This window comes from Pseudophryne corroboree, unplaced genomic scaffold, assembly GCF_028390025.1.
Source record: "Pseudophryne corroboree isolate aPseCor3 unplaced genomic scaffold, aPseCor3.hap2 scaffold_709, whole genome shotgun sequence".
NCBI classification, from domain to species: Eukaryota; Metazoa; Chordata; class Amphibia; order Anura; family Myobatrachidae; genus Pseudophryne; species Pseudophryne corroboree.
The window spans coordinates 77,795-145,006 of NW_026970292.1; the positions used below are offsets into that span (position 1 = coordinate 77,795).

The 67,212-nt window shown below is 42.9% G+C and overlaps 36 non-coding genes and 1 pseudogene across 36 annotated transcripts; all 37 read left to right on the top strand.

Moving 5' to 3' along the window:
- The first annotated feature begins 18,661 nt into the window (after nt 1-18,661).
- On the top strand, nt 18,662-18,825 carry LOC135038391 (U1 spliceosomal RNA). The gene has a single exon (XR_010232760.1). It is a non-coding gene; the product is annotated as a U1 spliceosomal RNA (small nuclear RNA).
- Nucleotides 18,826-18,977: 152 nt separating this feature from the next.
- Nucleotides 18,978-19,140, top strand: LOC135038346 (U1 spliceosomal RNA). The gene has a single exon (XR_010232721.1). It is a non-coding gene; the product is annotated as a U1 spliceosomal RNA (small nuclear RNA).
- A 646-nt stretch (nt 19,141-19,786) lies between these two features.
- LOC135038396 (U1 spliceosomal RNA) lies at nt 19,787-19,950 on the top strand. Its single transcript, XR_010232765.1, has one exon. It is a non-coding gene; the product is annotated as a U1 spliceosomal RNA (small nuclear RNA).
- A 152-nt stretch (nt 19,951-20,102) lies between these two features.
- Nucleotides 20,103-20,265, top strand: LOC135038354 (U1 spliceosomal RNA). The gene has a single exon (XR_010232728.1). It is a non-coding gene; the product is annotated as a U1 spliceosomal RNA (small nuclear RNA).
- Nucleotides 20,266-20,936: 671 nt separating this feature from the next.
- Nucleotides 20,937-21,100, top strand: LOC135038397 (U1 spliceosomal RNA). The gene has a single exon (XR_010232766.1). It is a non-coding gene; the product is annotated as a U1 spliceosomal RNA (small nuclear RNA).
- A 152-nt stretch (nt 21,101-21,252) lies between these two features.
- On the top strand, nt 21,253-21,415 carry LOC135038323 (U1 spliceosomal RNA). Its single transcript, XR_010232699.1, has one exon. It is a non-coding gene; the product is annotated as a U1 spliceosomal RNA (small nuclear RNA).
- A 671-nt stretch (nt 21,416-22,086) lies between these two features.
- On the top strand, nt 22,087-22,250 carry LOC135038319 (U1 spliceosomal RNA). The gene has a single exon (XR_010232695.1). It is a non-coding gene; the product is annotated as a U1 spliceosomal RNA (small nuclear RNA).
- A 152-nt stretch (nt 22,251-22,402) lies between these two features.
- On the top strand, nt 22,403-22,565 carry LOC135038326 (U1 spliceosomal RNA). The gene has a single exon (XR_010232702.1). It is a non-coding gene; the product is annotated as a U1 spliceosomal RNA (small nuclear RNA).
- A 672-nt stretch (nt 22,566-23,237) lies between these two features.
- On the top strand, nt 23,238-23,401 carry LOC135038402 (U1 spliceosomal RNA). Its single transcript, XR_010232771.1, has one exon. It is a non-coding gene; the product is annotated as a U1 spliceosomal RNA (small nuclear RNA).
- Nucleotides 23,402-23,553: 152 nt separating this feature from the next.
- LOC135038358 (U1 spliceosomal RNA) lies at nt 23,554-23,695 on the top strand (annotated as a pseudogene).
- A 692-nt stretch (nt 23,696-24,387) lies between these two features.
- Nucleotides 24,388-24,551, top strand: LOC135038372 (U1 spliceosomal RNA). The gene has a single exon (XR_010232742.1). It is a non-coding gene; the product is annotated as a U1 spliceosomal RNA (small nuclear RNA).
- A 152-nt stretch (nt 24,552-24,703) lies between these two features.
- On the top strand, nt 24,704-24,866 carry LOC135038356 (U1 spliceosomal RNA). The gene has a single exon (XR_010232730.1). It is a non-coding gene; the product is annotated as a U1 spliceosomal RNA (small nuclear RNA).
- A 673-nt stretch (nt 24,867-25,539) lies between these two features.
- Nucleotides 25,540-25,703, top strand: LOC135038366 (U1 spliceosomal RNA). The gene has a single exon (XR_010232736.1). It is a non-coding gene; the product is annotated as a U1 spliceosomal RNA (small nuclear RNA).
- Nucleotides 25,704-25,855: 152 nt separating this feature from the next.
- On the top strand, nt 25,856-26,018 carry LOC135038361 (U1 spliceosomal RNA). The gene has a single exon (XR_010232731.1). It is a non-coding gene; the product is annotated as a U1 spliceosomal RNA (small nuclear RNA).
- Nucleotides 26,019-26,689: 671 nt separating this feature from the next.
- On the top strand, nt 26,690-26,853 carry LOC135038386 (U1 spliceosomal RNA). Its single transcript, XR_010232756.1, has one exon. It is a non-coding gene; the product is annotated as a U1 spliceosomal RNA (small nuclear RNA).
- Nucleotides 26,854-27,005: 152 nt separating this feature from the next.
- Nucleotides 27,006-27,168, top strand: LOC135038347 (U1 spliceosomal RNA). The gene has a single exon (XR_010232722.1). It is a non-coding gene; the product is annotated as a U1 spliceosomal RNA (small nuclear RNA).
- Nucleotides 27,169-27,839: 671 nt separating this feature from the next.
- Nucleotides 27,840-28,003, top strand: LOC135038373 (U1 spliceosomal RNA). Its single transcript, XR_010232743.1, has one exon. It is a non-coding gene; the product is annotated as a U1 spliceosomal RNA (small nuclear RNA).
- Nucleotides 28,004-28,155: 152 nt separating this feature from the next.
- On the top strand, nt 28,156-28,318 carry LOC135038324 (U1 spliceosomal RNA). The gene has a single exon (XR_010232700.1). It is a non-coding gene; the product is annotated as a U1 spliceosomal RNA (small nuclear RNA).
- Nucleotides 28,319-28,989: 671 nt separating this feature from the next.
- Nucleotides 28,990-29,153, top strand: LOC135038374 (U1 spliceosomal RNA). Its single transcript, XR_010232744.1, has one exon. It is a non-coding gene; the product is annotated as a U1 spliceosomal RNA (small nuclear RNA).
- A 152-nt stretch (nt 29,154-29,305) lies between these two features.
- LOC135038355 (U1 spliceosomal RNA) lies at nt 29,306-29,468 on the top strand. Its single transcript, XR_010232729.1, has one exon. It is a non-coding gene; the product is annotated as a U1 spliceosomal RNA (small nuclear RNA).
- Nucleotides 29,469-30,141: 673 nt separating this feature from the next.
- LOC135038367 (U1 spliceosomal RNA) lies at nt 30,142-30,305 on the top strand. Its single transcript, XR_010232737.1, has one exon. It is a non-coding gene; the product is annotated as a U1 spliceosomal RNA (small nuclear RNA).
- A 152-nt stretch (nt 30,306-30,457) lies between these two features.
- On the top strand, nt 30,458-30,620 carry LOC135038362 (U1 spliceosomal RNA). The gene has a single exon (XR_010232732.1). It is a non-coding gene; the product is annotated as a U1 spliceosomal RNA (small nuclear RNA).
- Nucleotides 30,621-31,291: 671 nt separating this feature from the next.
- Nucleotides 31,292-31,455, top strand: LOC135038387 (U1 spliceosomal RNA). Its single transcript, XR_010232757.1, has one exon. It is a non-coding gene; the product is annotated as a U1 spliceosomal RNA (small nuclear RNA).
- A 152-nt stretch (nt 31,456-31,607) lies between these two features.
- Nucleotides 31,608-31,770, top strand: LOC135038348 (U1 spliceosomal RNA). Its single transcript, XR_010232723.1, has one exon. It is a non-coding gene; the product is annotated as a U1 spliceosomal RNA (small nuclear RNA).
- A 671-nt stretch (nt 31,771-32,441) lies between these two features.
- Nucleotides 32,442-32,605, top strand: LOC135038375 (U1 spliceosomal RNA). The gene has a single exon (XR_010232745.1). It is a non-coding gene; the product is annotated as a U1 spliceosomal RNA (small nuclear RNA).
- Nucleotides 32,606-32,757: 152 nt separating this feature from the next.
- On the top strand, nt 32,758-32,920 carry LOC135038335 (U1 spliceosomal RNA). Its single transcript, XR_010232710.1, has one exon. It is a non-coding gene; the product is annotated as a U1 spliceosomal RNA (small nuclear RNA).
- Nucleotides 32,921-33,593: 673 nt separating this feature from the next.
- Nucleotides 33,594-33,757, top strand: LOC135038368 (U1 spliceosomal RNA). Its single transcript, XR_010232738.1, has one exon. It is a non-coding gene; the product is annotated as a U1 spliceosomal RNA (small nuclear RNA).
- A 152-nt stretch (nt 33,758-33,909) lies between these two features.
- Nucleotides 33,910-34,072, top strand: LOC135038363 (U1 spliceosomal RNA). The gene has a single exon (XR_010232733.1). It is a non-coding gene; the product is annotated as a U1 spliceosomal RNA (small nuclear RNA).
- Nucleotides 34,073-34,743: 671 nt separating this feature from the next.
- On the top strand, nt 34,744-34,907 carry LOC135038389 (U1 spliceosomal RNA). The gene has a single exon (XR_010232758.1). It is a non-coding gene; the product is annotated as a U1 spliceosomal RNA (small nuclear RNA).
- Nucleotides 34,908-35,059: 152 nt separating this feature from the next.
- Nucleotides 35,060-35,222, top strand: LOC135038349 (U1 spliceosomal RNA). The gene has a single exon (XR_010232724.1). It is a non-coding gene; the product is annotated as a U1 spliceosomal RNA (small nuclear RNA).
- Nucleotides 35,223-35,893: 671 nt separating this feature from the next.
- On the top strand, nt 35,894-36,057 carry LOC135038376 (U1 spliceosomal RNA). The gene has a single exon (XR_010232746.1). It is a non-coding gene; the product is annotated as a U1 spliceosomal RNA (small nuclear RNA).
- A 152-nt stretch (nt 36,058-36,209) lies between these two features.
- Nucleotides 36,210-36,372, top strand: LOC135038329 (U1 spliceosomal RNA). Its single transcript, XR_010232705.1, has one exon. It is a non-coding gene; the product is annotated as a U1 spliceosomal RNA (small nuclear RNA).
- Nucleotides 36,373-37,043: 671 nt separating this feature from the next.
- LOC135038398 (U1 spliceosomal RNA) lies at nt 37,044-37,207 on the top strand. Its single transcript, XR_010232767.1, has one exon. It is a non-coding gene; the product is annotated as a U1 spliceosomal RNA (small nuclear RNA).
- A 152-nt stretch (nt 37,208-37,359) lies between these two features.
- On the top strand, nt 37,360-37,522 carry LOC135038341 (U1 spliceosomal RNA). Its single transcript, XR_010232716.1, has one exon. It is a non-coding gene; the product is annotated as a U1 spliceosomal RNA (small nuclear RNA).
- A 671-nt stretch (nt 37,523-38,193) lies between these two features.
- LOC135038377 (U1 spliceosomal RNA) lies at nt 38,194-38,357 on the top strand. The gene has a single exon (XR_010232747.1). It is a non-coding gene; the product is annotated as a U1 spliceosomal RNA (small nuclear RNA).
- Nucleotides 38,358-38,509: 152 nt separating this feature from the next.
- On the top strand, nt 38,510-38,672 carry LOC135038340 (U1 spliceosomal RNA). The gene has a single exon (XR_010232715.1). It is a non-coding gene; the product is annotated as a U1 spliceosomal RNA (small nuclear RNA).
- A 370-nt stretch (nt 38,673-39,042) lies between these two features.
- On the top strand, nt 39,043-39,116 carry TRNAN-AUU (transfer RNA asparagine (anticodon AUU)). Its single transcript has one exon. It is a non-coding gene; the product is annotated as a tRNA-Asn (tRNA).
- The last annotated feature ends 28,096 nt before the right edge of the window (nt 39,117-67,212 follow it).

Sequence of the window (67,212 nt, forward strand, 5' to 3'; positions counted from 1 at the left end):
TTTTAAAGTGTATCCACCAACTGCTCAATTTAAGCAGGAAAACAATTAACAGGCCAACTAAACCCTCCCCCCTCCTTTTACCCCATCACTTTGTCCAGTCCCTGTGGTCCATACTGTATTGCCATTATTATGCATGTTGCTGTGCTGGCCCTTTTCTGAATGTCCCTGCCACCGCCACCGAAGAGCTGGATAGCCCAGTATGAAAACCACCTGCCGGCCTCACTGACGGTCCGAGTCAAAGGCTCCATTTTTTTTTTAAAGATCCCTCTGCCAAGTTAAGGGAGGGTTGAGGGGGCCCCAGAGATATCAGTGTACTGGGCCCCGAGATTTCTGTTGCTGGCCCTGACCCTCAGGGGCGTATCTACCCCTTGGCCAGGATGGCACTTGCCAGGGGCACCATCCAGCTGTGCCAACCGTGGCTAAGGGATAGAGTTCTGCAGTCTCGGCGTGGGACTGACCAATTAGACGGTGAGGGAAGGATACTGAAATTGTCCCAACCTTGTTACAGTTTGAAACGCCCCTCAACTGCTGTCCACTGCTTCACTCCTAGCTCTGCCCCTTTGAAATTATTAATCCCTACCCCCCGGTAGGCGGAGTTCTCCAGGCCCATACTCAGGAGTCACCACTGCTGTACATTATGTGCCGGTTGTAGAGGCAGAGCGGGGAACATCAGAGAACGCCACAAATTACACAGTGGGCAAGGAGATGGCTGGAGACAGCTGCACAGCCATGCCTTGCAAGTTCGAGAGAGCTGTTGAATTTCAGCACTTCAAGTCAGAGCCTGCCCCCTGCTGCCCAAGCAGTCCGTGACAGTTAGTGTCGAGGAGGGAGGGATTTGTGCATGTGTGCTATCAGTGTGTGTGTGGGGGGGTGGAGGATGTGTGTGACTGTGAGGGAGCTGTCAGTGTCAGTGGGGAGAGGAGCAGGAGGGAGTTGTCAGTGTGTGGAAGTGATGAGAGTTGTCAGTATTGGGGAAATGTGTGTGTGTGTGTACTAGATTTTGGAGTGTGTGTTTGTGAGAGGTTTCAGTTGGGGAATTAGAGTTCATACAGTAATTAAATGTTTTCATATTGAGAACTACATCTCCCAGCATATACAGTGTGCTGGGGATGCTAACAAGCTTTATTTAAAAGTCTAAAAACATTGCTTTTATGACTGCAATGGTTAAAAAGGGAGAGCTATAAATCAATTTATCAGTGAATGATCGCAGTTTGAGCTGTTACATTTTACTGAACCACCTATCCCTCCACACTCACTACCTGTCCTCAGGATACATTTACCATCCCGGCAGACGGTATACCGGCGGTCATTTGACCGATGTTGGAATTCTGACACCACTTGGGAGACTGGTGCCGGCACACAGACAGCCAACATCCCGAAGGCGAGTATTGGAGGGAGGGTTAGGACCGGGGGAGGGGGTGTTAGGGAAGGCACTAGGAGGGGGGGGGGTTAGTCCTAGCTGCCACCCCCTGAGGGTTAGCCCTATCCGCCACCCCCCCAGAGGGTTAGGATTAGGTATCATGTGACTGCTGGAATCCCGAGCGCCGGATGCCATACCCAACCCCCTTTACTTTTTCAGGCATTTCTATCTCTCCTCTCCCTATGGTGTTCCGATTGCCCACTTTCCCTTGTGCTTTTCTCTCTCTCTCTCTCTCCTTTGTTTAGAGCATCAGTTTCTGTAGTCCACTTTATCCTTATTTTTTCCAGTGTTTCACTATCTCTCTGATGTAATGAGGATGTATGGTCTAGAGGGATCAGTAATGCATTGTACTGTATAGAGGCGTCAGGGATGTAGCGTAGGGTATAGAGGCGTCTTGGATGTAGCGTAGGTTATAGAGGCATCAGGAATGTAGCGTAGGGAATAGAGGCATCAGGGATGTAGCGTAGGGTATAGAGGCGTCAGGGATGTAGCATAGGGAATAGAGGCGTCAGGGATGTAGCGTAGGGAATAGAGGCGTCAGGGATGTAGCGTAGGGAATAGAGGCGTCAGGGATTTAGCTTAGGGAATATAGGCATCAGGGATGTACTAGCAGGTATATAGAGGTCAGTGTACTGTATAGAGGGGTCAGTAATGCAGTGATGGTTATAGAAAGGTCAGTGATGTAGTGTAGGGTATAGAGGGGTCAGTTATGTAGTGTGGGGTAAAGAGGGGTCAGTAAAGATACTAAGCTGAAGTACTTAGAACACTTCTTGAATTAAGACACAACCTGCAAGAAAAAGTATGCAATATGGGTGAAAAGGCAAATGTCAGAGGTCTGATACAAGTGACCAGCTCCACACCTTGCACCACATAGCGTTATGTTAAACTGGGATATGTTCTTTTTTGGTGTGTGTGTGTGTGTGTGTGTGTGTGTGTGTATGTGTGTGTGTGTGTGTGGGGGGGGGGGTGCCAAAGGAAATTTTTGCCATTGGCTCCTTTGGTCTAGAACCAGCCCTGATCACAAAATATTTTTGTCTGAGCAGACTGGACACTGATCAGCGTTGGCTCATTCTCAGCCCCCCGCCCAGCCTCTGTTGCCAACAGACTGCTATTAGCTAGTTAACCTTCTGCCTTCCCTATCTATGACACAGACTGCTGCTAATGCTACCAGAATGTTCCCAGTGGCTTCACACCAACAGTGAATCCCAGCCGATGATGTAGGGCAGCGTGTGGGGGAGGGGGTCAGTTGCTGTGGCTCCAACATGGTAACCGCCAATGGACTGCAATGCTTTATCAAAAGGGGGGGCGCCAGTCCCTTACTTTGCCAGGGGCGCTTGGACCCCTAGCTACACCTCTGTTGACCCTAACCGATACCCCTAAACTAACCATAATTCCTGCAGTAAAAATCCATGTTTCTATGTATATAGGGGGTCATTCCGAGTTGATCGCTTGCTGCCGTTGTTCGCTGCGTAGCAATCAGTTGAAAAAAAATGGCTAATCTGTGCATGCGCATGCTCCGTAATGTGCATGCGCATCGTACGGGTACAAAGTCCATTGTGGTTTTGCACTAGTTCTAGCGATTATTCCAATCACAGAACAGGCCACAAGGAGATTGACAGAAAGAGGGCGTTTCTGGGTGTCAACTGACCGTTTTCAGGGAGTGCTTGGAAAAATGCAGGCGTGGCAGAAGAAATGCAGACGTGGCTGGGCATTCGCTGGATGGGTGTGTGACATCAAAAGCCGTCCCTCGGTTGTTAGAATCAACGCACACGAAGTGTAACTACAGTGCTGGTCTTATTTTGAAACGATTTTGCAGGCGCTCTGCTACTCAAGTATTCGCACTTCTCCAAAGTGAATATACACTCTCCAGTGGGCAGCGACAATGCGTTTGCATGGCTGCTAAAAACTGCTAGCGAGCAATCAACTCAGAATGACCCCCATAGTGTATTGCAAGAAAATATCTGTAAATCCAATGGTACCGTAAGTGCGGTATATACTCGCACTTCTTTGCGGGGTGAGAACATCTCCCCTAAGTGAAGTCAGCCCTATGAATAGAGTTTGTGTGATCCCTGTGCAGCAGTCACAGAAAGGGTTCATCTCTGCAGTTTGTCACTCAAATTACATTGCTGCATTTTTTCTAGAAGTGGATCTGAGAGCTGTTACCCGCAGACCAGCTACAATAATTATCCTGGGTACTCACTAGACCAGTGGTTCTCAAACTGCACCCTGGGGTGCCTCAGGACACTTGCAGGGGTGCCTTGGATTGGTGGTCCAGGACCAATTCAAAATATTTATAGTTAGTGTTATAGGCAAAACCAGTGCTGTTGGCTGGCAATCATAACATATGTGCACAAGCAGAAGCAAATCCTGTCCCCTACCAAAGGGCCAGTGCTAGGGTGTTTGGCGCCTCCCTGCAAACTATTAATTTGGGCCCTCTCTCCAATACTTAATAAAGGGACAGTGCGCTCCTTAAAAAAAGAAGGTGTGGTATCACAAGGAAGGGGCATGGCCACACAATAGCACCCCAAATCAAAATACGCCACACAGTAGCACTATCTTATTGTCATTACACCGCATGTAATAATAATAATAATAATACCCACAGTCGCAGTGCCCTTTATACACATAACCACCATATCAGTGCAGCTTACACACATAATGCCAACAGTAGCAGTGCCCCTTCTACACATGCCCACGGTGGCAATCCTTTACATGGCAAATATCAACCTGGTTTTGCCATGTAAAGGATTGCCACTTTAAAAACAAACAATCAAAAAAAAAAAAAACAACAGGAAAAAACACAAAATCTCTCACTTTCTGATTCTCACACCCTATTACATTCCTCCCTATATATTTAAATGTTTCTATTACTGTATGTTCCCTCTTCCCTTCTCCAAACTATACACATCAACATTTTTTAGTATTTCCAGGTAAGTTTTGTGATGTAGGCCATGCACAATTTTAGTTGCCCTAATGTATTTACAGCCTTCTGGAGATATGGCTTCTGGAACTGAACACAGGATTCTAAATGTGGCTGTACCAAGGACCTATACAGTGGCATTACAGGTTGAGTATCCCTTATCCAAAATGCTTGGGACCAGAGGAATTTTGGATATCAGATTTTTCTGTATTTTGGAATAATTGCATACCATAACGAGATATTATGGTGATGGGACCTAAATCTAAGCACAGAAGGCATTTATGTTTCATATACACCTTATACACACAGCCTGAAGGTCATTTTAGCCAATATTTTTTATAACTTTGTGCATTAAACAAAGTGTGTGTACATTCACAGAATTCATTTATGTTTCATATACACCTTATACACACAGTCTGAAGTTCATTTAATACAATATTTTTAATAACTTTGAGTATTAAACAAAGTTTGTGTACACTGAGCCATCAAAACACAAAGGTTTCACTATCTCAGTCTCACTCAAAAAAGTCCGTATTTCGGAATATTCCGTATTTCTGAATATTTGGATATGGGATACTCAACCTGTATTACTTTTTTCTGCTACTGGTTCTTTAACCTATGCAAACAAGCATCTGACTTGCCTTTCCTATTGCTTTGTTACATTGCTCACCTGAAATAGTAATACTTAGATAGCTTTCCTCTTGCCATTATAATGCCCTTAATATTATAGTTAGCCTTTGCATTTTTGAGACGTGTATGATTTTGCATTTTTTGGCATTAAATGTTGCCATGTTCTTGACCATTCCTCTAGTCCAGGGGCGGAACTGCCAGAGACAACGGAGTCAGTTGCCGCCGGGCTCCAGCCCTAAAGGGGCTTCCTCCATTGCCCCCCGGCTGTTACGTGCCCTTCCTACTAAATAGACAAAGGCGCTACCAGCAGGGTCTCGCAGTTTGTACATTCCATGCCGTAACACCCTTCTTTCCACCTTCACAATGAAGCTATTGGTACTTTGCAAAAAAAAAATTATTAGCATTGCAACTCAGCAGATCAATGCAGTGTGCAGCCACACACTCCATATATCTGCTCAGCCACAAAGCTGATTATTTCTTCACAAAGTACAAGGTGAGCTCCAAATAGAATTCTCTAGCTTAGATTATACCTTTCTATGCAAGGGTAAATAGCTCAATTGTTTGACTGCAATGCCACAGGAAATGGTTTGGATCCAAGACAGTGTGACTGAATAATAAAGAAACCTTAAGATGAGTTCATGAATGTTGTATAAGTATTAGTGAGAGAATGGGTCAGGAGCATGCTAGGCTGCAAAAAATAAGGTAGGCTGCAAGTGAAAGTAATGATCTCCTATATATTTTCCCAGATCTGTCACTCTGTGTGGCTAACTCTGGGGGAAGTCACAGCAATGGGCGGAGACGGCATCTGCAGGACGATACACCAGTGCCAGCAGCAGACCGTAACAAAGTGACAGATCAGGGAGAATATATAGGAGGTAGGGAGGTGGCCATGGTACATGGCTGGCCAAGGGACACTAGCTCATGTACCCCTTTACCACTGAGGCTGGCCACCAAGGATGGACCTGTCACCAGTGCACATGCAATAACCTCTTCTGCTGCCCTCTTTGCAACTCAGATTGCCCAGTGCTCCCCTTCGCTAACAGTCCACAAAGTTTCCCCATCTCACGATCTGCCTCCTCACCCCCACTTTCATCTCTACAGCACACGCGCATATCATACAAGATCCCATCATGCGTACGTAGGTCTGAAATGCAAGAGGGAGGTTGGGGGGAGATTGGCATGCGCCAGAAACACCACACAGCTCACTGTGACCACAGTGGAGAGGCGCTGCAACAGAACAATACACCAACCTCGGAGCAAGGAACTGCGTCGGTCAGGAGGAGAACTATTTCAATAGCATAAAAAGGTTAATGCGTCCCACCCTATGGACACCAGACTCATCAAGTCACTGTTGCCAGAGTCTCATACAATGACTCTGAACCTCTAAGCACACTATTTGACTGTCCACACCCTGCTGTGCCTAATACCCATCTCCTCCACCACCCTCAACACTGACCCACACATCATTCACCCACAAAGATACAATAAAGGTAGTTTGGATAAATTAGCTAAATGAAATGGATTTAACCAATTTATCTAAATGACCATTTTTGGATGTTTTCCAGTGTTTGTGAGCAAATGGTCAATTGTCATTTGCTGCCACATATTAGCATAATTTTGTTTCAACTAGAAAAAAAAAATTGGACAGATAATCTAAGTGTGGATCCAGTTTAAAGGTCCGTATTCACGGCCCGATTTTGGGGAGAGATGTGTGCTGAGCGAACTGCTCAGCACACATCTCTGCCCCCGCTCAGCACAGCGTGATGTGTGCTGAGCGTACGGGGGGTGGGTGGGGGGGGGGCGCTCATTTCACCCCCTGTGTAGGGCATTCTGTGTGTATCCAGTTTTCCAGGTGTGAGCATGATACAACTACTGACTTGCGAGTAACTATACAGCAGCTCCATACCTTGTGACTTGAAGAAACACCAGTTAACCCCGGGAATGCTGCAGTCAAAGCAACAATTCCTCTTCTTACATTCCGCTGCACTTATTGTGGGGTAGCCGCAATCCCTTCTGCTGTACGGTTCCACATTACATTGTTTCTTGTCACTTCCTGTTGATGCAGTAAGGAAACATCCAGGAATTACAGCAGCTTAGTTTTTTTTTTTTTAACTGGGGCAATTTAGCTAGATCACAGGGCAATTTAGCTCCTTTGGTCCTTTTTTAGGACAAGTTAATCAGACAGTTGAGCAAACTGAAAAACAGCTAACAGGAAATTTCCACTTAAATGGTATTTTCTAATCTTATCTGACCATGACTAAAAATAAAGGATACACAAGATAAACTCTTAGAGCCATGGACCTTATCCATGTTTAAGCTCCATCAAATCTGTAATCAATAGCACTACATGCTCCCACTTTACCACTGTACTATATACTCTACCTGTGTTTTTAAGGTAAAAACACCATTTAACCCCAGTGACACTTGAATTAAAGCAGCAGCCTCTGGAATAGCATTCCTTAGCATTAATCCCAGGAAATCTGCAATCTTCACGCTCTTTGATAGACATGCTACATTGCTGTTTACTTGGATGGAGCAGAGAGCACAACATCAGGACATAGGAAATATTACAATGCATGATAAGAAAGGTGTGAGCTCTACAGCAAGGCCTCTAACCCTTTGCCAGTGCCAAATACATAGGGCTTAACTCAGATCTGATCACAGCAGCAAATTTATTAGCTAAAACCATGTATACTGCAGGGGGGGGGGTGTATAATATGTGCAGAGAGAGTTAGATTTTGGTGCGGTGTGTTCAAACTGAAATCTAAATTGCAGTGTAAAAACAAAACAGCCAGTATTTACCCTGCACACAAACAATATAACCCACCTAAATCTCTCTGCAAATGTTATATCTGCCCCCCCCCCCCAACCCTGCAGTGCACATGGTTTTGCCCACTAGCTAACAAATTTGCTGCATCTGGGAATTACAGCAGCTTAATATTTCTTTTTACAGAAGGTTCAGCAAATTAAATTATTTAGTGAAATACTGTAATCATAACAGTTACAGGGATATTGTAGGTAGATTTATTGTCAGTGGATAAATGTAAAAATTAAACCCTTAGGCATAGTTCCAAAATGCTGTCATTGCAATCCAGATTTTAAGGATATCATGCTTGAGCACAGGTGACTTAATTAGAACTTCGGTCAATGTGAATTAACCATTGGACTCAACCATGGTTATCCTTAAAACCCAGGGGTCTATTTAAGATCGATCTTAATCGATGTTGGGCTTCCAGGTTGAAAAAAAAACACACATTTACTAACATTTTAAAATTTATATAAAAAATCATCTGTTCGTAAATGCAGTGCACATGGTTTTGCCCAACTGCTAACAAAAATCCTGCTGCGATCAACTCAGAATTACCCCCCATGGCCCTCATTCCGAGTTGTTCGCTCGCAAGCTGCTTTTAGCAGCATTGCACACGCTAAGCTGCCGCCTACTGGGAGTGAATCTTAGCATCTTAAAATTGCGAACGAAAGATTTGCAATATTGCGATAAGACATCTCTGTGCAGTTTCTGAGTAGCTCGAGACTTACTCTGCCAGTGCGATCAGTTCAGTGCTTGTCGTTCCTGGTTTGACGTCACAAACACACCCAGCGTTCGCCCAGACACTCCTCCGTTTCTCCAGCCACTCCCGCGTTTTTCCCAGAAACGGTAGCATTTTTTCCCACACGCCCCTAAAACGGCCTGTTTCCGCCCAGAAACACCCACTTCCTGTCAATCACATTACGATCACCAGAACGATGAAAAAACCGTGAGTAATATTCCTAACTGCACAGCAAATTTACTTGGCGCAGTCGCAGTGTGAACATTGCGCATGCGCATTAAGCGGAAAATCGCTGCGATGCGAAGAAAATTACCGAGCGAACAACTCGGAATGACCACCTATGTGCACTGCAGGGAAGGCAGATTTAACATGTGCAGAGAGAGTTAGATTTGGGTGTGGTGTGTTCAATCTGCAATCTAATTTGCAGTGTAAAAATAAAGCAGTTAGTATTTACCCTGCACAGAAACAAAATAACTCACCCAAATCTAACTCTTTCTGCACATGTTATATCTGCCTCCCCTGCAGTACACATGGTTTTGCCCAACTGCTAACAAAATTCCTGCTGCGATCAACTTGGAATTACCCCCATCGATTGATGTTTTCACACTGCTCGTGTATATAAGACATAGGGCCTAATTCAGTTTGGATCGTAATACGCGTTCCAACCGCAAAAACTATGAAGAGGATGGGGGCATATACGCAGGGTCCATCCTGTGCGTGTGCCTACATTTTCTCCGGGTGCCCCGCAGAAAATGCGAATGCCTCTGCCTGTCAATCAGTAGAGGGCGTACCTTTGCAGGTATATCGCGATCATGAGCCATGTCTCCCATTTTTGTAATTATAGGTGCTCTGTGAGCTGCTGGCCATGCCCCAGCCCCTCTGTCTCCCGTGAATAGAGATTGAGGCTTATTCAGACCAGATCGCTTCAATTTATTTTCACCCAGCGGGCAATCTGGTTTGCACTGCACATGCGTATGCGCCACAATGCGTAAGTGCGACGGTCCGGAGATCACAAGAAGATTGACAAGAAGAGGGTGTTTGTGTGGGTGGCAACTGAATGTTTCTAGGGAGTGTCCGGAAAAACACTGGAGGGACCCGGCGTTTTGTGGGAGGATTTGTGACGTCACCTCAATGGCTGAGTAAGTGCTGAGCTGTGCAGCTCTTGTGCACATGTGATCACACACCTGCACAGCAAATTTTCCCTTCCGCTGTAGGCGACAACTACCTGATTACAGGGATGCAAAAAACACACCCTAGCGATCAGGTCTGAATTACCCACAATGTGCATATTTGCAGAGCAACAAGCTACAGGGAGCCTTCCACCCCCCCCCCTTTCCCATGGGAAGGGGGGGGGGGGGTTGTTTGGGTTAGCTGGACATTCCCCAAAAAAGTGACTGTCCTGCAAAAATTGGGATAGTTGGGAGGTATGTTCAAATACATTTATTGTTTTGCATGCAGGGTAAATACTGGCTTCTTTGACATTTAGCCACAAATGCTGCACAGCTGAATTACAGTATTACACTGCAATTAACAGTTATGCTAGGACATTCCCCCTCCCAAATCTACCTCTCTCTGCATGTTACATCTGTCCCACAGTGGCGTGCGGTGAGGTCAGTGGCTAGTGAGGCACTACAGCCATAATGTCCGCCGAATCCTGCCGATGACCCTTAGCCAATGCCCGCTACTGCCTCTGAGCCGATACCCGCTGCCACCGCCAATAGCTTACAAACTCGCCCACAATCAACTGACCCAGCCCTCCACCACTAATTTCTATCTCAGTCCGATGCCGCCAATGCCCGCTGCCTGCCTGCTCATTGTTCTCGTTATATATTATAAATTTTTAAAGAAAAAAAAAATGAGTGTTTGGGACTGGGAAGGGTGAGGGAGGAGGACATGAATGCAATTTTGTTGTCCAGGGCTTCCATTAACTTAAAGGAGAAGGGTCTGAATGGGTTAAAAAAAATGCGTGAGGCCCCCCCTCCTTAGTATAACCAGCCTCGGGCTCTTTGAGCCGGTCCTGGTTATTTAAATACTGGGGGAAAAATTGGACAGGGGTTCCCCGTATTTAGACAACCAGCACCGGGCTCTTAGACCGGTCCAGGTTCCAAAAATACGTGGGACAATAGATGTAGGGGTCCCCCATATTTTTAAAACCAGCACCGGGCTCCACTAGCCAGAGAGATAATGCCACAGCCGGGGGACACTTTTATGTAGGTCCCTGCGGCCCTGGCATTACCCCTCCAACTAGTCACCCCTGGCCGGGGTTCCCTGGAGGAGTGGGGACCCCTTAAATCAAGAGGTTCCTCCCCTCGAGGCACCCAAGGGCCAGGGGTGAAGCCCGAGGCTGTCCCCAGCACCCCTGGGTGGTGGGTGCCGGGCTGATAGCCATGTGTGTAAAAAAAGAATATTGTTTTTTCGTTGTGGAACTACAAGGCCCAGCAAGCCTCCCCCGCTTGCTGGTACTTGGAGAACCTCAAGTACCAGCAGGCGGGGAAATAACGGGCTTGCTGGTACCTGTAGTTCTACAACAACAAAAAATACCCAAATAAAAACACAAACACACACAGCGTGACAGTAAAATTATTGAGACAGGCTGTAGCATGTGGGTGCATGTAACCCTATAAAAGTGATGGATTGGGTGACTATTACAATACCCACTGTTGCTGTCTGAAAAATGATGGATTTATAGATTGCTCTGCCGAGACATGTTTTTTTCTAAAATGCACCACAGGTATGGATGGATAGTATACTTGACGACACAGAGGTAGGTAGAGCAGTGGCCTACTGTACCGTACTGCTATGTATTATATTATTTATTATTATTATTATCCTTTATTTATATGGCGCCACAAGGGTTCCGCAGTGCCCAATTACAGAGTACATAAACAAATAATCAAACAGGAAAACAGCAACTTACAGTTGACGACAATATAGGACAAGTACAGGGTAAATAAACATAGCTACATCAGCAGATGACACTGGAATAAGTATCAGGTGGCAGAAGACTGCTGGATTTGGTGCAGCTGAAGATTATTAAAGTAAGAAAAGAGTAAGCACATGAGGGAAGAGGGCCCTGCTCGTGAGAGCTTACATTCTAAAAGGGAGGGGTAGACAGACAGGGTGAGACAGATGGGGTACATAGAGAGCATGGAACAGAGGTTTAGGATGAGATTTGGCTGGGTTTGGTGAAGAAGTGGGTCTTGAGAGCCCGTTTGAAGTTTTGTAGAGAGGTGGAGAGTCTGAGGGGGAGAGGTAGGGAATTCCAGAAAAGTGGTGCAGCACGTGAAAAATCTTGGAGGTAGGAGTGGGAGGAAGTAATCCGTAGGCAGGAGAGTCGGTGTGCATTAGCAGAGCGAAGAGGACGGGTGGGAGTGTAAAGCGAGATAAGATCAGAGATGTAGATGGGAGAGGAGTGGGTGAGGGCTTTGTAAGCAAGTGTGAGAAGCTTGAAATGGATTCTGAAAGGGAAGGGGAGCCAGTGAAGGACTAGTAAGAGAGGAGAGGTGGACGTAGTGCGTTTGGTGAGGAAAATGAGCCGGGCAGCAGCATTGAGGATAGATTGGAGTGGAGAGAGGTATTTGTCAGGAATGCCAGTCAGGAAGAGATTACAGCAGTCCAGTCTGGAGATGACCAGTGAGTGGATAAGAGTCTTAGTAGCATCCTGGGTCAGAAAGGGTCTGATCCTGGAAATATTTTTTAGATGAAAACGGCAGGTTTGTGAGAGGTGCTGAATGTGTGGTTTGAAGGAGAGGGAGGAGTCAAGGATTACTCCAAGACAGCGCGCTTGGGGGGTAGAGGAGATAGTAGTGCCATCAATAGATAATGAGATTGTAGGAGGTGAGATTATGCGGGAGGGAGGGAAGATGATCAGCTCGGTCTTAGACATGTTAAGTTTAAGAAAGCGCTGGGACATCCAGGAAGAGATAGCAGAGAGACAGTTGGAGATACGAGTGAGGAGAGTAGGGGAGAGGTCTGGAGAGGAAAGATAGATTTGAGTGTCATCAGCATAGAGATGATATTGGAAACCAAAAGAACTAATGAGCTTACCTAGTGAGGACGTATAGAGAGAGAAGAGAAGAGGACCAAGGACAGAACCTTGGGGTACCCCTACAGTTAGTGGAAGTGAGGGGGAGGTGGAGTCATGAGAGGAGACAGAGAATGAACGGTCAGAAAGGTAGGACGACAACCAAGAGAGGGCAGTGTTACGCAAACCAATGGAGTGAAGGATTTGCAGTAGGAGAGGATGGTCCACAGTGTCAAAAGCAGCAGAGAGATCAAGTAGAATAAGTAGAGAGTAGTGTCCCTTAGATTTAGCAGCATGGAGGTCATTGCATACTTTTGTAAGGGCAGTTTCAGTGGAGTGGAGAGGACGGAAGCCAGACTGGAATGGGTCAAGCAGTGAGTGTGAGGAAAGAAAGGAAGTAAGGCGGTTGTAGACAATACGCTCAAGGAGTTTGGAGGCAAAAGGGAGGAGAGAGATGGGTCGGTAGTTGGAGATAGTGTTTGGATCAAGGGTAGGTTTTTTAAGAATAGGAGAGATGAGAGCGTGCTTGAAGGCAGAGGGGACAGTGCCTGATGAGAGGGAGAGATTGAGAAGGTGGGAAAGATGGGAACAAGCAGAAGAAGAGAGGTGGCAAAGGAGGCGGGAGGGGATAGGGTCAAGTGGGGAGGTGGTGAGGGGACAGGAACGAATGAGGGCCATGACTTCCTCTCCAGATGCATGGGAGAAAGATGACAGAGTTGGTGCGAGGGATGGGGAGGGTTGGTAAGGGATGGGAGAAGGCTGGTTACTGATAGTCTGGTGTGATGTGATGTCCTGACGTATGGAGTCAATTTTGGATGTGAAGTAAGTGGCAAAGTCAAGAGCAGAGAGTGAGGAAGGGAGACGAGGTGGAGGTGGGCAGAGGAGTGAGTTGAGAGTGGCAAAGAGGCGCCGGGGGTTGGAAGACTGGGAGGAGATGAGGTTCTTGAAGTATGACTGTTTAGCAAGAGAAAGGGCAGCACTGAAGGATGAGAGCATAAGTTTGAAATGGAGGAAGTCTGCCTTAGAGCGTGATTTCCTCCAGTGTCGCTCAGCAGTACATGAGCATTTTTGCAGATATCTGGTGCATTTGGTGTGCCAGGGTTGAGGTGTTAATTTGCAAGGGTGAATAGTGGTTGGTGGAGCAACAGAGTCAAGAGCAGAAGTAAGGGAAGCATTGTATGTGGAAGTGGCTTGTTCAGGGCATGAGAGAGAGAGAATAGGAGAGAGAAGTGAGTCAAACAGGGAGGAAAGGAATGTGGTGTCAATAGCTTCAATGTTACGCTTAGTGATGGTAGCCTTAGGAGGTAGAGATGGGGAAGTCGAGAGAGATAGGTTGAAGGAGAGCAGGTGGTGGTCAGAGAGGGGAAATGGGGAGTTGGAAAAATCAGAAATATCACAGCGGTGAGTGAAGACCAGATCCAGTGAGCTCCCATTCACATGGGAGGGTGAGGAGGTCCACTGGGAGAGACCAAGTGAAGAGGTGAGGTTAAGGAGTTTAGAGGCAGGGGATTGTGTGGGGATGTCAATAGGGATGTTGAAATCGCCTAGGATAATGGTGGGAATGTCAGAAGAGAGGAAGTGAGGAAGCCAGGAAGCAAAGTTGTCGATGAATTTGGAAGCAGTGCCAGGGGGCCGGTAAATGACAGCTACTCTAAGATGGACTGGTTGGAAGAGGCATATGGTGTGGACCTCAAATGTAGAGAATATAAGGGATGGTTCTGGTGGTATGAGTTGGTAGGAGTAACTAGAAGGTAAAAGGACCCCAACACCACCCCCATGGCGACCCCCAGGTCGGGGTGTGTGTGTGAATGTAAGGCCCCCAGCAGAGAGAGCAGCAGCAGAAGTAGTGTCAGAGGGCATAATCCAAGTTTCAGTAATGGCTAGTAGGTGTAGGGAGTTGGAAATGAAAAGGTCATGAGTGGGGACCAGTTTGTTACAAACAGATCTGGCATTCCAGAGGGCACAGGATAGGGGGTATGAGTTTGTGGGAGAGATGTGAATTAGATTTTCAGGGTTGCTGTAGCGATGAGGTGGGATTAACTTTGAGGGCAGGGATGATGAGAGAGTAGTGATGGTACGGGTGCCTGAGCTAGGAGGGGAAACTGCAGGAGGTGGGCAGGGAGGGAGGTCAGTGTGATGTGGATGGGGGTGTGGGGAGGTGACAGGGAAGGGAGAGAGGGAGCAGGGCTGAGTTGTGGGGTAGCAGGACCATGGGGCAGAGGTGAATGAAAGTGGGGTAACAGGAAAGGTGGGGGAAGGAAACAGAGGGATGGAGGGGAGACAGAGGAGGGGAGAGAGGAGGAGGTGGAGGAGACTAGTGGGGAAGGATAAAGATACATTATTAGGTAGACACTGAGTGATGTGGGGAGTATAAGAAAACCTTGACATAGTGTTAAGTAGGTAAATAGGTTGAAGTAGTGGAAGTAGGAGAGGAGACTGTAAGGCAATCCGAGCAGAAGAATTGCAGAAATGCAGGTGAGAAAAGCAGTGTAGGCTCAAGGGGTGTAGATTTAGTATGAAATGAGTCAAAAGCGTAGATAAAGTGGGTGCAGAAATGTATTTGGAGTGTAAGAAATGAAAGGATTGTGAGAGGTTTAAGAAGCAATGGTAATTATGTTAGATGTTTTAAGTGTTTGCAGGTAAAATTGCATTGGTGCAGCTGTGCTTAAAAAACAAAATTACAATAATACAGATACAGGCATTTGTAGGTGAAATGGATGGTTTATGAAATGTCCAAGTAAGGTAGTTCTGTGCTATGTAATCAGATGCAACAATCAGGAGGTGAGTGATCTGAGGAGTAAGTGACTCACATTTGTTATTAGTTCTTCAGTTTTCTTTGTTTTGTTAGATTGGTGTGCTTCTGTTTTCCTTCTTTTTCACTTCGATTGAACGCTGATTGAACACTGCTGTTATGTGTCAATTTTATCACGCTTTGATAAAAATGCACGCTTAGATCAATAAATGCACAGCCTACACCATTGGACTTAAGTAGAAGACTATTACAAGTGAAACCAATAATTGAAATCTGTAACCACACCCCACCCCCTCAAATGCCAGGCAATAAATTACCTTAAAAACAACAACCAGGCATTCCACAAAGATTAAACTGGGTCTATATCATTCAAAACTTTAAAAAAGTACTTAAAAATCACATACTATGCGATAATGTTTCAATTTGCATTACCCAGCAGAATTAGCTTTGCATATATAGATATAGTGCAGCAGAATATATTGGTGGTTGTAGTCAATTGTAATTACCTGTAGGTGACAAGAAGAGAAGAAACGTCAATTCACAATCGATATCAGCTGAAGATAAATTAACGCTGATTGAACGCTGCTGTTATGTGTCAATTTTATCACGCTTTGATAAAAATGCACGCTTGGATCAATAAATGCACAGCCAAACGGCTTTGCACAGCCTACACCATTGGACTTAAGTAGAAGACTATTACAAGTGAAACCAATAATTGAAATCTGTAACCACACCCCACCCCCTCAAATGCCAGGCAATAAATTACCTTAAAAACAACAACCAGGCATTCCACAAAGATTAAACTGGGTCTATATCATTCAAAACTTTAAAAAAGTACTTAAAAATCACATACTATGCAATAATGTTTCAATTTGCATTACCCAGCAGAATTAGCTTTGCATATATAGATATAGTGCAGCAGAATATATTGGTGGTTGTAGTCAATTGTAATTACTCAGCAGAATTAGCTTTTCATATATAGATATAGTGCAGCAGAATATATTGGTGGTTGTAGTCAATTGTAATTACCCAGCAGAATTAGCTTTGCAAATATAGATATAGTGCAGCAGAATATATTGGTGGTTGTAGTCAATTGTAATTACCCAGCAGAATTAGCTTTGCATATATATAGTGCAGCAGAATATATTGGTGGTTGTAGTAAATTGTAATTACCCAGCAGCAGCTCTACTGCACTCAACATCACCAGTGCTCACAATATATATAATGCTATATACTATGCCATAGTGGTGCTTACTATATAACACCCCCTACTGCGTTCCCCCTGGCAATGAGCATGACACCCAGAGAGTGAAACCCCTGGCAATGAGCATGACACCCAGCACGTGAAACTCTTGGCATTGAGCAGTTTTTGTAAAAGTAATTAGAAGCTTTACTGTAGGGCATAGTGTATCACAGATATTGTGGTGAGTGACATAATATGTTCCAAAGGGCATTAATGTGTGGGGCTTACCCTGCACAGAAACAAAATAACTCACCCAAATCTAACTCTTTCTGCACATGTTATATCTGCCTCCCCTGCAGTACACATGGTTTTGCCCAACTGCTAACAAAATTCCTGCTGCGATCAACTTGGAATTACCCCCATCGATTGATGTTTTCACACTGCTCGTGTATATAAGACATAGGGCCTAATTCAGTTTGGATCGTAATACGCGTTCCAACCGCAAAAACTATGAAGAGGATGGGGGCATATACGCAGGGTCCATCCTGTGCATGTGCCTACATTTTCTCCGGGTGCCCCGCAGAAAATACGAATGCCTCTGCCTGTCAATCAGTAGAGGGCGTACCTTCGCAGGTATATCGCGATCATGAGCCATGTCTCCCATTTTTGTCATTATAGGTGCTCTGTGAGCTGCTGGCCATGCCCCAGCCCCTCTGTCTCCCGTGAATAGAGATTGAGGCTTATTCAGACCAGATCGCTTCAATTTATTTTCACCCAGCGGGCAATCTGGTTTGCATTGCACATGCGTATGCGCCACAATGCGTAAGTGCGACGGCCCGGAGATCACAAGAAGATTGACAAGAAGAGGGTGTTTGTGTGGGTGGCAACTGAATGTGTCTAGGGAGTGTCCGGAAAAACACTGGAGGGACCCGGCGTTTTGTGGGAGGATTTGTGACGTCACCTCAATGGCTGAGTAAGTGCTGAGCTGTGCAGCTCTTGTGCACATGTGATCACACACCTGCACAGCAAATTTTCCCTTCCGCTGTAGGCGACAACTACCTGATTACAGGGATGCAAAAAACACACCCTAGCGATCGGGTCTGAATTACCCACAATGTGCATATTTGCAGAGCAACAAGCTACAGGGAGCCTTCCACCCCCCATCCACCCCCTTCCCCATGGGAAAGGGGGGGGGGGGTGTTTGGGTTAGCTGGACATTCCCCAAAAAAGTGACTGTCCTGCAAAAATTGGGATAGTTGGGAGGTATGTTCAAATACATTTATTGTTTTGCATGCAGGGTAAATACTGGCTTCTTTGACATTTAGCCACAAATGCTGCACAGCTGAATTACAGTATTACACTGCAATTAACAGTTATGCTAGGACATTCCCCCTCCCAAATCTACCTCTCTCTGCATGTTACATCTGTCCCACAGTGGCGTGCGGTGAGGTCAGTGGCTAGTGAGGCACTACAGCCATAATGTCCGCCGAATCCTGCCCATGACCCTTAGCCAATGCCCGCTACTGCCTCTGAGCCGATACCCGCTGCCACCGCCAATGGCTTACAAACTCGCCCACAATCAACTGACCCAGCCCTCCGCACTATCCTGACTTCTCCCGTCTGCTTACTTTGTGCTTTCCAATGCACAATGCAAACTACAGATAGTACTGCAGGGCCCACACCCTTTTACTTGCCTTACAGAGCAGCTCTGGGTCTGTTACAGTGCCCAGCTGCTGCAAGAAATCAGCTTGAATGCTTCAGGGGCTGGGGCATAGCCAACATGAGCCCCACACCGAAGGAGGGTGGAGGTGTTTAATGCGAACTAGGGGTCATCCAAGCGCCGCAAAAGGCCGCCATGCCCTGCACGCCCCTTTTCTCTTTTCATATGCAGACGAGAGTTGAAGCCAACTTTGACCCACTGCTTGGATGGCATTACCATATGCAAATCAATCTGCTGCAGGCCTTCCCCCAGGAATGCTTGCACTAGTTGTTGCATTTGGTTTGTTGTTTGGGGGTGCTTCAGTATTAGGCAGCCTTCTGCCCTCCCATGTTCATCTGAAAATATGTGTTCTCCCTGCAGTTGTTGTCCCCAGATGAGAGTTCCCTTGTGCTGCCTCAGTTGAATCTCCTTTACTTGACAGAGATGTGCCTGAGCAGCGGCCCTCCCCAGCCCTATCTCAAATCATACTTATTTTGCATAGGAGATACCATGGTCATGAAGATTGTTTTCCCAGGGTGAGGTTCATTCATTGCATTCTGGGTATGCTGACCCCTGTGATTTCCCCAAATGTGGGAAACTCGACTGCATTATTTGTGGTAGTGGGGGACTGTGTTTGTGCTTTCCTCTGGTCAGCTCTGGTAAAAGTCAGATTTCTTTGTCTCAGATCTTCCTCTAGCCTTGTTCTTCTTTCGAGAGTTCCCTTGTGCTGCCTCAGTTGGATCTCCTTCACTTGACAGGGGGGTGCACGAGCAGCGACCCTCCCCAGCTCTAGCCCAACTCCTATTTACCTGCCAGGTGAGATACTATGATCAGGAAGGTGCTTCTCCCAGGGCAAGGCTCACCCATTGCACTCTGGGTGTGCTGCTCCTGCGATTTCCCCAAATGTGGGACACTTGACTGCATAATTTGTGTTTCCTCTGGTCGGCTCTCATATAATTCAGATCTCTTTGTCTCAGGTCTTTCTCCAGCCTAGTTTGCTGTCTGTTTCCACTTCTCTTTTCTTGAGCCGCTCCCTTCTATGCAGTTGCGCACTATCCTGACCTCTCCCGTCTGCTTACTTTGTGCCTTCCAACGCACAATGCATACTACAGGTAGTGCTGCAGGGCCCACACCCTTTTACATGCTTTACAGAGCAACTCTGGAGCTGTTACAGTGCCCAGCTGCTGCAAGAAATCATCTTGAATGCTTCAGGGGCTGGGGCATAGCCAACATGAGCCCCACACCGAAGGAGGGGTCATCCAAGCGCCACAAAAGGACACCATGCCCTGCACATCCCTTTTTTCTTTTCATATGCAGACGAGGGTTGAAGCCAACTTTGACCCACTGCTTGGATGACATCACCATATGCAAATCCATCTGCTGCAGGCCTTCCCCCAGGAATGCTTGCACTAGTTGTTGCATTTGGTTTGTTGTTTGGGGGTGCTTCAGTATTAGGCAGCCTTCTGCCCTCCCATGTTCATCTGAAAATATGTGTTCTCCCTGCAGTTGTTGTCCCCAGATGAGAGTTCCCTTGTGCTGCCTCAGTTGAATCTCCTTTACTTGACAGAGATGTGCCTGAGCAGCGGCCCTCCCCAGCCCTATCCCAAATCATACTTATTTTGCATAGGAGATACCATGGTCATGAAGATTGTTCTCCCAGGGTGAGGTTCATTCATTGCATTCTGGGTATGCTGACCCCTGTGATTTCCCCAAATGTGGGAAACTCGACTGCATTATTTGTGGTAGTGGGGGACTGTGTTTGTGCTTTCTTCTGGTCAACTCTGGTAAAAATCAGATTTCTTTGTCTCAGATCTTCCTCTAGCCTTGTTCCTCTTTCGAGAGTTCCCTTGTGCTGCCTCAGTTGGATCTCCTTCACTTGACAGGGGGGTACCCGAGCAGCGACCCTCCCCAGCTCTAGCCCAACTCCTACTTACCTGCCAGGTGAGATACTATGATCATGTAGGTGCTTCTCCCAGGGCAAGGCTCACCCATTGCACTCTGGGTGTGCTGCCCCTGTGATTTCCCCAAATGTGGGAAACTTGACTGCATAATTTGTGTTTCCCCTGGTCGTCTCTCGTATAATTCAGATCTCTTTGTCTCAGGTCTCTCTCCAGCCTAGTTTGCTGTCTGTTTCCACTTCTCTTTTCTTGAGCCGCTCCCTTCTATGCCCTTGCGCACTATCCTGACTTCTCCCGTCTGTTTACTTTGTGCCTTCCAACACACAATGCAAACTAAAGGTAGTGCTGCAGGGCCCACACCCTTTTACTTGCCTCACAGAGCAGCTCTGGAGCTGTTACAGTACCCAGCTGCTGCAAGAAATCAGCTTGAATGCTTCAGGGGCTGGGGCATTGCCAACATGAGCCCCACACCGAAGGAGGGTGGGGGTGTTTAATGCGAACTAAGGGTCACCCAAGCGCCGCAAAAGGCCGCCATGCCCTGCACGCCCCTTTTCTCTTTTCATATGCAGACGAGGGTTGAAGCCAACTTTGACCCACTGCTTGGATGGCATTACCATATGCAAATCAATCTGCTGCAGGCCTTCCCCCAGGAATGCTTGCACTAGTTGTTGCATTTGGTTTGTTGTTTGGGGGTGCTTCAGTATTAGGCAGCCTTCTGCCCTCCCATGTTCATCTGAAAATATGTGTTCTCCCTGCAGTTGTTGTCCCCAGATGAGAGTTCCCTTGTGCTGCCTCAGTTGAATCTCCTTTACTTGACAGAGATGTGCCTGAGCAGCGGCCCTCCCCAGCCCTATCCCAAATCATACTTATTTTGCATAGGAGATACCATGGTCATGAAGATTGTTCTCCCAGGGTGAGGTTCATTCATTGCATTCTGGGTATGCTGACCCCTGTGATTTCCCCAAATGTGGGAAACTTGACTGCATTATTTGTGGTAGTGGGGGACTGTGTTTGTGCTTTCCTCTGCTCAGCTCTGGTAAAAGTCAGATTTCTTTGTCTCAGATCTTCCTCTAGCCTTGTTCTTCTTTCGAGAGTTCCCTTGTGCTGCCTCAGTTGGATCTCCTTCACTTGACAGGGGGGTGCCCGAGCAGCGACCCTCCCCAGCTCTAGCCCAACTCCTACTTACCTGCCAGGTGAGATACTATGATCAGGAAGGTGCTTCTCCCAAGGCAAGGCTCACCCATTGCACTCTGGGTGTGCTGCTCCTGCGATTTCCCCAAATGTGGGAAACTTGACTGCATAATTTGTGTTTCCTCTGGTCGGCTCTCGTATAATTCAGATCTCTTTGTCTCAGGTCTTTCTCCAGCCTAGTTTGCTGTCTGTTTCCACTTCTCTTTTCTTGAGCCGCTCCCTTCTATGCCCTTGCGCACTATCCTGACCTCTCCCGTCTGCTTACTTTGTGCCTTCCAACGCACAATGCATACTACAGGTAGTGCTGCAGGGCCCACACCCTTTTACATGCTTTACAGAACAGCTCTGGAGCTGTTACAGTGCCCAGCTGCTGCAAGAAATCATCTTGAATGCTTCACGGGCTGGGGCATAGCCAACATGAGCCCCACACCGAAGGAGGGTGGAGATGTTTAATGCGAATTAAGGGTCATCCAAGCGCCATAAAAGGACGCCATGCCCAGCACATCCCTTTTTTCTTTTCATATGCAGACGAGGGTTGAAGCCAACTTTGACCCACTGCTTGGATGACATCACCATATGCAAATCCATCTGCTGCAGGCCTTCCCCCAGGAATGCTTGTACTAGTTGTTGCATTTGGTTTGTTGTTTGGGGGTGCTTCAGTATTAGGCAGCCTTCTGCCCTCCCATGTTCATCTGAAAATATGTGTTCTCCCTGCAGTTGTTGTCCCCAGATGAGAGTTCCCTTGTGCTGCCTCAGTTGAATCGCCTTTACTTGACAGAGATGTGCCTGAGCAGCGGCCCTCCCCAGCCCTATCCGAAATCATACTTATTTTGCATAGGAGATATCATGGTCATGAAGATTGTTCTCCCAGGGTGAGGTTCATTCATTGCATTCTGGGTATGATGACCCCTGTGATTTCCCCAAATGTGGAAAACTCGACTGCATTATTTGTGGTAGAGGGGGACTGTGTTTGTGCTTTCCTCTGGTCAGCTCTGGTAAAAGTCAGATTTCTTTGTCTCAGATCTTCCTCTAGCCTTGTTCTTCTTTCGAGAGTTCCCTTGTGCTGCCTCAGTTGGATCTCCTTCACTTGACAGGGGGGTGCCCGAGCAGCGACCCTCCCCAGCTCTAGCCCAACTCCTACTTACCTGCCAGGTGAGATACTATGATCAGGAAGGTGCTTCTCCCAGGGCAAGGCTCACCCATTGCACTCTGGGTGTGCTGCTCCTGCGATTTCCCCAAATGTGGGACACTTGACTGCATAATTTGTGTTTCCTCTGGTCGGCTCTCGTATAATTCAGATCTCTTTGTCTCAGGTCTCTCTCCAGCCTAGTTTGCTGTCTGTTTCCACTTCTCTTTTCTTGAACCGCTCCCTTCTATGCCCTTGCGCACTATCCTGACTACTCCCGTCTGCTTACTTTGTGCCTTCCAACGCACAATGCGAACTACAGGTAGTGCTGCAGGGCCCACACCCTTTTAGTTGCCTTACAGAGCAGCTCTGGAGCTGTTTACAGTGCCCAGCTGCTGCAAGAAATCAGCTTGAATGCTTCAGGTGCTGGGGCATAGCCAACATGAGCCCCACACCGAAGGAGGGTGGAGGTGTTTAATGCGAATTAGGGGTCATGCAAGCGCCGCAAAAGGCCGCCATGCCCTGCACATCCCTTTTTTCTTTTCATATGCAGACGAGGGTTGAAGCCAACTTTGACCCACTGCTTGGATGACATCACCATATGCAAATCCATCTGCTGCAGGCCTTCCCCCAGGAATGCTTGCACTAGTTGTTGCATTTGGTTTGTTGTTTGGGGGTGCTTCAGTATTAGGCAGCCTTCTGCCCTCCCATGTTCATCTGAAAATATGTGTTCTCCCTGCAGTTGTTGTCCCCAGATGAGAGTTCCCTTGTGCTGCCTCAGTTGAATCGCCTTTACTTGACAGAGATGTGCCTGAGCAGCGGCCCTCCCCAGCCCTATCCCAAATCATACTTATTTTGCATAGGAGATATCATGGTCATGAAGATTGTTCTCCCAGGGTGAGGTTCATTCATTGCATTCTGGGTATGATGACCCCTGTGATTTCCCCAAATGTGGGAAACTCGACTGCATTATTTGTGGTAGTGGGGGACTGTGTTTGTGCTTTCCTCTGGTCAGCTCTGGTAAAAGTCAGATTTCTTTGTCTCAGATCTTCCTCTAGCCTTGTTCTTCTTTCGAGAGTTCCCTTGTGCTGCCTCAGTTGGATCTCCTTCACTTGACAGGGGGGTGCCCGAGCAGCGACCCTCCCCAGCTCTAGCCCAACTCCTACTTACCTGCCAGGTGAGATACTATGATCATGTAGGTGCTTCTCCCAGGGCAAGGCTCACCCATTGCACTCTGGGTGTGCTGCCCCTTTGATTTCCCCAAATGTGGGAAACTTGACTGCATAATTTGTGTTTCCCCTGGTCGGCTCTCATATAATTCAGATCTCTTTGTCTCAGGTCTCTCTCCAGCCTAGTTTGCTGTCTGTTTCCACTTCTCTTTTCTTGAGCCGCTCCCTTCTATGCCCTTGCGCACTATCCTGACTTCTCCCGTCTGCTTACTTTGTGCCTTCCAACGCACAATGCGAACTACAGGTAGTGCTGCAGGGCCCACACCCTTTTACTTGACTTACAGAGCAACTCTGGAGCTGTTACAGTGCCCAGCTGCTGCAAGAAATCAGCTTGAATGCTTCAGGGGCTGGGGCATAGCCAACATGAGCCCCACACCGAATGAGGGTGGAGGTGTTTAATGCGAACTAGGGGTCATCCAAGCGCCGCAAAAGGCCGCCATGCCCTGCACGCCCCTTTTCTCTTTTCATATGCAGATGAGGGTTGAAGCCAACTTTGACCCACTGCTTGGATGACATCACCATATGCAAATCCATCTGCTGCAGGCCTTCCCCCAGGAATGCTTGTACTAGTTGTTGCATTTGGTTTGTTGTTTGGGGGTGCTTCAGTATTAGGCAGCCTTCTGCCCTCCCATGTTCATCTGAAAATATGTGTTCTCCCTGCAGTTGTTGTCCCCAGATGAGAGTTCCCTTGTGCTGCCTCAGTTGAATCTCCTTTACTTGACAGAGATGTGCCTGAGCAGCGGCCCTCACCAGCCCTATCCCAAATCATACTTATTTTGCATAGGAGATACCATGGTCATGAAGATTGTTCTCCCAGGGTGAGGTTCATTCATTGCATTCTGGGTATGCTGACCCCTGTGATTTCCCCAAATGTGGGAAACTCGACTGCATTATTTGTGGTAGTGGGGGACTGTGTTTGTGCTTTCCTCTGGTCAGCTCTGGTAAAAGTCAGATTTCTTTGTCTCAGATCTTCCTCTAGCCTTGTTCCTCTTTCAAGAGTTCCCTTGTGCTGCCTCAGTTGGATCTCCTTCACTTGACAGGGGGGTGCCCGAGCAGCGACCCTCCCCAGCTCTAGCCCAACTCCTACTTACCTGCCAGGTGAGATTCTATGATCATGAAGGTGCTACTCCCAGGGCAAGGCTCACCCATTGCACTCTGGGTGTGCTGCTCCTGCAATTTCCCCAAATGTGGGACACTTGACTGCATAATTTGTGTTTCCCCTGGTCGGCTCTCGTATAATTCAGATCTCTTTGTCTCAGGTCTCTCTCCAGTATAGTTTGCTGTCTGTTTCCACTTCTCTTTTCTTGAGCCGCTCCCTTCTATGCCCTTGCGCACTATCCTGACTTCTCCCGTCTGCTTACTTTGTGCCTTCCAATGCACAATGCAAACTACAGGTAGTGCTGCAGGGCCCACACCCTTTTACTTGCCTTACAGAGCAGCTCTGGAGCTGTTACAGTGCCCAGCTGCTGCAAGAAATCAGCTTGAATGCTTCAGGGGCTGGGGCATAGCCAACATGAGCCCCACACCGAAGGAGGGTGGAGGTGTTTAATGCGAACTAGAGGTCATCCAAGCGCCGCAAAAGGCCGCCATGCCCTGCACGCCCCTTTTCTCTTTTTTGATATGCAGACGAGGGTTGAAGCCAACTTTGACCCACTGCTTGGATGGCATTACCATATGCAAATCAATCTGCTGCAGGCCTTCCCCCAGGAATGCTTGCACTAGTTGTTGCATTTGGTTTGTTGTTTGGGGGTGCTTCAGTATTAGGCAGCCTTCTGCCCTCCCATGTTCATCTGAAAATATGTGTTCTCCCTGCAGTTGTTGTCCCCAGATGAGAGTTCCCTTGTGCTGCCTCAGTTGAATCTCCTTTACTTGACAGAGATGTGCCTGAGCAGCGGCCCTCCCCAGCCCTATCCCAAATCATACTTATTTTGCATAGGAGATACCATGGTCATGAAGATTGTTCTCCCAGGGTGAGGTTCATTCATTGCATTCTGGGTATGCTGACCCCTGTGATTTCCCCAAATGTGGGAAACTCAACTGCATTATTTGTGGTAGTGGGGGACTGTGTTTGTGCTTTCCTCTGGTCAGCTCTGGTAAAAGTCAGATTTCTTTGTCTCAGATCTTCCTCTAGCCTTGTTCTTCTTTCGAGAGTTCCCTTGTGCTGCCTCAGTTGGATCTCCTTCACTTGACAGGGGGGTGCACGAGCAGCGACCCTCCCCAGCTCTAGCCCAACTCCTATTTACCTGCCAGGTGAGATACTATGATCAGGAAGGTGCTTCTCCCAGGGCAAGGCTCACCCATTGCACTCTGGGTGTGCTGCTCCTGCGATTTCCCCAAATGTGGGACACTTGACGGCATAATTTGTGTTTCCTCTGGTCGGCTCTCATATAATTCAGATCTCTTTGTCTCAGGTCTTTCTCCAGCCTAGTTTGCTGTCTGTTTCCACTTCTCTTTTCTTGAGCCGCTCCCTTCTATGCCCTTGCGCACTATCCTGACCTCTCCCGTCTGCTTACTCTGTGCCTTCCAACGCACAATGCATACTACAGGTAGTGCTGCAGGGCCCACACCCTTTTACATGCTTTACAGAGCAGCTCTGGAGCTGTTACAGTGCCCAGCTGCTGCAAGAAATCATCTTGAATGCTTCAGTGGCTGGGGCATAGCCAACATGAGCCCCACACCGAAGGAGGGTGGAGATGTTTAATGCGAATTAGGGGTCATCCAAGCGCCACAAAAGGACGCCATGCCCTGCACATCCCTTTTTTCTTTTCATATGCAGACGAGGGTTGAAGCCAACTTTGACCCACTGCTTGGATGACATCACCATATGCAAAACCATCTGCTGCAGGCCTTCCCCCAGGAATGCTTGCACTAGTTGTTGCATTTGGTTTGTTGTTTGGGGGTGCTTCAGTATTAGGCAGCCTTCTGCCCTCCCATGTTCATCTGAAAATATGTGTTCTCCCTGCAGTTGTTGTCCCCAGATGAGAGTTCCCTTGTGCTGCCTCAGTTGAATCTCCTTTACTTGACAGAGATGTGCCTGAGCAGCGGCCCTCCCCAGCCCTATCCCAAATCATACTTATTTTGCATAGGAGATACCATGGTCATGAAGATTGTTCTCCCAGGGTGAGGTTCATTCATTGCATTCTGGGTATGCTGACCCCTGTGATTTCCCCAAATGTGGGAAACTCAACTGCATTATTTGTGGTAGTGGGGGACTGTGTTTGTGCTTTCTTCTGGTCAACTCTGGTAAAAATCAGATTTCTTTGTCTCAGATCTTCCTCTAGCCTTGTTCCTCTTTCGAGAGTTCCCTTGTGCTGCCTCAGTTGGATCTCCTTCACTTGACAGGGGGGTACCCGAGCAGCGACCCTTCGCAGCTCTAGCCCAACTCCTACTTACCTGCCAGGTGAGATACTATGATCATGTAGGTGCTTCTCCCAGGGCAAGGCTCACCCATTGCACTCTGGGTGTGCTGCCCCTGTGATTTCCCCAAATGTGGGAAACTTGACTGCATAATTTGTGTTTCCCCTGGTCGGCTCTCGTATAATTCAGATCTCTTTGTCTCAGGTCTCTCTCCAGCCTAGTTTGCTGTCTGTTTCCACTTCTCTTTTCTTGAGCCGCTCCCTTCTATGCCCTTGCGCACTATCCTGACTTCTCCCGTCTGCTTACTTTGTGCCTTCCAACACACAATGCAAACTACAGGTAGTGCTGCAGGGCCCACACCCTTTTACTTGCCTCACAGAGCAGCTCTGGAGCTGTTACAGTGCCCAGCTGCTGCAAGAAATCAGCTTGAATGCTTCAGGGGCTGGGACATTGCCAACATGAGCCCCACACCGAAGGAGGGTGGGGGTGTTTAATGCGAACTAAGGGTCACCCAAGCGCCGCAAAAGGCCGCCATGCCCTGCACGCCCCTTTTCTCTTTTCATATGCAGACGAGGGTTGAAGCCAACTTTGACCCACTGCTTGGATGGCATTACCATATGCAAATCAATCTGCTGCAGGCCTTCCCCCAGGAATGCTTGCACTAGTTGTTGCATTTGGTTTGTTGTTTGGGGGTGCTTCAGTATTAGGCAGCCTTCTGCCCTCCCATGTTCATCTGAAAATATGTGTTCTCCCTGCAGTTGTTGTCCCCAGATGAGAGTTCCCTTGTGCTGCCTCAGTTGAATCTCCTTTACTTGACAGAGATGTGCCTGAGCAGCGGCCCTCCCCAGCCCTATCCCAAATCATACTTATTTTGCATAGGAGATACCATGGTCATGAAGATTGTTCTCCCAGGGTGAGGTTCATTCATTGCATTCTGGGTATGCTGACCCCTGTGATTTCCCCAAATGTGGGAAACTCGACTGCATTATTTGTGGTAGTGGGGGACTGTGTTTGTGCTTTCCTCTGCTCAGCTCTGGTAAAAGTCAGATTTCTTTGTCTCAGATCTTCCTCTAGCCTTGTTCTTCTTTCGAGAGTTCCCTTGTGCTGCCTCAGTTGGATCTCCTTCACTTGACAGGGGGGTGCCCGAGCAGCGACCCTCCCCAGCTCTAGCCCAACTCCTACTTACCTGCCAGGTGAGATACTATGATCAGGAAGGTGCTTCTCCCAGGGCAAGGCTCACCCATTGCACTCTGGGTGTGCCGCTCCTGCGATTTCCCCAAATGTGGGAAACTTGACTGCATAATTTGTGTTTCCTCTGGTCGGCTCTCGTATAATTCAGATCTCTTTGTCTCAGGTCTTTCTCCAGCCTAGTTTGCTGTCTGTTTCCACTTCTCTTTTCTTGAGCCGCTCCCTTCTATGCCCTTGCGCACTATCCTGACCTCTCCCGTCTGCTTACTTTGTGCCTTCCAACGCACAATGCATACTACAGGTAGTGCTGCAGGGCCCACACCCTTTTACATGCTTTACAGAACAGCTCTGGAGCTGTTACAGTGCCCAGCTGCTGCAAGAAATCATCTTGAATGCTTCAGGGGCTGGGGCATAGCCAACATGAGCCCCACACCGAAGGAGGGTGGAGATGTTTAATGTGAATTAGGGGTCATCCAAGCGCCACAAAAGGACGCCATGCCCTGCACATCCCTTTTTTCTTTTCATATGCAGACGAGGGTTGAAGCCAACTTTGACCCACTGCTTGGATGACATCACCATATGCAAATCCATCTGCTGTAGGCCTTCCCCCAGGAATGCTTGTACTAGTTGTTGCATTTGGTTTGTTGTTTGGGGGTGCTTCAGTATTAGGCAGCCTTCTGCCCTCCCATGTTCATCTGAAAATATGTGTTCTCCCTGCAGTTGTTGTCCCCAGATGAGAGTTCCCTTGTGCTGCCTCAGTTGAATCTCCTTTACTTGACAGAGATGTGCCTGAGCAGCGGCCCTCCCCAGCCCTATCCCAAATCATACTTATTTTGCATAGGAGATACCATGGTCATGAAGATTGTTCTCCCAGGGTGAGGTTCATTCATTGCATTCTGGGTATGCTGACCCCTGTGATTTCCCCAAATGTGGGAAACTCGACTGCATTATTTGTGGTAGTGGGGGACTGTGTTTGTGCTTTCCTCTGGTCAGCTCTGGTAAAAGTCAGATTTCTTTGTCTCAGATCTTCCTCTAGCCTTGTTCCTCTTTCAAGAGTTCCCTTGTGCTGCCTCAGTTGGATCTCCTTCACTTGACAGGGGGGTGCCCGAGCAGCGACCCTCCCCAGCTCTAGTCCAACTCCTACTTACCTGCCAGGTGTGATACTATGATCATGAAGGTGCTACTCCCAGGGCAAGGCTCACCCATTGCACTCTGGGTGTGCTGCTCCTGCAATTTCCCCAAATGTGGGACACTTGACTGCATAATTTGTGTTTCCCCTGGTCGGCTCTCGTATAATTCAGATCTCTTTGTCTCAGGTCTCTCTCCAGTATAGTTTGCTGTCTGTTTCCACTTCTCTTTTCTTGAGCCGCTCCCTTCTATTCCCTTGCGCACTATCCTGACTTCTCCCGTCTGCTTACTTTGTGCCTTCCAATGCACAATGCAAACTACAGGTAGTGCTGCAGGGCCCACACCCTTTTACTTGCCTTACAGAGCAGCTCTGGAGCTGTTACAGTGCCCAGCTGCTGCAAGAAATCAGCTTGAATGCTTCAGGGGCTGGGGCATAGCCAACATGAGCCCCACACCGAAGGAGGGTGGAGGTGTTTAATGCGAACTAGAGGTCATCCAAGCGCCGCAAAAGGCCGCCATGCCCTGCATGCCCCTTTTCTCTTTTTTGATATGCAGACGAGGGTTGAAGCCAACTTTGACCCACTGCTTGGATGGCATTACCATATGCAAATCAATCTGCTGCAGGCCTTCCCCCAGGAATGCTTGCACTAGTTGTTGCATTTGGTTTGTTGTTTGGGGGTGCTTCAGTATTAGGCAGCCTTCTGCCCTCCCATGTTCATCTGAAAATATGTGTTCTCCCTGCAGTTGTTGTCCCCAGATGAGAGTTCCCTTGTGCTGCCTCAGTTGAATCTCCTTTACTTGACAGAGATGTGCCTGAGCAGCGGCCCTCCCCAGCCCTATCCCAAATCATACTTATTTTGCATAGGAGATACCATGGTCATGAAGATTGTTCTCCCAGGGTGAGGTTCATTCATTGCATTCTGGGTATGCTGACCCCTGTGATTTCCCCAAATGTGGGAAACTCAACTGCATTATTTGTGGTAGTGGGGGACTGTGTTTGTGCTTTCCTCTGGTCAGCTCTGGTAAAAGTCAGATTTCTTTGTCTCAGATCTTCCTCTAGCCTTGTTCTTCTTTCGAGAGTTCCCTTGTGCTGCCTCAGTTGGATCTCCTTCACTTGACAGGGGGGTGCACGAGCAGCGACCCTCCCCAGCTCTAGCCCAACTCCTATTTACCTGCCAGGTGAGATACTATGATCAGGAAGGTGCTTCTCCCAGGGCAAGGCTCACCCATTGCACTCTGGGTGTGCTGCTCCTGCGATTTCCCCAAATGTGGGACACTTGACGGCATAATTTGTGTTTCCTCTGGTCGGCTCTCATATAATTCAGATCTCTTTGTCTCAGGTCTTTCTCCAGCCTAGTTTGCTGTCTGTTTCCACTTCTCTTTTCTTGAGCCGCTCCCTTCTATGCCCTTGCGCACTATCCTGACCTCTCCCGTCTGCTTACTTTGTGCCTTCCAACGCACAATGCATACTACAGGTAGTGCTGCAGGGCCCACACCCTTTTACATGTTTTACAGAGCAGCTCTGGAGCTGTTACAGTGCCCAGCTGCTGCAAGAAATCATCTTGAATGCTTCAGGGGCTGGGGCATAGCCAACATGAGCCCCACACCGAAGGAGGGTGGAGATGTTTAATGCGAATTAGGGGTCATCCAAGCGCCACAAAAGGACGCCATGCCCTGCACATCCCTTTTTTCTTTTCATATGCAGACGAGGGTTGAAGCCAACTTTGACCCACTGCTTGGATGACATCACCATATGCAAAACCATCTGCTGCAGGCCTTCCCCCAGGAATGCTTGCACTAGTTGTTGCATTTGGTTTGTTGTTTGGGGGTGCTTCAGTATTAGGCAGCCTTCTGCCCTCCCATGTTCATCTGAAAATATGTGTTCTCCCTGCAGTTGTTGTCCCCAGATGAGAGTTCCCTTGTGCTGCCTCAGTTGAATCTCCTTTACTTGACAGAGATGTGCCTGAGCAGCGGCCCTCCCCAGCCCTATCCCAAATCATACTTATTTTGCATAGGAGATACCATGGTCATGAAGATTGTTCTCCCAGGGTGAGGTTCATTCATTGCATTCTGGGTATGCTGACCCCTGTGATTTCCCCAAATGTGGGAAACTCAACTGCATTATTTGTGGTAGTGGGGGACTGTGTTTGTGCTTTCTTCTGGTCAACTCTGGTAAAAATCAGATTTCTTTGTCTCAGATCTTCCTCTAGCCTTGTTCCTCTTTCGAGAGTTCCCTTGTGCTGCCTCAGTTGGATCTCCTTCACTTGACAGGGGGGTACCCGAGCAGCGACCCTTCGCAGCTCTAGCCCAACTCCTACTTACCTGCCAGGTGAGATACTATGATCATGTAGGTGCTTCTCCCAGGGCAAGGCTCACCCATTGCACTCTGGGTGTGCTGCCCCTGTGATTTCCCCAAATGTGGGAAACTTGACTGCATAATTTGTGTTTCCCCTGGTCGGCTCTCGTATAATTCAGATCTCTTTGTCTCAGGTCTCTCTCCAGCCTAGTTTGCTGTCTGTTTCCACTTCTCTTTTCTTGAGCCGCTCCCTTCTATGCCCTTGCGCACTATCCTGACTTCTCCCGTCTGCTTACTTTGTGCCTTCCAACACACAATGCAAACTACAGGTAGTGCTGCAGGGCCCACACCCTTTTACTTGCCTCACAGAGCAGCTCTGGAGCTGTTACAGTGCCCAGCTGCTGCAAGAAATCAGCTTGAATGCTTCAGGGGCTGGGGCATTGCCAACATGAGCCCCACACCGAAGGAGGGTGGGGGTGTTTAATGCGAACTAAGGGTCACCCAAGCGCCGCAAAAGGCCGCCATGCCCTGCACGCCCCTTTTCTCTTTTCATATGCAGACGAGGGTTGAAGCCAACTTTGACCCACTGCTTGGATGGCATTACCATATGCAAATCAATCTGCTGCAGGCCTTCCCCCAGGAATGCTTGCACTAGTTGTTGCATTTGGTTTGTTGTTTGGGGGTGCTTCAGTATTAGGCAGCCTTCTGCCCTCCCATGTTCATCTGAAAATATGTGTTCTCCCTGCAGTTGTTGTCCCCAGATGAGAGTTCCCTTGTGCTGCCTCAGTTGAATCTCCTTTACTTGACAGAGATGTGCCTGAGCAGCGGCCCTCCCCAGCCCTATCCCAAATCATACTTATTTTGCATAGGAGATACCATGGTCATGAAGATTGTTCTCCCAGGGTGAGGTTCATTCATTGCATTCTGGGTATGCTGACCCCTGTGATTTCCCCAAATGTGGGAAACTCGACTGCATTATTTGTGGTAGTGGGGGACTGTGTTTGTGCTTTCCTCTGCTCAGCTCTGGTAAAAGTCAGATTTCTTTGTCTCAGATCTTCCTCTAGCCTTGTTCTTCTTTCGAGAGTTCCCTTGTGCTGCCTCAGTTGGATCTCCTTCACTTGACAGGGGGGTGCCCGAGCAGCGACCCTCCCCAGCTCTAGTCCAACTCCTACTTACCTGCCAGGTGAGATACTATGATCATGAAGGTGCTACTCCCAGGGCAAGGCTCACCCATTGCACTCTGGGTGTGCTGCTCCTGCAATTTCCCCAAATGTGGGACACTTGACTGCATAATTTGTGTTTCCCCTGGTCGGCTCTCGTATAATTCAGATCTCTTTGTCTCAGGTCTCTCTCCAGTATAGTTTGCTGTCTGTTTCCACTTCTCTTTTCTTGAGCCGCTCCCTTCTATGCCCTTGCGCACTATCCTGACTTCTCCCGTCTGCTTACTTTGTGCCTTCCAATGCACAATGCAAACTACAGGTAGTGCTGCAGGGCCCACACCCTTTTACTTGCCTTACAGAGCAGCTCTGGAGCTGTTACAGTGCCCAGCTGCTGCAAGAAATCAGCTTGAATGCTTCAGGGGCTGGGGCATAGCCAACATGAGCCCCACACCGAAGGAGGGTGGAGGTGTTTAATGCGAACTAGAGGTCATCCAAGCGCCGCAAAAGGCCGCCATGCCCTGCACGCCCCTTTTCTCTTTTTTGATATGCAGACGAGGGTTGAAGCCAACTTTGACCCACTGCTTGGATGGCATTACCATATGCAAATCAATCTGCTGCAGGCCTTCCCCCAGGAATGCTTGCACTAGTTGTTGCATTTGGTTTGTTGTTTGGGGGTGCTTCAGTATTAGGCAGCCTTCTGCCCTCCCATGTTCATCTGAAAATATGTGTTCTCCCTGCAGTTGTTGTCCCCAGATGAGAGTTCCCTTGTGCTGCCTCAGTTGAATCTCCTTTACTTGACAGAGATGTGCCTGAGCAGCGGCCCTCCCCAGCCCTATCCCAAATCATACTTATTTTGCATAGGAGATACCATGGTCATGAAGATTGTTCTCCCAGGGTGAGGTTCATTCATTGCATTCTGGGTATGCTGACCCCTGTGATTTCCCCAAATGTGGGAAACTCAACTGCATTATTTGTGGTAGTGGGGGACTGTGTTTGTGCTTTCCTCTGGTCAGCTCTGGTAAAAGTCAGATTTCTTTGTCTCAGATCTTCCTCTAGCCTTGTTCTTCTTTCGAGAGTTCCCTTGTGCTGCCTCAGTTGGATCTCCTTCACTTGACAGGGGGGTGCACGAGCAGCGACCCTCCCCAGCTCTAGCCCAACTCCTATTTACCTGCCAGGTGAGATACTATGATCAGGAAGGTGCTTCTCCCAGGGCAAGGCTCACCCATTGCACTCTGGGTGTGCTGCTCCTGCGATTTCCCCAAATGTGGGACACTTGACGGCATAATTTGTGTTTCCTCTGGTCGGCTCTCATATAATTCAGATCTCTTTGTCTCAGGTCTTTCTCCAGCCTAGTTTGCTGTCTGTTTCCACTTCTCTTTTCTTGAGCCGCTCCCTTCTATGCCCTTGCGCACTATCCTGACCTCTCCCGTCTGCTTACTTTGTGCCTTCCAACGCACAATGCATACTACAGGTAGTGCTGCAGGGCCCACACCCTTTTACATGTTTTACAGAGCAGCTCTGGAGCTGTTACAGTGCCCAGCTGCTGCAAGAAATCATCTTGAATGCTTCAGGGGCTGGGGCATAGCCAACATGAGCCCCACACCGAAGGAGGGTGGAGATGTTTAATGCGAATTAGGGGTCATCCAAGCGCCACAAAAGGACGCCATGCCCTGCACATCCCTTTTTTCTTTTCATATGCAGACGAGGGTTGAAGCCAACTTTGACCCACTGCTTGGATGACATCACCATATGCAAAACCATCTGCTGCAGGCCTTCCCCCAGGAATGCTTGCACTAGTTGTTGCATTTGGTTTGTTGTTTGGGGGTGCTTCAGTATTAGGCAGCCTTCTGCCCTCCCATGTTCATCTGAAAATATGTGTTCTCCCTGCAGTTGTTGTCCCCAGATGAGAGTTCCCTTGTGCTGCCTCAGTTGAATCTCCTTTACTTGACAGAGATGTGCCTGAGCAGCGGCCCTCCCCAGCCCTATCCCAAATCATACTTATTTTGCATAGGAGATACCATGGTCATGAAGATTGTTCTCCCAGGGTGAGGTTCATTCATTGCATTCTGGGTATGCTGACCCCTGTGATTTCCCCAAATGTGGGAAACTCAACTGCATTATTTGTGGTAGTGGGGGACTGTGTTTGTGCTTTCTTCTGGTCAACTCTGGTAAAAATCAGATTTCTTTGTCTCAGATCTTCCTCTAGCCTTGTTCCTCTTTCGAGAGTTCCCTTGTGCTGCCTCAGTTGGATCTCCTTCACTTGACAGGGGGGTACCCGAGCAGCGACCCTTCGCAGCTCTAGCCCAACTCCTACTTACCTGCCAGGTGAGATACTATGATCATGTAGGTGCTTCTCCCAGGGCAAGGCTCACCCATTGCACTCTGGGTGTGCTGCCCCTGTGATTTCCCCAAATGTGGGAAACTTGACTGCATAATTTGTGTTTCCCCTGGTCGGCTCTCGTATAATTCAGATCTCTTTGTCTCAGGTCTCTCTCCAGCCTAGTTTGCTGTCTGTTTCCACTTCTCTTTTCTTGAGCCGCTCCCTTCTATGCCCTTGCGCACTATCCTGACTTCTCCCGTCTGCTTACTTTGTGCCTTCCAACACACAATGCAAACTACAGGTAGTGCTGCAGGGCCCACACCCTTTTACTTGCCTCACAGAGCAGCTCTGGAGCTGTTACAGTGCCCAGCTGCTGCAAGAAATCAGCTTGAATGCTTCAGGGGCTGGGGCATTGCCAACATGAGCCCCACACCGAAGGAGGGTGGGGGTGTTTAATGCGAACTAAGGGTCACCCAAGCGCCGCAAAAGGCCGCCATGCCCTGCACGCCCCTTTTCTCTTTTCATATGCAGACGAGGGTTGAAGCCAACTTTGACCCACTGCTTGGATGGCATTACCATATGCAAATCAATCTGCTGCAGGCCTTCCCCCAGGAATGCTTGCACTAGTTGTTGCATTTGGTTTGTTGTTTGGGGGTGCTTCAGTATTAGGCAGCCTTCTGCCCTCCCATGTTCATCTGAAAATATGTGTTCTCCCTGCAGTTGTTGTCCCCAGATGAGAGTTCCCTTGTGCTGCCTCAGTTGAATCTCCTTTACTTGACAGAGATGTGCCTGAGCAGCGGCCCTCCCCAGCCCTATCCCAAATCATACTTATTTTGCATAGGAGATACCATGGTCATGAAGATTGTTCTCCCAGGGTGAGGTTCATTCATTGCATTCTGGGTATGCTGACCCCTGTGATTTCCCCAAATGTGGGAAACTCGACTGCATTATTTGTGGTAGTGGGGGACTGTGTTTGTGCTTTCCTCTGCTCAGCTCTGGTAAAAGTCAGATTTCTTTGTCTCAGATCTTCCTCTAGCCTTGTTCTTCTTTCGAGAGTTCCCTTGTGCTGCCTCAGTTGGATCTCCTTCACTTGACAGGGGGGTGCCCGAGCAGCGACCCTCCCCAGCTCTAGCCCAACTCCTATTTACCTGCCAGGTGAGATACTATGATCAGGAAGGTGCTTCTCCCAGGGCAAGGCTCACCCATTGCACTCTGGGTGTGCCGCTCCTGCGATTTCCCCAAATGTGGGAAACTTGACTGCATAATTTGTGTTTCCTCTGGTCGGCTCTCGTATAATTCAGATCTCTTTGTCTCAGGTCTTTCTCCAGCCTAGTTTGCTGTCTGTTTCCACTTCTCTTTTCTTGAGCCGCTCCCTTCTATGCCCTTGCGCACTATCCTGACCTCTCCCGTCTGCTTACTTTGTGCCTTCCAACGCACAATGCATACTACAGGTAGTGCTGCAGGGCCCACACCCTTTTACATGCTTTACAGAACAGCTCTGGAGCTGTTACAGTGCCCAGCTGCTGCAAGAAATCATCTTGAATGCTTCAGGGGCTGGGGCATAGCCAACATGAGCCCCACACCGAAGGAGGGTGGAGATGTTTAATGTGAATTAGGGGTCATCCAAGCGCCACAAAAGGACGCCATGCCCTGCACATCCCTTTTTTCTTTTCATATGCAGACGAGGGTTGAAGCCAACTTTGACCCACTGCTTGGATGACATCACCATATGCAAATCCATCTGCTGTAGGCCTTCCCCCAGGAATGCTTGTACTAGTTGTTGCATTTGGTTTGTTGTTTGGGGGTGCTTCAGTATTAGGCAGCCTTCTGCCCTCCCATGTTCATCTGAAAATATGTGTTCTCCCAGCAGTTGTTGTCCCCAGATGAGAGTTCCCTTGTGCTGCCTCAGTTGAATCTCCTTTACTTGACAGAGATGTGCCTGAGCAGCGGCCCTCCCCAGCTCTATCCCAAATCATACTTATTTTGCATAGGAGATACCATGGTCATGAAGATTGTTCTCCCAGGGTGAGGTTCATTCATTGCATTCTGGGTATGCTGACTCCTATGATTTCCCCAAATGTGGGAAACTCGACTGCATTATTTGTGGTAGTGGGGGACTGTGTTTGTGCTTTCCTCTGGTCAGCTCTGGTAAAAGTCAGATTTATTTGTCTCAGATCTTCCTCTAGCCTTGTTCTTCTTTCGAGAGTTCCCTTGTGCTGCCTCAGTTGGATCTCCTTCACTTGACAGGGGGGTGCCCTAGCATCAACCCTCCCCAGCTCAAGCCCAACTCCTACTTACCTGCCAAGTGAGATACTATGATCATGAAGGTGCTTCTCCCAGGGCAAGGCTCACCCATTGCACTCTGGGTGTGCTGCTCCTGCGATTTCCCCAAATGTGGGAAACTTGACTGCATAATTTGTGTTTCCCCTGGTCAGCTCTCGTATAATTCAGATCTGTTTGTCTCAGGTCTCTCTCCAGCCTAGTTTGCTGTCTGTTTAAACTTCTCTTTTCTTGAGCCGCTCCCTTCTATGCCCTTGCGCATTATCTTGACTTCTCCCATCTGCTTACTTTGTGCCTTCCAATGCACAATGCGAACTACAGGTAGTGCTGCAGGGCCCACACCCTTTTACTTGCCTTACAGAGCAGCTCTGGAGCTATTACAGTGCCCAGCTGCTGCAAGTAATCAGCTTGAATGCTTCATGGGCTGGGGCATAGCCAACATGAGCCCCACACCGAAGTAGGGTGGAGGTGTTTAATGCGAACTAGGGGTCATCCAAGCGCCGCAAAAGGCCGCCATGCCCTGCACGCCCCTTTTCTTTTTTCATATGCAGACGAGGGTTGAAGCCAACTTTGACCCACTGCTTGGATGACATCACCATATGCAAATCCATCTGCTGCAGGCCTTCCCCCAGGAATGCTTGTACTAGTTGTTGCATTTGGTTTGTTGTTTGGGGGTGCTTCAGTATTAGGCAGCCTTCTGCCCTCCCATGTTCATCTGAAAATATGTGTTCTCCCTGCAGTTGTTGTCCCCAGATGAGAGTTCCCTTGTGCTGCCTCAGTTGAATCTCCTTTACTTGACAGAGATGTGCCTGAGCAGCGGCCCTCCCCAGCCCTATCCCAAATCATACTTATTTTGCATAGGAGATACCATGGTCATGAAGATTGTTCTCCCAGGGTGAGGTTCATTCATTGCATTCTGGGTATGCTGACCCCTGTGATTTCCCCAAATGTGGGAAACTCGACTGCATTATTTGTGGTAGTGGGGGACTGTGTTTGTGCTTTCCTCTGGTCAGCTCTGGTAAAAGCCAGATTTCTGTGTCTCAGATCTTCCTCTAGCCTTGTTCTTCTTTCGAGAGTTCTCTTGTGCTGCCTCAGTTGGATCTCCTTCACTTGACAGGGGGGTGCCCGAGCAGCGACCCTCCTCAGCTCTTGCCCAACTCCTACTTACCTGCCAGGTGAGATACTATGATCATGAAGGTGCTTCTCCCAGGGCAAGGCTCACCCATTGCACTCTGTGTGTGCTGCTCCAGCGATTTCCCCAAATGTGGGAAACTCGACTGCATAATTTGTGTTTCCCCTGGTCGGCTCTCGTATAATTCAGATCTCTTTGTCTCAGGTCTCTCTCCAGCCTAGTTTGCTGTCTGTTTCCACTTCTCTTTTCTTGAGCCGCTCCTTTCTATGCCCTTGCGCACTATCCTGACTTCTCCCGTCTGCTTACTTTGTGCCTTCCAACGCACAATGCGAACTACAGGTAGTGCTGCAGGGCCCACACCCTTTTAGTTGCCTTACAGAGCAGCTCTGGAGCTGTTACAGTGCCCAGCTGCTGCAAGAAATCAGCTTGAATGTTCTTCGTTGATTGATGGAAGAAACATCTTACAAAAACTCTCCAGATTATTGACTTTTTAAAGTTTTTCTAGGAAACGTTCTAGATGAATGCTTATTAGCCTTTGTCAGTATGAACTTTTTGCAAAGTGTCTCTGTGGCGCAATCGGTTAGTGTGTTTGGCTATTAACCAAAAGGTTGGTGGTTCAATCCCACCCAGGGATGTAATTGACCTTGTGATCAGATTTTGGCGATATTTAAGTAGACAAGTCAAAATTTCAAACCCCCGGTTATGGTGTGGGTACCTGGCCTTCCCTGATGTAATCAGAGTTAGATTTGATTCAGTGATTTTATAAAAACAGCTAGGAAGCACAATTTAGCAGTAGGTTGCAGAGAAAAAAAATATGCTGGCAGAAAAATCCAATTGAGTGATTAAACAGCTCTTCATTTTCTGGCTTTATTTTTATGCTAACAAATTTGTTCTCTGAAAAGTGTCCACAAAGCCAAGTCTCTGATTAACACCTTTGTAAGGATGGTTTTTCACCTATTACTAAATTAAACTTGCTTCATTGGAAAGGCAGCAAGATGCATCCTCATTTCAATGTCTACTGAAATTATACAGGTTGACACCAGGAAACATTAACGCCACTGCATCCTTGCTGCTTTCTCATGTGGAAGTCTGTTTAATGTGAAAACAAGGTGATATCTAATTAGCACACAGGTAAGGAATTAAGAAAATCTTTATTTAAGGGTGAAGATGTTTCTCACAAAATCGTTGCCCCAATGCATCATTGAAATTCAAGCTGGAAAGATGATTTTAATATATCACTTGTACATTTTGTATTGCTCTTCTGGTGACAATGTAGTTTGTTTTTGTCAATTACCATTTTAATAATAGGGTAAAGAAAATTAAGTGGATTTTTGAAAGAAAACAATACTGTCAATATACTATTAAAACAAATTAAAATGGTAAAAGTTATTGTACTTTAAGTAAAAATAAAAGAGCAAAAATATCAATCCCAGTTTTGGATTACTTTAATTAACAAAAAAAAATGCATATAGCAAAGGATAGTTTCAATCTGCCTACCTCTGGGTTATGGGCCCAGCATGCTTCCATTGCAGTACTCTGCTGCACATGTAAGTGCAAGAGATCCTGAAGCACTCACTCATCATGGGAAAGTACCAATGTGTTTCTTCGTTGGTTGATGGAAGAAACATCTTACAAAAACTCTCCAGATTATTGACTTTTTAAAGTTTTTCTAGGAAACGTTCTAGATTAATGCTTATTAGCCTTTGTCAGTATGTACTTTTGCAAAGTGTCTCTGTGGTGCAATTGGTTAGTGTGTAAGGCTGTTAACCAAAAGGTTGGTGGTTCAATCCCACCCAGGAATGTAATTGTCCTTGTGATCAGATTTTGGTGATATTTAAGTAGACAAGTCAAAATTTCAAACCCCCTCTTATTGTGTAGGGTACCTGGCCTTCTCTGATGTAATCAGAGTTAGATTTGATTCAGTGATTTTATAAAAAACAGCTAGGAAGCACAATTTAGCAGTGGGTTGCAGATAAAAAAAATATGCTGGCAAAAAAATACAATTGAGTGATTAAACAGCTCTTCATTTTCTGGTTTATTTTTATGCTAACAAATTTGTTCTCTGAAAAGTGTCCACAAAGCCAAGTCTCTGATTAACACCTTTGTAGGGATGGTTTTTCACCTATTACTAAATTAAACTTGCTTCATTGGAAAGGCAGCAAGATGCATCCTCATTTCAATGTCTACTGAAATAATACAGGTTGACACCAGGAAACATTAACGCCACTGCATCCTTGCTGCTTTCTCATGTGGAAGTCTGTTTAATGTGAAAACAAGGTGATATCTAATTAGCACACAGGTAAGGAATTAAGAAAATCTTTATTTAAGGGTGAAGATGTTTCTCACAAAATCGTTGCCCCAATGCATCATTGAAATTCAAGCTGGAAAGATGATTTTAATATATCACTTGTACATTTTGTATTGCTCTTCTGGTGACAATGTAGTTTGTTTTTGTCAATTACCATTTTAATAATAGGGTAAAGAAAATAAAGTGGATTTTTGAAAGAAAACAATACTGTCAATATACTATTAAAACAAATTAAAATGGTAAAAGTTATTGTACTTTAAGTAAAAATAAAAGAGCAAAAATATCAATCCCAGTTTTGGATTAGTTTAATTAACAAAAAAAATGCATATAGCAAAGGATAGTTTCAATCTGCCTATCTCTGGGTTATGGGCCCAGCATGCTTCCATTGCAGTACTCTGCTGCACATGTAAGTGCAAGAGATCCTGAAGCACTTACTCATCATGGGAAAGTACCAATGTGTTTCTTCATTGGTTGATGGAAGAAACATCTTACAAAAACTCTCCAGATTATTGACTTTTTAAAGTTTTTCTAGGAAACGTTCTTGATGAATGCTTATTAGCCTTTGTCAGTATGTACTTTTTCTCTGTGGTGCAATTGGTTAGTGTGTAAGGCTATTAACCAAAAGGTTGGTGGTTCAATCCCACCCAGCAACGTAATTGACCTTGTGATCAGATTTTGGTGATATTTAAGTAGACAAGTCAAAATTTCAAACCCCCTCTTATTGTGTAGGGTACCTGGCCTTCTCTGATGTAATCAGAGTTAGATTTGATTCAGTGATTTTATAAAAAACAGCTAGGAAGCACAATTTAGCAGTGGGTTGCAGAGAAAAAAAATATGCTGGCAAAAAAAAATCCAATTGAGTGATTAAACAGCTCTTCATTTTCTGGCTTTATTTTTATGCTAACAAATTTGTTCTCTGAAAAGTGTCCACAAAGCCAAGTCTCTGATTAACACCTGTGTAGGGATGGTTTTTCACCTATTACTAAATTAAACTTGCTTCATTGGAAAGGCAGCAAGATGCATCCTCATTTCAATGTCTACTGAAATAATACAAGTTGACACCAGGAAACATTAACGCCACTGCATCCTTGCTGCTTTCTCATGTGGAAGTCTGTTTAATGCGAAAACAAGGTGATATCTAATTAGCACACAGGTAAGGAATTAAGAAAATCTTTATTTAAGGGTGAAGATGTTTCTCACAAAATCGTTGCCCCAATGCATCATTGAAATTCAAGCTGGAAAGATGATTTTAATATATCACTTGTACATTTTGTATTGCTCTTCTGGTGACAATGTAGTTTGTTTTTGTCAATTACCATTTTAATAATAGGGTAAAGAAAATTAAGTGGATTTTTGAAAGAAAACAATACTGTCAATATACTATTAAAACAAATTAAAATGGTAAAAGTTATTGTACTTTAAGTAAAAATAAAAGAGCCAAAATATCAATCCCAGTTTTGGATTACTTTAATAAAAAAAAAAAAGCATACAGCAGAGGATAGTTTCAATCTGCCTACCTCTGGGTTATGAGCCCAGCATGCTTCCATTGCTGTACTCTGCTGCACATGTAAGTGCAAGAGATCCTGAAGCACTCACTCATCATGGGAAAGTACCAATGTGTTTCTTCGTTGGTTGATGGTAGAAACATCTTACAAAAACTCTCCAGATTATTGACTTTTTAAAGTTTTTCTAGGAAACGTTTTAGATGAATGCTTATTAGCCTTTGTCATATGCTCTTTCGCAAAGTGTCTCTGTGGCGCAATCAGTTAGTGTGTACGGCTATTAACTAAAAGGTTGGTGGTTCAATCCCACCCAGGGATGTAATTGATCTTGTTATCAGATTTTGGTGATCTTTAAGTAGACAAGTCAAAATTTCAAACCCCCTCTTATGGTGTAGGGTACCTGGCCTTCTCTGATGTAATCAGAGTTAGATTTGATTCATTGATTTTATAAAAACAGCTAGGAAGCACAATTTAGCAGTGGTTTGCAGAGAAAAAAAATATGCTGGCAGAAAAATCCAATTGAGTGATTAAACAGCTCTTCATTTTCTGGCTTTATTTTTATGCTAACAAATTTGTTCTCTGAAAAGTGTCCACAAAGCAAAGTCTCTGATTAACACCTTTGTAAGGATGGTTTTTCACCTATTACTAAATTAAACTTGCTTCATTGGAAAGGCAGCAAGATGCATCCTCATTTCAATGTCTACTGAAATAATACAAGTTGACACCAGGAAACATTAACGCCACTGCATCCTTGCTGCTTTCTCATGTGGAAGTCTGTTTAATGCGAAAACAAGGTGATATCTAATTATCACACAGGTAAGGAATTAAGAAAATCTTTATTTAAGGGTGAAGATGTTTCTCACAAAATCGTTGCCCCAATGCATCATTGAAATTCAAGCTGGAAAGATGATTTTAATATATCACTTGTACATTTTGTATTGCTCTTCTGGTGACAATGTAGTTTGTTTTTGTCAATTACCATTTTAATAATAGGGTAAAGAAAATTAAGTGGATTTTTGAAAGAAAACAATACTGTCAATATACTATTAAAACAAATTAAAATGGTAAAAGTTATTGTACTTTAAGTAAAAATAAAAGAGCCAAAATATCAATCCCAGTTTTGGATTACTTTAATTAACAAAAAAAAAGCATATAGCAAAGGATAGTTTCAATCTGCCTACCTCTGGGTTATGGGCCCAGCATGCTTCCATTGCTGTACTCTGCTGCACATGTAAGTGCAAGAGATCCTGAAGCACTCACTCATCATGGGAAAGTACCAATGTGTTTCTTCGTTGGTTGATGGAAGAAACATCTTACAAAAACTCTCCAGATTATTGACTTTTTAAAGTTTTTCTAGGAAACGTTCTAGATGAATGCTTATTAGCCTTTGTCAGTATTTACTTCTGCAAAGTGTCTCTGTGGCGCAATCAGTTAGTGTGTACAGCTACTAACCAAAAGGTTGGTGGTTCAATCACACCCAGGGACGTAATTGACCTTGTGATCAGATTTTGGTGATCTTTAAGTAGACAAGTCAAAATTTCAAACCCCCTGTTATGGTGTAGGGTACCTGGCCTTCTCTGATGTAATCAGAGTTAGATTTGATTCAGTGATTTTATTAAAACAGCTAGGAAGCACAATTTAGCAGTGGGTTGCAGAGAAAAAGAAATATGCTGGCAAAAAAATCCAATTGAGTGATTAAACAGCTCTTCATTTTCTGGCTTTATTTTTATGCTAACAAATTTGTTCTCTGAAAAGTGTCCACAAAGCCAAGTCTCTGATTAACACCTTTGTAGGGATGGTTTTTCACCTATTACTAAATTAAACTTGCTTCATTGGAAAGGCAGCAAGATGCATCCTCATTTCAATGTCTACTGAAATAATACAGGTTGACACCAGGAAACATTAACGCCACTGCATCCTTGCTGCTTTCTCATGTGGAAGTCTGTTTAATGTGAAAACAAGGTGATATCTAATTAGCACACAGGTAAGGAATTAAGAAAATCTTTATTTAAGGGTGAAGATGTTTCTCACAAAATCGTTGCCCCAATGCATCATTGAAATTCAAGCTGGAAAGATGATTTTAATATATCACTTGTACATTTTGTATTGCTCTTCTGGTGACAATGTAGTTTGTTTTTGTCAATTACCATTTTAATAATAGGGTAAAGAAAATGAAGTGGATTTTTGAAAGAAAACAATACTGTCAATATACTATTAAAACAAATTAAAATGGTAAAAGTTATTGTACTTTAAGTAAAAATAAAAGAGCAAAAATATCAATCCCAGTTTTGGATTACTTTAATTAACAAAAAAAATGCATATAGCAAAGGATAGTTTCAATCTGCCTATCTCTGGGTTATGGGCCCAGCATGCTTCCATTGCAGTACTCTGCTGCACATGTAAGTGCAAGAGATCCTGAAGCACTCACTCATCATGGGAAAGTACCAATGTGTTTCTTCATTGGTTGATGGAAGAAACATCTTACAAAAACTCTCCAGATTATTGACTTTTTAAAGTTTTTCTAGGAAACGTTCTTGATGAATGCTTATTAGCCTTTGTCAGTATGTACTTTTTGCAAAGTGTCTCTGTGGTGCAATTGGTTAGTGTGTAAGGCTATTAACCAAAAGGTTGGTGGTTCAATCCCACCCAGGAACGTAATTGACCTTGTGATCAGATTTTGGTGATATTTAAGTAGACAAGTCAAAATTTCAAACCCCCTCTTATTGTGTAGGGTACCTGGCCTTCTCTGATGTAATCAGAGTTAGATTTGATTCAGTGATTTTATAAAAAAACAGCTAGGAAGCACAATTTAGCAGTGGGTTGCAGAGAAAAAAAATATGCTGGCAAAAAAAAATCCAATTGAGTGATTAAACAGCTCTTCATTTTCTGGCTTTATTTTTATGCTAACAAATTTGTTCTCTGAAAAGTGTCCACAAAGCCAAGTCTCTGATTAACACCTTTGTAGGGATGGTTTTTCACCTATTACTAAATTAAACTTGCTTCATTGGAAAGGCAGCAAGATGCATCCTCATTTCAATGTCTACTGAAATAATACAAGTTGACACCAGGAAACATTAACGCCACTGCATCCTTGCTGCTTTCTCATGTGGAAGTCTGTTTAATGCGAAAACAAGGTGATAACTAATTAGCACACAGGTAAGGAATTAAGAAAATCTTTATTTAAGGGTGAAGATGTTTCTCACAAAATCGTTGCCCCAATGCATCATTGAAATTCAAGCTGGAAAGATGATTTTAATATATCACTTGTACATTTTGTATTGCTCTTCTGGTGACAATGTAGTTTGTTTTTGTCAATTACCATTTTAATAATAGGGTAAAGAAAATTAAGTGGATTTTTGAAAGAAAACAATACTGTCAATATACTATTAAAACAAATTAAAATGGTAAAAGTTATTGTACTTTAAGTAAAAATAAAAGAGCCAAAATATCAATCCCAGTTTTGGATTACTTTAATTAAAAAAAAAAAGCATACAGCAGAGGATAGTTTCAATCTGCCTACCTCTGGGTTATGAGCCCAGCATGCTTCCATTGCTGTACTCTGCTGCACATGTAAGTGCAAGAGATCCTGAAGCACTCACTCATCATGGGAAAGTACCAATGTGTTTCTTCGTTGGTTGATGGAAGAAACATCTTACAAAAACTCTCCAGATTATTGACTTTTTAAAGTTTTTCTAGGAAACGTTTTAGATGAATGCTTATTAGCCTTTGTCAGTATGCCTTTTCGCAAAGTGTCTCTGTGGCGCAATCAGTTAGTGTGTACGGCTATTAACTAAAAGGTTGGTGGTTCAATCCCACCCAGGGATGTAATTGATCTTGTTATCAGATTTTGGTGATCTTTAAGTAGACAAGTCAAAATTTCAAACCCCTTCTTATGGTGTAGGGTACCTAGCCTTCTCTGATGTAATCAGAGTTAGATTTGATTCATTGATTTTATAAAAACAGCTAGGAAGCACAATTTAGCAGTGGTTTGCAGAGAAAAAAAATATGCTGGCAGAAAAATCCAATTGAGTGATTAAACAGCTCTTCATTTTCTGGCTTTATTTTTATGCTAACAAATTTGTTCTCTGAAAAGTGTCCACAAAGCCAAGTCTCTGATTAACTCCTTTGTAAGGATGGTTTTTCACCTATTACTAAATTAAACTTGCTTCATTGGAAAGGCAGCAAGATGCATCCTCATTTCAATGTCTACTGAAATAATACAAGTTGACACCAGGAAACATTAACGCCACTGCATCCTTGCTGCTTTCTCATGTGGAAGTCTGTTTAATGCGAAAACAAGGTGATATCTAATTATCACACAGGTAAGGAATTAAGAAAATCTTTATTTAAGGGTGAAGATGTTTCTCACAAAATCGTTGCCCCAATGCATCATTGAAATTCAAGCTGGAAAGATGATTTTAATATATCACTTGTACATTTTGTATTGCTCTTCTGGTGACAATGTAGTTTGTTTTTGTCAATTACCATTTTAATAATAGGGTAAAGAAAATTAAGTGGATTTTTGAAAGAAAACAATACTGTCAATATACTATTAAAACAAATTAAAATGGTAAAAGTTATTGTACTTTAAGTAAAAATAAAAGAGCCAAAATATCAATCCCAGTTTTGGATTACTTTAATTAACAAAAAAAAAAGCATATAGCAAAGGATAGTTTCAATCTGCCTACCTCTGGGTTATGGGCCCAGCATGCTTCCATTGCTGTACTCTGCTGCACATGTAAGTGCAAGAGATCCTGAAGCACTCACTCATCATGGGAAAGTACCAATGTGTTTCTTCGTTGGTTGATGGAAGAAACATCTTACAAAAACTCTCCAGATTATTGACTTTTTAAAGTTTTTCTAGGAAACGTTTTAGATGAATGCTTATTAGCCCTTGTCAGTATATACTTTTGCAATGTGTCTCTGTGGCGCAATTAGTTAGTGTGTACGGCTATTAACCAAAAGGTTGGTGGTTCAATCCCACCCAGGTACGTAATTGACCTTGTTATCAGATTTTGGTGATCTTTAAGTAGACAAGTCAAAATTTCAAACCCCCTGTTATGGTGTAGGGTACCTGGCCTTCTCTGATGTAATCAGAGTTAGATTTGATTCAGTGATTTTATAAAAATAGCTAGGAAGCACAATTTAGCAGTGGGTTGCAGAGAAAAAGAAATATGCTGGCAGAAAAATCCAATTGAGTGATTAAACAGCTCTTCATTTTCTGGCTTTATTTTTATGCTAACAAATTTGTTCTCTGAAAAGTGTCCACAAAGCAAAGTCTCTGATTAACACCTTTGTAGGGATGGTTTTTCACCTATTACTAAATTAAACTTGCTTCATTGGAAAGGCAGCAAGATGCATCCTCATTTCAATGTCTACTGAAATAATACAGGTTTACACCAGGAAACATTAACGCCACTGCATCCTTGCTGCTTTCTCATGTGGAAGTCTGTTTAATGTGAAAACAAGGTGATATCTAATTAGCACACAGGTAAGGAATTAAGAAAATATTTATTTAAGGGTGAAGATGTTTCTCACAAAATCGTTGCCCCAATGCATCATTGAAATTCAAGCTGGAAAGATGATTTTAATATATCACTTGTACATTTTGTATTGCTCTTCTGGTGACAATGTAGTTTGTTTTTGTCAATTACCATTTTAATAATAGGGTAAAGAAAATGAAGTGGATTTTTGAACGAAAACAATACTGTCAATATACTATTAAAACAAATTAAAATGGTAAAAGTTATTGTACTTTAAGTAAAAATAAAAGAGCAAAAATATCAATCCCAGTTTTGGATTACTTTAATTAACAAAAAAAAATGCATATAGCAGAGGATAGTTTCAATCTGCCTACCTCTGGGTTATGGGCCCAGCATGCTTCCATTGCTGTACTCTGCTGCACATGTAAGTGCAAGAGATCCTGAAGCACTCACTCATCATGGGAAAGTACCAATGTGTTTCTTCGTTGGTTGATGGTAGAAACATCTTACAAAAACTCTCCAGATTATTGACTTTTTAAAGTTTTTCTAGGAAACGTTTTAGATGAATGCTTATTAGCCTTTGTCATATGCTCTTTCGCAAAGTGTCTCTGTGGCGCAATCAGTTAGTGTGTACGGCTATTAACTAAAAGGTTGGTGGTTCAATCCCACCCAGGGATGTAATTGATCTTGTTATCAGATTTTGGTGATCTTTAAGTAGACAAGTCAAAATTTCAAACCCCCTCTTATGGTGTAGGGTACCTGGCCTTCTCTGATGTAATCAGAGTTAGATTTGATTCATTGATTTTATAAAAACAGCTAGGAAGCACAATTTAGCAGTGGTTTGCAGAGAAAAAAAATATGCTGGCAGAAAAATCCAATTGAGTGATTAAACAGCTCTTCATTTTCTGGCTTTATTTTTATGCTAACAAATTTGTTCTCTGAAAAGTGTCCACAAAGCAAAGTCTCTGATTAACACCTTTGTAAGGATGGTTTTTCACCTATTACTAAATTAAACTTGCTTCATTGGAAAGGCAGCAAGATGCATCCTCATTTCAATGTCTACTGAAATAATACAAGTTGACACCAGGAAACATTAACGCCACTGCATCCTTGCTGCTTTCTCATGTGGAAGTCTGTTTAATGCGAAAACAAGGTGATATCTAATTATCACACAGGTAAGGAATTAAGAAAATCTTTATTTAAGGGTGAAGATGTTTCTCACAAAATCGTTGCCCCAATGCATCATTGAAATTCAAGCTGGAAAGATGATTTTAATATATCACTTGTACATTTTGTATTGCTCTTCTGGTGACAATGTAGTTTGTTTTTGTCAATTACCATTTTAATAATAGGGTAAAGAAAATTAAGTGGATTTTTGAAAGAAAACAATACTGTCAATATACTATTAAAACAAATTAAAATGGTAAAAGTTATTGTACTTTAAGTAAAAATAAAAGAGCCAAAATATCAATCCCAGTTTTGGATTACTTTAATTAACAAAAAAAAAGCATATAGCAAAGGATAGTTTCAATCTGCCTACCTCTGGGTTATGGGCCCAGCATGCTTCCATTGCTGTACTCTGCTGCACATGTAAGTGCAAGAGATCCTGAAGCACTCACTCATCATGGGAAAGTACCAATGTGTTTCTTCGTTGGTTGATGGAAGAAACATCTTACAAAAACTCTCCAGATTATTGACTTTTTAAAGTTTTTCTAGGAAACGTTCTAGATGAATGCTTATTAGCCTTTGTCAGTATTTACTTCTGCAAAGTGTCTCTGTGGCGCAATCAGTTAGTGTGTACAGCTACTAACCAAAAGGTTGGTGGTTCAATCACACCCAGGGACGTAATTGACCTTGTGATCAGATTTTGGTGATCTTTAAGTAGACAAGTCAAAATTTCAAACCCCCTGTTATGGTGTAGGGTACCTGGCCTTCTCTGATGTAATCAGAGTTAGATTTGATTCAGTGATTTTATTAAAACAGCTAGGAAGCACAATTTAGCAGTGGGTTGCAGAGAAAAAGAAATATGCTGGCAAAAAAATCCAATTGAGTGATTAAACAGCTCTTCATTTTCTGGCTTTATTTTTATGCTAACAAATTTGTTCTCTGAAAAGTGTCCACAAAGCCAAGTCTCTGATTAACACCTTTGTAGGGATGGTTTTTCACCTATTACTAAATTAAACTTGCTTCATTGGAAAGGCAGCAAGATGCATCCTCATTTCAATGTCTACTGAAATAATACAGGTTGACACCAGGAAACATTAACGCCACTGCATCCTTGCTGCTTTCTCATGTGGAAGTCTGTTTAATGTGAAAACAAGGTGATATCTAATTAGCACACAGGTAAGGAATTAAGAAAATCTTTATTTAAGGGTGAAGATGTTTCTCACAAAATCGTTGCCCCAATGCATCATTGAAATTCAAGCTGGAAAGATGATTTTAATATATCACTTGTACATTTTGTATTGCTCTTCTGGTGACAATGTAGTTTGTTTTTGTCAATTACCATTTTAATAATAGGGTAAAGAAAATGAAGTGGATTTTTGAAAGAAAACAATACTGTCAATATACTATTAAAACAAATTAAAATGGTAAAAGTTATTGTACTTTAAGTAAAAATAAAAGAGCAAAAATATCAATCCCAGTTTTGGATTACTTTAATTAACAAAAAAAATGCATATAGCAAAGGATAGTTTCAATCTGCCTATCTCTGGGTTATGGGCCCAGCATGCTTCCATTGCAGTACTCTGCTGCACATGTAAGTGCAAGAGATCCTGAAGCACTCACTCATCATGGGAAAGTACCAATGTGTTTCTTCATTGGTTGATGGAAGAAACATCTTACAAAAACTCTCCAGATTATTGACTTTTTAAAGTTTTTCTAGGAAACGTTCTTGATGAATGCTTATTAGCCTTTGTCAGTATGTACTTTTTGCAAAGTGTCTCTGTGGTGCAATTGGTTAGTGTGTAAGGCTATTAACCAAAAGGTTGGTGGTTCAATCCCACCCAGGAACGTAATTGACCTTGTGATCAGATTTTGGTGATATTTAAGTAGACAAGTCAAAATTTCAAACCCCCTCTTATTGTGTAGGGTACCTGGCCTTCTCTGATGTAATCAGAGTTAGATTTGATTCAGTGATTTTATAAAAAAACAGCTAGGAAGCACAATTTAGCAGTGGGTTGCAGAGAAAAAAAATATGCTGGCAAAAAAAAATCCAATTGAGTGATTAAACAGCTCTTCATTTTCTGGCTTTATTTTTATGCTAACAAATTTGTTCTCTGAAAAGTGTCCACAAAGCCAAGTCTCTGATTAACACCTTTGTAGGGATGGTTTTTCACCTATTACTAAATTAAACTTGCTTCATTGGAAAGGCAGCAAGATGCATCCTCATTTCAATGTCTACTGAAATAATACAAGTTGACACCAGGAAACATTAACGCCACTGCATCCTTGCTGCTTTCTCATGTGGAAGTCTGTTTAATGCGAAAACAAGGTGATAACTAATTAGCACACAGGTAAGGAATTAAGAAAATCTTTATTTAAGGGTGAAGATGTTTCTCACAAAATCGTTGCCCCAATGCATCATTGAAATTCAAGCTGGAAAGATGATTTTAATATATCACTTGTACATTTTGTATTGCTCTTCTGGTGACAATGTAGTTTGTTTTTGTCAATTACCATTTTAATAATAGGGTAAAGAAAATTAAGTGGATTTTTGAAAGAAAACAATACTGTCAATATACTATTAAAACAAATTAAAATGGTAAAAGTTATTGTACTTTAAGTAAAAATAAAAGAGCCAAAATATCAATCCCAGTTTTGGATTACTTTAATTAAAAAAAAAAAGCATACAGCAGAGGATAGTTTCAATCTGCCTACCTCTGGGTTATGAGCCCAGCATGCTTCCATTGCTGTACTCTGCTGCACATGTAAGTGCAAGAGATCCTGAAGCACTCACTCATCATGGGAAAGTACCAATGTGTTTCTTCGTTGGTTGATGGAAGAAACATCTTACAAAAACTCTCCAGATTATTGACTTTTTAAAGTTTTTCTAGGAAACGTTTTAGATGAATGCTTATTAGCCCTTGTCAGTATATACTTTTGCAATGTGTCTCTGTGGCGCAATTAGTTAGTGTGTACGGCTATTAACCAAAAGGTTGGTGGTTCAATCCCACCCAGGTACGTAATTGACCTTGTTATCAGATTTTGGTGATCTTTAAGTAGACAAGTCAAAATTTCAAACCCCCTGTTATGGTGTAGGGTACCTGGCCTTCTCTGATGTAATCAGAGTTAGATTTGATTCAGTGATTTTATAAAAATAGCTAGGAAGCACAATTTAGCAGTGGGTTGCAGAGAAAAAGAAATATGCTGGCAGAAAAATCCAATTGAGTGATTAAACAGCTCTTCATTTTCTGGCTTTATTTTTATGCTAACAAATTTGTTCTCTGAAAAGTGTCCACAAAGCAAAGTCTCTGATTAACACCTTTGTAGGGATGGTTTTTCACCTATTACTAAATTAAACTTGCTTCATTGGAAAGGCAGCAAGATGCATCCTCATTTCAATGTCTACTGAAATAATACAGGTTTACACCAGGAAACATTAACGCCACTGCATCCTTGCTGCTTTCTCATGTGGAAGTCTGTTTAATGTGAAAACAAGGTGATATCTAATTAGCACACAGGTAAGGAATTAAGAAAATATTTATTTAAGGGTGAAGATGTTTCTCACAAAATCGTTGCCCCAATGCATCATTGAAATTCAAGCTGGAAAGATGATTTTAATATATCACTTGTACATTTTGTATTGCTCTTCTGGTGACAATGTAGTTTGTTTTTGTCAATTACCATTTTAATAATAGGGTAAAGAAAATGAAGTGGATTTTTGAACGAAAACAATACTGTCAATATACTATTAAAACAAATTAAAATGGTAAAAGTTATTGTACTTTAAGTAAAAATAAAAGAGCAAAAATATCAATCCCAGTTTTGGATTACTTTAATTAACAAAAAAAAATGCATATAGCAGAGGATAGTTTCAATCTGCCTACCTCTGGGTTATGGGCCCAGCATGCTTCCATTGCTGTACTCTGCTGCACATGTAAGTGCAAGAGATCCTGAAGCACTCACTCATCATGGGAAAGTACCAATGTGTTTCTTCGTTGGTTGATAGAAGAAACATCTTACAAAAACTCTCCAGATTATTGACTTTTTTAAGTTTTTCTAGGAAACGTTTTAGATGAATGCTTATTAGCATTTGTCAGTATGTACTTTTGAAAAGTGTCTCTGTGGCGCAATCAGTTAGTGTGTACGGCTATTAACCAAAAGGTTGGTGGTTCAATCCCACCCAGGGACGTAATTGACCTTGTTATCAGATTTTGGTGATCTTTAAGTAGACAAGTCAAATTTCATACCCCCTGTTATTGTGTAGGGTACCTGGCCTTCTCTGAAGTAATCAGAGTTAGATTTGATTCAATGATTTTATAAAAACATCTAGGAAGCACAATTTAGCAGTGGGTTGCAGAGAAAAAGAAATATGCTGGCAAAAAAATCAAATTGCGTGATTAAACAGCTCTTCATTTTCTGGCTTTATTTTTATGCTAACAAATTTGTTCTCTGAAAAGTGTCCACAAAGCCAAGTCTCTGATTAACACCTTTGTAGGGATGGTTTTTCACCTATTACTAAATTAAACTTGCTTCATTGGAAAGGCAGCAAGATGCATCCTCATTTCAATGTCTACTGAAATAATACAGGTTGAAACCAGGAAACATTAACGCCACTGCATCCTTGCTGCTTTCTCATGTGGAAGTCTGTTTAATGTGAAAACAAGGTGATATCTAATTAGCACACAGGTAAGGAATTACGAAAATCTTTATTTAAGGGTGAAGATGTTTCTCACAAAATTGTTGCCCCAATGCATCATTGAAATTCAAGCTGGAAAGATGATTTTAATATATCACTTGTACATTTTGTATTGCTCTTCTGGTGACAATGTAGTTTTTTTTGTCAATTACCATTTTAATAATAGGGTAAAGAAAATTAAGTGGATTTTTGAAAGAAAACTATACTGTCAATATACTATTAAAACAAATTAAAATGGTAAAAGTTATTGTACTTTAAGTAAAAATAAAAGAGCCAAAATATCAATCCCAGTTTTGGATTACTTTAATTAAAAAAAAAAAGCATACAGCAGAGGATAGTTTCAATCTGCCTACCTCTGGGTTATGAGCCCAGCATGCTTCCATTGCTGTACTCTGCTGCACATGTAAGTGCAAGAGATCCTGAAGCACTCACTCATCATGGGAAAGTACCAATGTGTTTATTCGTTGGTTGATGGAAGAAACATCTTACAAAAACTCTCCAGATTATTTATTTTTTAATGTTTTTCTAGGAAACGTTCTAGATGTATGCTTATTAGCCTTTGTCAGTATGTACTTTTTGCAAAGTGTCTCTGTGGCGCGATCGGTTAGTGTGTTCGACTATTAACCAAAAGGTTGGTGGTTCAATCCCACCCAGGGACGTAATTGACCTTGTGATCAGATTTTGGTGATATTTAAGTAGACAAGTCAAAATTTCAAACCCCCTCTTATTGTGTAGGCTACCTGGCCTTCTCTGATGTAATCAGAGTTAGATTTGATTCAGTGATTTTATAAAAACAGCTAGGAAGCACAATTTAGCAGTGGGTTGCAGAGAAAAAGAAATATGCTGGCAGAAAAATCCAATTGAGTGATTAAACAGCTCTTCATTTTCTGGCTTTATTTTTATGCTAACAAATTTGTTCTCTGAAAAGTGTCCACAAAGCAAAGTCTCTGATTAACACCTTTGTAGGGATGGTTTTTCACCTATTACTAAATTAAACTTGCTTCATTGGAAAGGCAGCAAGATGCATCCTCATTTCAATGTCTACTGAAATAATACAGGTTGACACCAGGAAACGTTAACGCCACTGCATCCTTGCTGCTTTCTCATGTGGAAGTCTGTTTAATGCGAAAACAAGGTGATATCTAATTAGCACACAGGTAAGGAATTAAGAAAATCTTTATTTAAGGGTGAAGATGTTTCTCACAAAATCGTTGCCCCAATGCATCATTGAAATTCAAGCTGGAAAGATGATTTTAATATATCACTTGTACATTTTGTATTGCTCTTCTGGTGACAATGTAGTTTGTTTTTGTCAATTACCATTTTAATAATAGGGTAAAGAAAATTAAGTGGATTTTTGAAAGAAAACAATACTGTCAATATACTATTAAAACAAATTAAAATGGTAAAAGTTATTGTACTTTAAGTAAAAATAAAAGAGCCAAAATATCAATCCCAGTTTTGGATTACTTTAATTAACAAAAAAAAAAGCATATAGCAAAGGATAGTTTCAATCTGCCTACCTCTGGGTTATGGGCCCAGCATGCTTCCATTGCTGTACTCTGCTGCACATGTAAGTGCAAGAGATCCTGAAGCACTCACTCATCATGGGAAAGTACCAATGTGTTTCTTCGTTGGTTGATAGAAGAAACATCTTACAAAAACTCTCCAGATTATTGACTTTTTTTAAGTTTTTCTAGGAAACGTTTTAGATGAATGCTTATTAGCATTTGTCAGTATGTACTTTTGCAAAGTGTCTCTGTGGCGCAATCAGTTAGTGTATACGGCTATTAACCAAAAGGTTGGTGGTTCAATCCCACCCAGGGAAGTAATTGACCTTGTTATCAGATTTTGGTGATCTTTAAGTAGACAAGTCAAATTTCATACCCCCTGTTATTGTGTAGGGTACCTGGCCTTATCTGATGTAATCAGAGTTAGATTTGATTCAATGATTTTATAAAAACATCTAGGAAGCACAATTTAGCAGTGGGTTGCAGAGAAAAAGAAATATGCTGGCAAAAAAATCAAATTGCGTGATTAAACAGCTCTTCATTTTCTGGCTTTATTTTTATGCTAACAAATTTGTTCTCTGAAAAGTGTCCACAAAGCCAAGTCTCTGATTAACACCTTTGTAGGGATGGTTTTTCACCTATTACTAAATTAAACTTGCTTCATTGGAAAGGCAGCAAGATGCATCCTCATTTCAATGTCTACTGAAATAATACAGGTTGAAACCAGGAAACATTAACGCCACTGCATCCTTGCTGCTTTCTCATGTGGAAGTCTGTTTAATGTGAAAACAAGGTGATATCTAATTAGCACACAGGTAAGGAATTACGAAAATCTTTATTTAAGGGTGAAGATGTTTCTCACAAAATTGTTGCCCCAATGCATCATTGAAATTCAAGCTGGAAAGATGATTTTAATATATCACTTGTACATTTTGTATTGCTCTTCTGGTGACAATGTAGTTTTTTTTGTCAATTACCATTTTAATAATAGGGTAAAGAAAATTAAGTGGACTTTTGAAAGAAAACTATACTGTCAATATACTATTAAAACAAATTAAAATGGTAAAAGTTATTGTACTTTAAGTAAAAATAAAAGAGCAAAAATATCAATCCCAGTTTTGATTACTTAAATTAATAAAAAAAAAAAGCATATAGCAAAGGATAGTTTCAATCTGCCTACCTCTGGGTTATGGGTCCAGCATGCTTCCATTGCAGTACTCTGCTGCACATGTAAGTGCAAGAGATCCTGAAGCACTCACTCATCATGGGAAAGTACCAATGTGTTTATTCGTTGGTTGATGGAAGAAACATCTTACAAAAACTCTCCAGATTATTTATTTTTTAATGTTTTTCTAGGAAACGTTCTAGATGTATGCTTATTAGCCTTTGTCAGTATGTACTTATTGCAAAGTGTCTCTGTGGCGCGATCGGTTAGTGTGTTCGACTATTAACCAAAAGGTTGGTGGTTCAATCCCACCCAGGGACGTAATTGACCTTGTGATCAGATTTTGGTGATATTTAAGTAGACAAGTCAAAATTTCAAACCCCCTCTTATTGTGTAGGGTACCTGGCCTTCTCTGATGTAATCAGAGTTAGATTTGATTCAGTGATTTTATAAAAACAGCTAGGAAGCACAATTTAGCAGTGGGTTGCAGAGAAAAAGAAATATGCTGGCAGAAAAATCCAATTGAGTGATTAAACAGCTCTTCATTTTCTGGCTTTATTTTTATGCTAACAAATTTGTTCTCTGAAAAGTGTCCACAAAGCAAAGTCTCTGATTAACACCTTTGTAGGGATGGTTTTTCACCTATTACTAAATTAAACTTGCTTCATTGGAAAGGCAGCAAGATGCATCCTCATTTCAATGTCTACTGAAATAATACAGGTTGACACCAGGAAACATTAACGCCACTGCATCCTTGCTGCTTTCTCATGTGGAAGTCTGTTTAATGTGAAAACAAGGTGATATCTAATTAGCACACAGGTAAGGAATTAAGAAAATCTTTATTTAAGGGTGAAGATGTTTCTCACAAAATCGTTGCCCCAATGCATCATTGAAATTCAAGCTGGAAAGATGATTTTAATATATCACTTGTACATTTTGTATTGCTCTTCTGGTGACAATGTAGTTTATTTTTGTCAATTACCATTTTAATAATAGGGTAAAGAAAATGAAGTGGATTTTTGAAAGAAAACAATACTGTCAATATACTATTAAAACAAATTAAAATGGTAAAAGTTATTGTACTTTAAGTAAAAATAAAAGAGCCAAAATATCAATCCCAGTTTTGGATTACTTTAATTAACAAAAAAAAATGCATATAGCAGAGGATAGTTTCAATCTGCCTACCTCTGGGTTATGGGCCCAGCATGCTTCCATTGCTGTACTCTGCTGCACATGTAAGTGCAAGAGATCCTGAAGCACTCACTCATCATGGGAAAGTACCAATGTGTTTATTCGTTGGTTGATGGAAGAAACATCTTACAAAAACTCTCCAGATTATTTATTTTTTAATGTTTTTCTAGGAAACGTTCTAGATGTATGCTTATTAGCCTTTGTCAGTATGTACTTTTTGCAAAGTGTCTCTGTGGCGCGATCGGTTAGTGTGTTCGACTATTAACCAAAAGGTTGGTGGTTCAATCCCACCCAGGGACGTAATTGACCTTGTGATCAGATTTTGGTGATATTTAAGTAGACAAGTCAAAATTTCAAACCCCCTCTTATTGTGTAGGGTACCTGGCCTTCTCTGATGTAATCAGAGTTAGATTTGATTCAGTGATTTTATAAAAAACAGCTAGGAAGCACAATTTAGCAGTGGGTTGCAGAGAAAAAAAATATGCTGGCAAAAAAAATCCAATTGAGTGATTAAACAGCTCTTCATTTTCTGGCTTTATTTTTATGCTAACAAATTTGTTCTCTGAAAAGTGTACACAAAGCCAAGTCTCTGATTAACACCTTTGTAGGGATGGTTTTTCACCTATTACTAAATTAAACTTGCTTCATTGGAAAGGCAGCAAGATGCATCCTCATTTCAATGTCTACTGAAATAATACAGGTTGAAACCAGGAAACATTAACGCCACTGCATCCTTGCTGCTTTCTCATGTGGAAGTCTGTTTAATGTGAAAACAAGGTGATATCTAATTAGCACACAGGTAAGGAATTACGAAAATCTTTATTTAAGGGTGAAGATGTTTCTCACAAAATTGTTGCCCCAATGCATCATTGAAATTCAAGCTGGAAAGATGATTTTAATATATCACTTGTACATTTTGTATTGCTCTTCTGGTGACAATGTAGTTTTTTTTGTCAATTACCATTTTAATAATAGGGTAAAGAAAATTAAGTGGATTTTTGAAAGAAAACTATACTGTCAATATACTATTAAAACAAATTAAAATGGTAAAAGTTATTGTACTTTAAGTAAAAATAAAAGAGCAAAAATATCAATCCCAGTTTTGATTACTTAAATTAACAAAAAAAAATGCATATAGCAAAGGATAGTTTCAATCTGCCTACCTCTGGGTTATGGGTCCAGCATGCTTCCATTGCAGTACTCTGCTGTACATGTAAGTGCAAGAGATCCTGAAGCACTCACTCATCATGGGAAAGTACCAATGTGTTTATTCGTTGGTTGATGGAAGAAACATCTTACAAAAACTCTCCAGATTATTTATTTTTTAATGTTTTTCTAGGAAACGTTCTAGATGTATGCTTATTAGCCTTTGTCAGTATGTATTTTTTGCAAAGTGTCTCTGTGGCGCGATCGGTTAGTGTGTTCGACTATTAACCAAAAGGTTGGTGGTTCAATCCCACCCAGGGACGCAATTGACCTTGTGATCAGATTTTGGTGATATTTAAGTAGACAAGTCAAAATTTCAAACCCCCTCTTATTGTGTAGGGTACCTGGCCTTCTCTGATGTAATCAGAGTTAGATTTGATTCAGTGATTTTATAAAAACAGCTAGGAAGCACAATTTAGCAGTGGGTTGCAGAGAAAAAGAAATATGCTGGCAGAAAAATCCAATTGAGTGATTAAACAGCTCTTCATTTTCTGGCTTTATTTTTATGCTAACAAATTTGTTCTCTGAAAAGTGTCCACAAAGCAAAGTCTCTGATTAACACCTTTGTAGGGATGGTTTTTCACCTATTACTAAATTAAACTTGCTTCATTGGAAAGGCAGCAAGATGCATCCTCATTTCAATGTCTACTGAAATAATACAGGTTGACACCAGGAAACATTAACGCCACTGCATCCTTGCTGCTTTCTCATGTGGAAGTCTGTTTAATGTGAAAACAAGGTGATATCTAATTAGCACACAGGTAAGGAATTAAGAAAATCTTTATTTAAGGGTGAAGATGTTTCTCACAAAATCGTTGCCCCAATGCATCATTGAAATTCAAGCTGGAAAGATGATTTTAATATATCACTTGTACATTTTGTATTGCTCTTCTGGTGACAATGTAGTTTATTTTTGTCAATTACCATTTTAATAATAGGGTAAAGAAAATGAAGTGGATTTTTGAAAGAAAACAATACTGTCAATATACTATTAAAACAAATTAAAATGGTAAAAGTTATTGTACTTTAAGTAAAAATAAAAGAGCCAAAATATCAATCCCAGTTTTGGATTACTTTAATTAACAAAAAAAAATGCATATAGCAGAGGATAGTTTCAATCTGCCTACCTCTGGGTTATGGGCCCAGCATGCTTCCATTGCTGTACTCTGCTGCACATGTAAGTGCAAGAGATCCTGAAGCACTCACTCATCATGGGAAAGTACCAATGTGTTTATTCGTTGGTTGATGGAAGAAACATCTTACAAAAACTCTCCAGATTATTTATTTTTTAATGTTTTTCTAGGAAACGTTCTAGATGTATGCTTATTAGCCTTTGTCAGTATGTACTTTTTGCAAAGTGTCTCTGTGGCGCGATCGGTTAGTGTGTTCGACTATTAACCAAAAGGTTGGTGGTTCAATCCCACCCAGGGACGTAATTGACCTTGTGATCAGATTTTGGTGATATTTAAGTAGACAAGTCAAAATTTCAAACCCCCTCTTATTGTGTAGGGTACCTGGCCTTCTCTGATGTAATCAGAGTTAGATTTGATTCAGTGATTTTATAAAAAACAGCTAGGAAGCACAATTTAGCAGTGGGTTGCAGAGAAAAAAAATATGCTGGCAAAAAAAATCCAATTGAGTGATTAAACAGCTCTTCATTTTCTGGCTTTATTTTTATGCTAACAAATTTGTTCTCTGAAAAGTGTCCACAAAGCCAAGTCTCTGATTAACACCTTTGTAGGGATGGTTTTTCACCTATTACTAAATTAAACTTGCTTCATTGGAAAGGCAGCAAGATGCATCCTCATTTCAATGTCTACTGAAATAATACAAGTTGACACCAGGAAACATTAACGCCACTGCATCCTTGCTGCTTTCTCATGTGGAAGTCTGTTTAATGCGAAAACAAGGTGATATCTAATTATCACACAGGTAAGGAATTAAGAAAATCTTTATTTAAGGGTGAAGATGTTTCTCACAAAATCGTTGCCCCAATGCATCATTGAAATTCAAGCTGGAAAGATGATTTTAATATATCACTTGTACATTTTGTATTGCTCTTCTGGTGACAATGTAGTTTGTTTTTGTCAATTACCATTTTAATAATAGGGTAAAGAAAATTAAGTGGATTTTTGAAAGAAAACAATACTGTCAATATACTATTAAAACAAATTAAAATGGTAAAAGTTATTGTACTTTAAGTAAAAATAAAAGAGCCAAAATATCAATCCCAGTTTTGGATTACTTTAATTAACAAAAAAAAAGCATATAGCAAAGGATAGTTTCAATCTGCCTACCTCTGGGTTATGGGCCCAGCATGCTTCCATTGCTGTACTCTGCTGCACATGTAAGTGCAAGAGATCCTGAAGCACTCACTCATCATGGGAAAGTACCAATGTGTTTCTTCGTTGGTTGATGGAAGAAACATCTTACAAAAACTCTCCAGATTATTGACTTTTTAAAGTTTTTCTAGGAAACGTTTTAGATGAATGCTTATTAGCCTTTGTCAGTATGCCCTTTCGCAAAGTGTCTTTGTGGCGCAATCAGTTAGTGTGTATGGCTTTTAACTAAAAGGTTGGTGGTTCAATCCCACCCAGGGATGTAATTGATGTTGTTATCAGATTTTGGTGATCTTTAAGTAGACAAGTCAAAATTTCAAACCCCCTGTTACGGTGTAGGGTACCTGGCCTTCTCTGATGTAATCAGAGTTAGATTTGATTCATTGATTTTATAAAAACAGCTAGGAAGCACAATTTAGCAGTGGTTTGCAGAGAAAAAAAATATGCTGGCAGAAAAATCCAATTGAGTGATTAAACAGCTCTTCATTTTCTGGCTTTATTTTTATGCTAACAAATTTGTTCTCTGAAAAGTGTCCACAAAGCCAAGTCTCTGATTAACACCTTTGTAAGGATGGTTTTTCACCTATTACTAAATTAAACTTGCTTCATTGGAAAGGCAGCAAGATGCATCCTCATTTCAATGTCTACTGAAATAATACAAGTTGACACCAGGAAACATTAATGCCACTGCATCCTTGCTGCTTTCTCATGTGGAAGTCTGTTTAATGCGAAAACAAGGTGATATCTAATTATCACACAGGTAAGGAATTAAGAAAATCTTTATTTAAGGGTGAAGATGTTTCTCACAAAATCGTTGCCCCAATGCATCATTGAAATTCAAGCTGGAAAGATGATTTTAAGATATAACTTGTACATTTTGTATTGCTCTTCTGGTGACAATGTAGTTTGTTTTTGTCAATTACCATTTTAATAATAGGGTAAAGAAAATGAAGTGGATTTTTGAAAGAAAACAATACTGTCAATATACTATTAAAAAAAAAAATGGTAAAAGTTATTGTACTTTAAGTAAAAATAAAAGAGCCAAAATATCAATCCCAGTTTTGGATTACTTTAATTAACAAAAAAAAATGCATATAGCAGAGGATAGTTTCAATCTGCCTACCTCTGGGTTATGGGCCCAGCATGCTTCCATTGCTGTACTCTGCTGCACATGTTAGTGCAAGAGATCCTGAAGCACTCACTCATCATGGGAAAGTACCAATGTGTTTCTTCGTTGGTTGATAGAAGAAACATCTTACAAAAACTCTCCAGATTATTGACTTTTTTAAGTTTTTCTAGGAAACGTTTTAGATGAATGCTTATTAGCCTTTGTCAGTATGGAATTTTGCAAAGTGTCTCTGTGGCGCAATCAGTTAGTATGTACGGCTATTAACCAAAAGGTTGGTGGTTCAATCCCACCCAGGGACCTAATTGACCTTGTTATCAGATTTTGGTGATCTTTAAGTAGACAAGTCAAAATTTCAAACCCCCTGTTATGGTGTAGGGTACCTGGCCTTCTCTGATGTAATCAGAGTTAGATTTGATTCAGTGATTTTATAAAAACAGCTAGGAAGCACAATTTAGCAGTGGGTTGCAGAGAAAAAGAAATATGCTGGCAGAAAAATCCAATTGAGTGATTAAACAGCTCTTCATTTTCTGGCTTTATTTTTATGCTAACAAATTTGTTCTCTGAAAAGTGTCCACAAAGCAAAGTCTCTGATTAACACCTTTGTAGGGATGGTTTTTCACCTATTACTAAATTAAACTTGCTTCATTGGAAAGGCAGCAAGATGCATCCTCATTTCAATGTCTACTGAAATAATACAGGTTGACACCAGGAAACATTAACGCCACTGCATCCTTGCTGCTTTCTCATGTGGAAGTCTGTTTAATGTGAAAACAAGGTGATATCTAATTAGCACACAGGTAAGGAATTAAGAAAATCTTTATTTAAGGGTGAAGATGTTTCTCACAAAATCGTTGCCCCAATGCATCATTGAAATTCAAGCTGGAAAGATGATTTTAATATATCACTTGTACATTTTGTATTGCTCTTCTGGTGACAATGTAGTTTGTTTTTGTCAATTACCATTTTAATAATAGGGTAAAGAAAATGAAGTGGATTTTTGAAAGAAAACAATACTGTCAATATACTATTAAAACAAATTAAAATGGTAAAAGTTATTGTACTTTAAGTAAAAATAAAAGAGCCAAAATATCAATCCCAGTTTTGGATTACTTTAATTAACAAAAAAAAATGCATATAGCAGAGGATAGTTTCAATCTGCCTACCTCTGGGTTATGGGCCCAGCATGCTTCCATTGCTGTACTCTGCTGCACATGTTAGTGCAAGAGATCCTGAAGCACTCACTCATCATGGGAAAGTACCAATGTGTTTCTTCGTTGGTTGATAGAAGAAACATCTTACAAAAACTCTCCAGATTATTGACTTTTTAAAGTTTTTCTAGGAAACGTTTTAGATGAATGCTTATTAGCCTTTGTCAGTACGGACTTTTGCAAAGTGTCTCTGTGGCGCAATCAGTTAGTATGTACGGCTATTAACCATAAGGTTGGTGGTTCAATCCCACCCAGGGACCTAATTTCCCTTGTTATCAGATTTTGGTGATCTTTAAGTAGACAAGTCAAAATTTCAAACCCCCTGTTACGGTGTAGGGTACCTGGCCTTCTCTGATGTAATCAGAGTTAGATTTGATTCAGTGATTTTATAAAAACAGCTAGGAAGCACAATTTAGCAGTGGGTTGCAGAGAAAAAAAATATGCTGGCAGAAAAATCCAATTGAGTGATTAAACAGCTCTTCATTTTCTGGCTTTATTTTTATGCTAACAAATTTGTTCTCTGAAAAGTGTCCACAAAGCCAAGTCTCTGATTAACACCTTTGTAAGGATGGTTTTTCACCTATTACTAAATTAAACTTGCTTCATTGGAAAGGCAGCAAGATGCATCCTCATTTCAATGTCTACTGAAATAATACAAGTTGACACCAGGAAATATTAACGCCACTGCATCCTTGCTGCTTTCTCATGTGGAAGTCTGTTTAATATGAAAACAAGGTGATATCTAATTAGCACACAGGTAAGGAATTAAGAAAATCTTTATTTAAGGGTGAAGATGTTTCTCACAAAATCGTTGCCCCAATGCATCATTGAAATTCAAGCTGGAAAGATGATTTTAATATATCACTTGTACATTTTGTATTGCTCTTCTGGTGACAATGTAGTTTGTTTTTGTCAATTACCATTTTAATAATAGGGTAAAGAAAATTAAGTGGATTTTTGAAAGAAAACAATACTGTCAATATACTATTAAAACAAATTAAAATGGTAAAAGTTATTGTACTTTAAGTAAAAATAAAAGAGCCAAAATATCAATCCCAGTTTTGGATTACTTGAAATAACAAACAAAAAAATGCATATAGCAGAGGATAGTTTCAAGCTGCCTACCTCTGGGTTATGGGCCCAGCATGCTTCCATTGCTGTACTCTGCTGCACATGTAAGTGCAAGAGATCCTGAAGCACTCACTCATCATGGGAAAGTACCAATGTGTTTCTTCGTTGGTTGATAGAAGAAACATCTTACAAAAACTCTCCAGATTATTGACTTTTTTAAGTTTTTCTAGGAAACGTTTTAGATGAATGCTTATTAGCATTTGTCAGTATGTTGTTTTGCAAAGTGTCTCTGTGGCGCAATCAGTTAGTGTGTACGACTATTAACCAAAAGGTTGGTGGTTCAATCCCACCCAGGGACGTAATTGACCTTGTTATCAGATTTTGGTGATCTTTAAGTAGACAAGTCAAATTTCATACCCCCTGTTATGGTGTAGGGTACCTGGCCTTCTCTGATGTAATCAGAGTTAGATTTGATTCAGTGATTTTATAAAAACATCTAGGAAGCACAATTTAGCAGTGGGTTGCAGAGAAAAAGAAATATGCTGGCAAAAAAATCAAATTGCGTGATTAAACAGCTCTTCATTTTCTGGCTTTATTTTTATGCTAACAAATTTGTTCTCTGAAAAGTGTCCACAAAGCCAAGTCTCTGATTAACACCTTTGTAGGGATGGTTTTTCACCTATTACTAAATTAAACTTGCTTCATTGGAAAGGCAGCAAGATGTATCCTCATTTCAATGTCTACTGAAATAATACAGGTTGACACCAGGAAACATTAACGCCACTGCATCCTTGCTGCTTTCTCATGTGGAAGTCTGTTTAATGTGAAAACAAGGTGATATCTAATTAGCACACAGGTAAGGAATTAAGAAAATCTTTATTTAAGGGTGAAGATGTTTCTCACAAAATTGTTGACCCAATGCAACATTGAAATTCAAGCTGGAAAGATGATTTTAATATATCACTTGTACATTTTGTATTGCTCTTCTGGTGACAATGTAGTTTGTTTTTGTTAATTACCATTTTAATAATAGGGTAAAGAAAATGAAGTGGATTTTTGAAAGAAAACAATACTGTACCCAGTGGAGACTGGGTGCTTTTCAGGAGCTCTCCTGAGCTTTCTGACAGAAAGTATTTTGTTAGGTTTTTAATTTTCAGGGAGCACTGCTGGCAACAGACTCCCTCATCGAGGGACTGAGGGGAGAGAAGCAGCCCTACTCTCTGAGTTGCAAGGTCCTGCTTCTTAGGCTACTGGACACCATTAGCTCCAGTGGGATTGGTACGCAGGATCTCACCCTCGCCGTCCGTCCCAGAGCCGCGCCGCCGTCCCCCTCGCAGAGCCGGAAGATAGAAGCCGGGTGAGTATGAGAAGAAAAGAAGACTTCAGAGGCGGCAGAAGACTTCATGATCTTCACTGAGGTAACGCACAGCACTGCAGCTGTGCGCCTTTGCTCCCATACACCTCACATACTCCGGTCACTGTAAGGGTGCAGGGCGCAGGGGGGGCGCCCTGGGCAGCAATATAAACCTCTTTCGCAAAAATATAACATATATACAGCTGGGCACTTTATATATGTATAAGCCCCCACCAATTTTACAGTTTAAGCGGGACAGAAGCCCGCCTCCGAGGGGGCGGGGCTTCTCCCTCAGCACTCACCAGCGCCATTTTTTCTCCACAGCACCGCTGAGAGGAAGCTCCCCGGACTCTACCCTGCTTATACCACGTTAGACAAGAGGGTTGAAAAGAGGGGGGGGGGGGCACATAATTCGCAAATTACATACAGCAGCACTAGTGGGCAAACATTAAGTTACTGTTTTATTCCTGGGTTATATAGCGCTGGGGGGTGTGCTGGCATACTCTCTCTCTGTCTCTCCAAAGGGCCTTGTGGGGAAACTGTCTTCAGAAAAAGCATTCCCTGTGTGTGAAGTGTGTCGGTACACGTGTGTCGACATGTCTGAGGAAGAAGGCTATATTAGAGAGGAGCGGGAGCAAATGAATGTGGTGTCTCCGCCGACAGCTGATTGGATGGATATGTGGAATGTTTTAAATGCTAGTGTAAACTCATTGCACAAAAGATTAGACAAGGCAGAAGCTTTGGGACAGTCAGGGTTTCAACCCATGCCTGATCCTATGTTGCAGGGACTGTCAGGGTCTCATAAGCGCCCACTATCCCAGATTGTTGACACAGATACCGACACGGATTCTGACTCCAGTGTCGATTACGATGATGCAAAGTTACAGCCAAAATTGGCAAAATCCATTCGATTTATGATTATGGCAATAAAAGATGTTTTGCACATCACAGAGGAACCCCGTCGCTGACAAGAGGGTACATATGTACAAGGGAAAGAAGCCTGAGGTAACCTTTCCCCCCTCACACGAGCTGAACGAGTTATGTGAAAAAGCTTGGGAATCTCCAGATAAAAGACTGCAGATTTCCAAAAGAATTCTTATGGCGTATCCTTTCCCATCAACGGATAGGTTACGATGGGAATCCTCCCCTAGGGTGGACAAAGCATTAACACGCTTATCCAAGAAGGTAGCCCTCCCGTCCCAGGATACAGCTACCCTCAAAGAGTGTGCTGACCGCAAACAGGAGATTACCCTGAAGTCCATTTATACACATTCAGGTACCTTACTCAGACCGGCAATTGCGTCGGCCTGGGTGTGTAGTGCTGTAGCGGCATGGACAAATACCTTATCTGAGGGGATGGATAGCCTAGACAAGGATACTATTTTATTGACCCTGGGGCATATA